Source organism: Haemaphysalis longicornis, unplaced genomic scaffold (genome assembly GCF_048455015.1).
Source record: "Haemaphysalis longicornis isolate Haplotype H1 unplaced genomic scaffold, Haemaphysalis longicornis Haplotype H1 scaffold_7, whole genome shotgun sequence".
NCBI lineage: Eukaryota > Metazoa > Arthropoda > Arachnida > Ixodida > Ixodidae > Haemaphysalis > Haemaphysalis longicornis.
Window position 1 is genome coordinate 187134048 of NW_027526422.1, and position 72089 is coordinate 187206136.

The 72089-nt window shown below is 47.2% G+C and overlaps 1 long non-coding RNA gene across 1 annotated transcript; it reads right to left on the minus strand.

Moving 5' to 3' along the window:
- Positions 1 to 10064: 10064 nt before the first annotated feature.
- On the minus strand, positions 10065 to 45789 carry LOC144145632 (uncharacterized). Its single transcript, XR_013317544.1, has 4 exons — positions 45645 to 45789; positions 45443 to 45506; positions 16710 to 16824; positions 10065 to 10227 (listed from the first exon to the last, which is right to left on the minus strand). It is a non-coding gene; the product is annotated as an uncharacterized LOC144145632 (long non-coding RNA).
- Positions 45790 to 72089: the final 26300 nt, after the last annotated feature.

Below are 72089 nucleotides of genomic sequence, written 5' to 3' on the forward strand. Positions count from 1 at the left end.
AATAAAGCCAGGATACAGAGGAAAGTTGTTAGTAGCAGTTTGTCTCGTCATTTTCTTCTATCTTGTAAAGCACGGTGAAGAAACTATTCACAAACAAAAAAGAAGAGTAATAAAAAAGCTGGATTGCGTCCCGAGGTCAATTGAATAGTCTCTTATGGTAATTTACACGGTGTCACACAGAGGTAATACTCAGGCCCACCCAGTGACCGACGCTGAAGTCGTAACATTGCGTGGCTGGAAGCGCTCATGAAAAGGTAGTGCCTAGGTGTTGTCGTCGTCATATTGTAACTGGGTTCCCGAGCACCACTGTTACCGTGGTCGTCATAGCGCAAGACCATGGTGCGGTCCCGCTGAGCGCAAACACGCGCCGGTCGCCGCATGAACGACCAAGGCGTGGGTTGGTGGAGTGTCGGGACACCGGGGCCTATGCGTCGTCGGCCAGCTCCCATGCAGGCTTGTGTGGTGTCGTCTGTTCCTTGGGTAGCGTCACCCCTGCCTGTTCCGGAATCCAGGGTCTCCACGCCGCATCTGACTTCATCTCTCTTCCTTCTGTATTTCTACGACCTTCTTTTGGGCGTCATTCCGGGGATTGTCCTTGACTCATCAAAATAGCTTCCTCTTGAAGAGTTTTCTGAAAAACGTCTCACCAACTTCCCTCATGAAGACGACGATTAGCCCTAAGTGCACAGCCACTGTTCACTTCTCATGCCGCCATTGTTCACCGTCACATTGTTCACCATCACGCACTGATTGCTCACCCTCACCAGAACCACTGGTCGCCATAATCTATTTATCACTGTTCATTTCAGAGCTCTTCGTGCACAATACACGTTCTATTCACACAATGCGCAGTAATGACACCACAAACCTATCACTATTATAGCGCCCTGTGGTTGGCGCTCTTAGCGGGCGCCTTGGTTCCGGATATGAAAGACGAGAATAAAGAAATGAGCAGCGCGTGCTTGGTGCACCAGCACGGCACGGGCAGTTCTATTCTGAAAGCCGGCCACGCTGGTACTTTCTCTCTTGCGCTGCGCTGCGACCCCGCGGTTCCCGACAGTGGTGACTCTGGACTAAGACATGACCGACCCCCGCAACCTCGTACCCTCGGGCCCTCTTTTGCCTTACGCTTCCTCGCGGCCTCCGGACAGTAGCAGTTCATTTCAGTGCTCTTCGCGCACCATACACGTTCTATTCATACAATGTTTAGTAATGACCCAACCAACCTATCGCCATATCTCTCACACAACACGTTACTCATACCGTGCCCTGACAACCGATTCCCCCTCAACCACTCCTCTAAACATATCGCACTTCACAATAACACACCACTATCCCGTCTAGAAAATATGGTAATTCTCAGTTAATCTACAGTAAGGACCAACTTACAATTCTATACATATATCCAACAGTCCTTCTCTAGCTTAAATACCTACAACCAGTAATGTACTACAACACAAAAGCTGTCTTCCCAGTCAAGTTTTCACCATGTTTGCAGCCACCTGTTATTTTAATTCTTGCCGTCGTGTCCATTCAAAACCTTTGGCTAGACTGTCACTTGAGGTTGCACGAGGTGTCCCCATTTCTTCATCTGCACACCTGCAGCCCGAGGACTTGCTACCCAGTACATGCGTCTGAGCCACTTTGCCTCCTCTTGCTTCTCGTTCTTTTGAAAAAGTTGACCCTTTCGTGTACCGTCATGCTTCCGAGCTTGCTTGCTCAGCGCTGGCACACGTTTTTTTTATTCAAACGGTGGCGATGCAGGGTATTCCTGTGAAGCTTATAAGGTCGGTCTTCTTATAAGGTCAGTCGCAATGCCTCTTGGGATGGAGACACCACGGTCGAGGAGCAAAATTTGGTCACTCTATACAATAGCGTCGATGTTGGGAGCAGGATCGCCACAGTAGATGGTGATCATCAAGCTTACGCGGTGTGGTAGGGTGACGTGATGGTCGGTGATCCTTATAGAAGCACTGTGTTCGGGGTGCGGCTGCGGCGTCGTGGAGTGATCGGTGGCAAAAGTTACAGACTTGGCCTGTAGATAAATTATTCACCGTTATATGTCAAAAACTCCATTCCGAGAGTTACGTCGCGGGAGAAGTTAGGCACGATATCTAATGCGGCAGGGTACGTCGTGCCGTCTAAGGTGACACGGGATGCGCACGTTCCACTTGGCGTCACGAAGTGGCCTCCTGCTATGCGTATGTGCGGACCACCCCATCTTGTAACTTATTCAGCTTGGACGCGAACGTCTCGCTCATTACTGAGTATTGGGCTCCGGTGTCGATGACGGCAACTACGTCAAGGCCATCGATGGACAACTTGATGTCGGACGCCGCTTTCCTCGAGTTTTGGTTGCGTCGGGGTGTCCAATCTCGTCGTGTGCGTGTTGATGGTCGGGCACTATGCGTCGTTATGATCATCGTCTTCTCAGCGACAGGCTGTCATTTCGGGTATGCATCGGTTTGTGTCGTCGTCGTTTTCGGGAGTCACGTCCGGGTTGGATCGGGTAGTCGGCTGAGGGCATGTTGTATATGATGATCTTCAGCGGGTCATAGCGTCGTTGGAGGAATTTCATTGTTCCGCGATTGTGGAACTTTACCTCCAAGAGTTTCTGCTTTTAGTTCCCCCGAGTGGGCTGGGGGACCTTCCATGTACGAAATCGGCACTGCTACGGCGGTTGGGCGACTGGTATGGGTAGGGCGACGGTGGTCAATTGAAGTGGGCTGGTCCTCGGTTGGTGTTGGCCAGGTATCCGTCTATCTCAGATGGGCGCTGGCCGGGTCGGGGTCGTGGGCCAGCGACAGAGAAACCAAGCAGTCTCTGTCGCCTGTACGGGCAGCGACGATAGATGTGATAGGCTTCTCTGCAGTGGTAGCACAGCAGACGATTATCGGCGGTTCGCCATACGTCCGTCTTCCTCGGAGTCTGGTTTTGGGGTGCAGGGGGTCGGCAGGGCGACAGTGCACGGTGGTATGGCGGGACCTCTGTATGACGGATTGGTGCAGGGCGGGATCGACGAACAACCGCGGAGTAGGTCATAGCTTGAGGCTCACGTGGTACTTCGTAAAGCGTAGAACTCCCCAAAGCGAGTTGAATTTCTTCCCGGATCACGTCACTCATAGAGGTGAATTGGGGTGGCGGTGTTGTTGGAAACAGTTTCCGCAGTTCTTCGCTGACGACAGCACGGATTGTCTCACGTAGTGTGTCAGAGCTTAGAGCCCCGGCATCGATCGTGTCCGCAGCAAGCTCACTAATGGGACGGTCATACTTCCTCGTTCGCATTTCTAGTGTCTTCTCCAACGCGGCCGCCTCAGACGCCAATTCGGACACAGTCTTCGGAGGGTTGCGGACAAGCCATGCGAAGAGCTCTTGCTTAACCCCGCGCATTAGGAGCCTCAGTTTCTTTTTCAGTTATTTCCGGGTCCTCACGGTGAAAACGTCACTTATCTTTTCAACGAACACGAGCACGCTTTCATTGGGATGCTGCGTGCGGGTCTGCAGCAGCTGCTCGGGCCGTTTTTTGCGTACCAGAGTAGAAACGTTTCCGAGAGCTCGGTTTTGAATAACTCCCAGGCTGTCAGCGTACGTTCGTGGTTCTCGAAGCAAATCCGTGCGGAGTCTTTAAGGTGGAAAAACACTTGCCTCAGTGTTTCATCGTCATCCCATCGATTAAACGTTCGGACCCTCTCAGGATACTCCAGCCATTCATCAGGATCTTCCACAGGTTATCCATGGAATGATGGTTGTTCAAGGGGTTGCTCCAGAACTACGGTTGTGCTCGATGCGTTGGTCATCGTGGATGCGTTGTTTATAGCACCACCGGTCGTGACGTCCTCCGGCTTCATTTTATCTGGAAGTAGTCCAAGCTCGGGCGGGAGGCCTTGCAGTCGGCGGCTGGCTCTAGTTGGACTGGCTTGGTGGCTTCCAGAGGTTGTTGATAGCATAAGGGGTGCGTACCTATAACCTCCAGCAGATGTCACGTAGCCAAAGAAGACGCAGCTATCTTGAAGAAAAACGCGTTTATTAGAGCGAACTTGTGCTCCCCTAACAACTCAAAGAATACACAAACGCAGAAACAGCTGTCAACAAAGTGGCGTTCATATACTAGTGTCGGCGATAAGAATGCCGCCGCATCTGCTCAGCAGGAATTTATCACTCGGCGCGAGGGTTTCTGGAACAGTTTAATTGTACCGAGAACACTGTAGATCAACGAAGAATATTGTAGGCTGTTCACATGCCTTGCTTGGTAACAGCGCAAATTAAACAGGACACAAAAGGAAGAAGGAACGGACACAGCGCTAACTTACAGCGCTGACACAGCGCTAACTTACAGCGCTGACACAGCGCTAACTTACAGCGCTGACACAGCGCTGTAACTGCGCTGGACACAGCGAAGGAATGGCGCTGACACAGCGCCGTTCCTTCTTCCTTTTGTGTCCTGTTTTATTTGCGCTGTTACCAAGCAAGACAACGTACCAACTCGCCCAGTCGTCTGTTTTGGTGTTCACATGCGTTCGGAACGCTCTACCTATCAGAAGAGGTAACACATGCGGTACAGAAAGAAAGAATGGAACACGTGCCTCCCTTGGCACAGAGACAACAGCGATAATACAGGCCTTCGCAGCCGGGCTGCAAAAGCAAAACACAAATAAACAAACCCAATGCATGGTTCGCGGCAATATTATTTTGTATTAAAAAGTTGAATCGGCGAATAAAAGCCCTTTTGTATTGTGAAAACTAACAGGGGCAGAAAGGCCTCTCACATAAACCGTTTAACACCAGTCCTGCACTACTAGAGTCCAAGTTTGCCCCCAAAGTTCCCTATTTTATTCCTTCATGATTATTCGCCTTACCTTTTTTTAGATCCTTCTGTTGGTATCCAAACTGTTTCGCTACTTGTCCACCGGTTGTCGATTCGTCCCACTACAAGCACAGCCGCTGTCCATTTCGTTTTCTTTATTTTAACTATGATATCGTCCACAATTGTTTCTTTTCTTATCCAGGCACCTCGTTTCATGTCCCTGAGTGTTATTCATTACATATTTTGTTCCACGGAACGTTGAGCCAATGCACAATTACTTAATAGTCGTTTATAATGGTACAAGTTTCAGCTCCGTAAGCCTTCACCGGCAGGATGGTCTGGTTGTAGATGTTTGTTTATATCGAGAGAGGTAGCTTATTTTATTATTTGGGAGGGCTTGCCGTGGGTGCCACAGCACATATGTATTCGCTACTGTTTTTCTCTGTTGTGGTTCGGGTTATCCCTACCCATTTGTCCGAGGTATTTGTATTCTGTTACTTCCTCTAGCGTTTCGTTAGGCTGAAAAAGACGTTCTTGGCAAGTTTATTTTATATTACTTTCGATTTATAAATATTTATTTTTTTATCCCATGGCCGTGCTTTCTAAGATTTTAGTTCGTCAAGCATTGTATGCATGTCTTCTGCAGTCCCACTGACTAAGACTACGTCGTCCGCAAACCTCAAATTGCTAAACTATCCCTCGTTTACCCTGATTAGATGTTTTCTCTGTCAAGCATCCCAAATACACCCCCCAGACATGCTGAAGTTTTGGAGAGCTGGTATCTGTCTGGCTGCCTCCCTTTCAGATACAAGTTTTCACTTTGCTTGTGGAAGGGGACGACCGTGCATTTCTTTTATATCCCTTGTGGAAGTCCGATGCGCGTTTTCACTTTTGCATGATGTTTTAGTTTCTGTACACCGGCTTTGGTGGGTACGGAATAAAACCTTTTCTACTATTATATAAGAGTCATGTAAGGGGAATCAGTGCACTCTGCGGAATGTTCTAGCATTTGGTTGACGACATAGATGTGATCCATGGTTAAAGGAGCCATGAAGAGAAAGTACAACTTCATTTAATTTGAAAGAACTAGGATTCAGTATCTCACTCAGCCTCATTACAGCCACAAAAGATGTTTTTTTAACGAAAAAAAAGCAAGAAGTATTTAAAAACTTTCAAATTTTGCGCCACAGTGACGTGTTATGAGAAAGAATGACGTCAGACGGGCCAACAATAAAACATAATGTTCAGTGCGTTAACTGCAGGTTACCATTCAAGTGATGCGGTCAAATGAAACTAGAGGCCCCATTACAGACGTCCAGTCATGTGTCGTCGCGACAGGTCAGTTAGGCGGCCGCCAATCGCACAAACAAGGTTCCGTGGCGTCATAGAACAGTTGCGGGAAATTGACTAGGGGGTCGCGACTGCTTCACACGTTTTCTTTCATATCTCCGTTATTATTTCGAAGATTGCGATGATATTGGTATCATTGTTATCGGGACTAAGCAGCCTTTCTTATAAACCCAACTTGTGTTTTGTCTTCATGGCTCCTTTAAGTAGCCTTTTCTAAACCCAACCTGTCCTCTGGGTTGATGGGAATCCAGGTTGTCACCTATGCGGCTAACTTGGGTAAACAGATTTTAAAAAACTGAAAGTAGGATAATGGGCCTGTAATTATTTAGGTCCTTGCTATCTCCCTTGTTATGAATGGGAATGATGTCGGCGTTTTTCCAGACTATAGGCACTTTTTGAGTCTTGAAGGATTCCTCAAATAGTACAGAAAGCATTTGCTGTACAATAACTCCTCCCTCCTTCAAAACATGTGCGCTTACGCCCTTTCCACCTGCAGTTTTGCCTATTTCGTGCCTTTGAGAGCTTTTCAATCCAACTGTTTATTTATAAGTGGGACATCGCCAGTTCAGCTTGTATTCGCAGTTGCTTCCTCGGATCTAACGTCGCTGGCAAACAGCTTGGCATATAATTGTTATGCTTCCTACGTTCCATTTATAAGTTGGGTGTAATGTTTTGCTGCTCATATATGATTGCGTACATCTTATCTTTGCTAATGGCTAGCATGGTCTTAGTTTCTTTTTCGCATCCTCCTATTTACACCGTCTCCTCGGTCACTGCCATGCTGCATGCCAGAACGTCCCTTGCTTTTTTTAATCAGTTTTGACTGCTCCTCCATTTCAACCTGATCGACCATACTTGAAACTTTCACGCTTTATTGTTTAGCCGTTAGGTCCGTGGTTTTTTTAGTTTTCAAGTTTGTTCTCTGGACGCTGCTTCTGTCACAGCTCCTGCTGATTCACTGAGGGCCGCTGTGATGTTGCCATATAAACAGTCTCCTTTGAACTCGTTCTGGCCGCTCAAAAACTATAATTTGTTTTGAAAAGTTCTTTTAAACCTATAATTCTATGCGGAGTTTTTCTTTTCACAAGTTTCGTTTTTCTCTTCTGAATTTGAGCCTTTGCTTGCATCTAACGATCCTTGGATCGCTGCTCCGAATATTATTATCATCTCTACGTCTTGCATGATACCCGGGTTGTCACGTAAATGAAGTCACTTTCGTTTTTGGTTGTACCATCGGGACTTTTCAGTGTCCATTTTATTGTCTTGTTTGTGGAGAGATGTGTTCACCTAGTTCAGGTGATTTCTCTCGTCAAATTCCACACGCATCTCCTCGACTGTTGCAATTCTCTCTTCCAAAGTTCCTCGATGACATTTCTCCCATTTGCTTCTTACAAACCTTTGCGTTAGTTTCCCATCCTAGTCGTCTGCGTTGTTGTCATGAAGCTGTCATGAAGAGGTAGTGCCTAGGTGTTGTCGTCGTGATTGTGTGACTCGGTTCCGGAGCGCCGCCGTTACTGTGGTCGTCGTAACGCAAGACCATGGTGCGGTCCCGCTGAGCGCAAACATGCGCCCGTCGCCGCATGAACCACCAAGGCGTGGGTTGGCGGAGTGTCGGGAGACCGGAGCCTATGCGTCGTCGGCCAGCTCCCACGCAGGCTTATGTGGTGACGTCTGTTCCTTGGGTAGCGTCACGCCTGCCTGTTCCGGAATCCACGGTCTCCACGGCGCATCTGGCTTCATCTGTCTTCCTCCTGTATTTCTACGACCTTCTGTGGGGCGTCATTGCGGGGATTGTCCTTGACTCATCAAAATAGCTTCCTCTTGAAGAGTTTTCTCAAAAACGTCTCACCAACTTCCCTCATGAATACGACGATTACCCTTAAGTGCACAGCCACTGCTCACTTCTCATGCCGCCATTGTTCACCCTCACATTGTTCACCATCACGCACTGAATGTTCACCCTCACCAGAACCATTGGTCGCCATAGTCTATTTATCACTGTTCATTTCAGTGCTCTTCGTGCAAAATACACGTTCTATTCACACAATGCGCACAATGACACAACAAACCTATCACTATTGTAGCGCCCTGTGGTTGGTGCTCTTAGCCGGCGCCTTGGTTCCGGATATGAAAGACGAGAATAAAGAAATGAGCAGCGCGTGCTTGGTGTGCCAGCACGGCATGGGCAGTTCGATTCCGAAAGCCGGCCACGCTGGTACTTTCTCTTTGCGCTGCGCTGGGACCCAGCGGTTCCCGACAGTGGTGACTCCGGAGTAAGGCATGACCGACCCCCGCAATCTCGCGCCCTCGGGCCCTCTTCTGCCTGACGCTTCCTCGCGGCCGCCAGACGTCGCTCTTATACAGCTCCGTCTGCCCACCTTCGTGCGCAAGACCCCACTAGTTTGGTTCGCCCAGGTTGAAGCCGTTTTCGATCTGCACCGAGTCACCCCGGAGACTACTCGGTTTCGCCACTTCCTTTGCAACCTGCCTCCTGAGGTGGCTGATGAGGTGGCAGACGTCATCGGTGCATCTTTGAACGATGCTCCGTACGAGCGGCTCAAGCACAGTATTCTGGACCGAACCACGGCGTCCGAGAGCGCGCGCCTCCGGCACCTTCTCACCCACAAAGAACTTGGAGATCGCCGCCCTTCCGAGCTGCTCAACACCATGTGAAAGCTCGTAGGCGCGAGCAACGTGGACCTGAACGGTGCACTTTTAAAGGAGCTTTTTCTGCAGCGCTTGCCACAGTCCACTCGCATCTTTTTAGCTGCTGCAGGGGACTTGACCCTCGACGGCGCCGCCGAGCTTGTCGATAGAGTTCACAGCAGGATTTCTCCCTCAGTCGCTGCCCTCGCTTCGACAGCAGGATCATCGGCCGTGTCCACTTAGAGACTCGGATCGATCAACTCGCCGCTTCCATTGAAGCGCTTAGGACGTCCTCTGATCGCCAATGCGGCTTTCTTTCCCCACGTCCTAGCCGTCGTTCTTCTCCGGGAGGTTCTTGCTCGCGCAGCCATCGAAGCTCGTCTATCTGCTGGTACCATCGAACTTTCCAACACCGCGCCCGTCACTGCACTTCCCCATGCAGCTGGTCGGAAAACGTGACGCGAGATCACTGATGGCGGCATGTGACCTCGCCTTACAACCTCTCCACCTTTTCCTGGTCACGGATCGCATTTCTGCTTTGCGCTTCCTTGTAGACACGGGTGCTGAGGTCAGTGTATTACCAGCCACCAAGGATGACCGTACTTCTATGTCACCTGGGCGTACGCTTCGTGCAGCGAACTCTACTTTTATCGCCACGTATGGTCTGCGGTCGCTCACCCTCGACCTTGGTTTGCGGCGTGCTTTTCGGTGGGTCTTCATAATACCTGACGTCAGTCAGCCCATCCTCGGCTCCAAATTCCTGACCTATTTTAACCTAGACATCACCATGCATCACCATCGCCTGATTGACAGCAAGACGCGCCTTCCCATTCTGTGCGTACTGTCTACTGTCGCTCCAAGTGTAGACTATAATATTCTGGTAAGCAATAGCCACTATAATCAGTGCTCATAATGCTGAGCCCTAAAAAGCTATGCTGCCCCCAAGCGAGACTGGTGTTGTCTTTGATTGATACCTCGTGACCATTGGAACCTAAGGCCGCGAACCATATCCGAAACGTGTCGGCTTGATCACTGACCGCTGAAGAAGTGCCGTTGGAATCGCTGTTCGTTTATGAATGCTTATTGTATGGCTATGGTGCGGTAAACCTACAAAAGCTGCGTCGTTGACGTCTCCGGGAGTTATCTGTGCACTGGACCCCCTGTAGTTCGCAGGTATTTCCAGGTTCAAGAAGGTGCTCTCAGGACGTGCCGTCGGAAGCAGTGCACGTTAGGGGAGGGCATTAAGGCGCTCTGCTGGTGCCAAAGCTACAAGTGTATTTGTCGTTCATTTACATCCGTGCCTTTGTGGGTCATTGGCGCCCAGAACAACCTAGCATGTTCCAGTTGAGTGACCCTACTTGCGGTGCCGCAAGCAGGTGCCTCTTGTGATGGCGTCTTGAGGACCCTGAGCTCTTGCCAAAGTTACCCTGGGGAAAAGAAAAACAGCGACAAATAGGTGGTTGGTTCTGCTGCCGAACATAGGTGAAAATAATTTTTTTTTCCAAAATGTAAAGTGCATTGTCTGGGGGTTGTTTCGGCTTAAGGGGAATTGAAATTTTAAAATATTACGTGCGGCGTAATTTTAAAATAATGTAAGAAGATGCTTAAGATGTAACACCAAGTAAAATGGCTGGTATGTCCATTGTAAAAGAGACAAAGCTTAAAGTTAAGTTAGCAGTCTCTTCCTCCCCATCGTGGAAGTTTCTTCTGGGGCGATATGAAATAGATATTATAGCTGCGTCCGACGTAATCCACGTTAAAATTAGGTCCCGTGTAACGTAAATCAGATGGAATTTCAAGTAGTGTTGAACGCAACGTGAAGAAGGAAATTGGACACCTGACGGAACCAAACTACTGTAAGGCCTTGTGTGATTTAGGAAACGTTTTGAGAACGTTGTTGCCTTTACGTCAGGTGAATTCAAAACAACAGAACCTTGTGCGTTACGTCAGACCCGGTCTAGCCTTGGTAAATTGTTCAAACAGTACCCAGAATCTCTCCTAGTGTTGCGTGACTTTCACTGAACGCGTTAATCGAATGCTGACTTTTGTAGACAGGTGGGTTCGACTTCCTTCGCGTGTCGTGTTGTTTTATGCAAAAATCTTCCTTGACCATACGTTGTAAGTATTTGCATGGCGTTTCTATATGCAATACTCGAACGAAAGGAGCAAGGCGCCAATAACAAAACAAAAGATCGTGTCGTCTGCGCCATGGCAGTTTGTAGCCTATCTCGTATTGATAATTAGGTTAACTGGGCCCATGGCAAGGACACTTTTAACAAATACAATTCGTAATTGTAAAACGTAGCAAAGAGAATGCCGCTGCATTCTTTATTTCGTTGAGCTAGTTTGAAGGGATACGCCCCGCATGTGTTGCTTTTTAATTTCCATTTCGTATCGTAGCGTAGTCTGTTTAAGCAAAATTCCGCAGATTACATAGGTCGTTACATTGTGTAGATTATTATGTATTATTTTACTCCATAAATGGATCAATAAAAGAGAGGGCACAGCCCAGTGCCTTCGTTGAATTCCGTTTCTTGAGTGCTTTTTGTGTTGACGTTAAGTGTATTCGTTCGAATTCATAGTTAAAATGTGCATAATGAACTCGTTATATTCACCCATATGTCTCTAACGTTAACCTGCCTTTTTATTTTGGCTTCGTCAGTTTTATCTTTTTTACTTAACTTACATCGAACTTAACGTAATGTTTCTTGACGGTTCTGTCCCTTGCGTCTCTAATGTCGTACTCTTGATTTGAACGAGACGAGACAGGCATATTTTGTTTAAATTTTGACTTTTGACGGAAAGCTTGTAAATCACTCCTTGCGTACAGCGAAAAATAAACCTTAGGGTACTTTTGTGAACAAAAATTGCCCAACGAAGAAAAGTTACCTAATACACCTAGGGTGGCAAGCGTGTTGGTTGAGTCGCTAGAAATTGGATACTTTTACAGGTATAAAACAAAAATTGTTTCAGCTACTGCAGCAGCTATTTTTTTTCTTAGAAGAGTTTACATACTATCAAATTGGCTGGAATACTGACATTTTTAATATTTAGGAAATTTTGTTTTTATATAACAGTTTACAAACTCAAAACATTTTAATAAAATAGCCAAACGTCGGGCCCTCTTTATTTACATCATTTCTTGTAAAAATTGAGTTACGTGAAAATAACGGTTCAATTTAACCAATGCGTTGCATTGCTAGTCGCACGAACGTTTTGGTACAGTTAGATACCAATAAAAAGGCACCTTCAATTTTTTAAACTTTCACAAATTGAATATGATGCTGTGCGCTATCGCTGGCTTAGAAATATGTTGGACTATTTCTGCAGTGTTGTGGCTATAGAGGTAAAGAAAATGATTTTCAGCAGTATTGCGGAGATATGCCGCCGTAATCTGTAACAAACAATTGACTACAACTTAAGATGAGAAGTGGCGGTTGCAGCTAAACATTAAGAAAGTACAAGGGGAGTGAGCATAGTTTCCGTAAACTAACCCTGAATGAAGTGCACCGCATTTTAAGGCATCATAGATATGCTTTTCGAGTGGATTGGTAAAGCTACCCCACTTATATCTCGCTCATGTATATCGTAATGCACGTCTCGCTGTTTTTTTCTGTTTTTCAAATGTTGGCACTCTCACACTAACAGAATTGATAGGAAGATCTCCAGACCTCTGTGAAGACAATGACGTATTTAAAATACAGGCAAGTGACGTCCAACTTCGGAAGATCGACATATGAACTGGTTGGAAGTGATTCTTGAACATCTTGTGACTTGAGATCAAAACAAGACAAGAAATAGACAAAAGAAAACGCTGTCATCTGTTTGGTTATTCCTTGTGTCCAGGCCCTGTCTTCCCCACGTCGAGGTGTTCAACTTCAGCGAGATGCGCAGTGAATAAGGTCGCGTTTGCTTTGGCGGAAAGCGACAGCTACTGAAGGGGGATGGGTGTTCTACCTGCGTTATTGCAGTCAGATATGACATTTCTCATTGGCGACAACTCGAAAACAATCCATTAAACCGAGAAATAACCGCTATTACAGGTGCCGTCTTTTCCAGGACCCAACCGTTTATGCGGGATAATTGCCTGCAACTCTTGGACATGCCCACGACTCCTAAATGGGTGTTAGGGCCCTGCAAAAGTATAGGTAAAAGCATGTGTTCGGTGCTGATTATTTAACACCGCAAAATACCAAAAGTATCTGAATGAAACATCCACAGCGTGATAGATATACACAGTGTCGGGATGAAGCGGACCCACCCTAAACAAAACCGCCACTAGCGAGGTGCGGGTTTAATGTGCGAGATCAGCTTTCACTTCAAGGACCTCACAGTGGGTTTCTCAGACACGGCGGTACCCAAGGAAAGGTTTGCTCCTGCGCTCAACTCTCGGATAGCCGAATACGTATGTTTAGGGTTCAAAAATATATGAGCCGTAAGCCACCGCCCAAATCATAACAATGCTGCTGGGGCACTTACGGAGATCAAGACTTACTGCAGTGCGTGAGACAACTACCAAAACCCCAACACAACCCAATGAGGGTCGACGAACTTCAAGCATGGTTTGGACGACTTGGGCTTGCATAAAAGGTGGTGTCTCTTGCTAAGACTGCCTGACGTCGTCTAGTCTAAGTACCTTGGCTATAGCGTGTGAGGCCACGCTGCTTTTAAGCTTGTCGGGAACCAGACATTGCAGTGAAGGCACAAGTTCTATAGCGGTTGCGAGAAGCACAGTTCAAAGCAAGCATGCATTTCAAATCTGGCAAGTGATATTCACATTGCAGAAAAGAGGCACCATTTTTAATCTGTGCAATTCAACAATTTGTTTTACCGATTCTCATTTGTGTTGTGGCTTAGCAAATGTAAGTTTTACTGTAATAATTTAGGTTAATCGGTCTTAGAAGGCCACTTTTGAAGTCGTTGGTTAGGCAGGCCAAGTAGAAAAAACAACCATTAATTTATATCAAGCCTAGAGCTTTAGCAACATATCCAAAAGCTATCTACCTTATTCACCGTTCATTTCAAGAAAGCATCCCGCTTGCATTTCACTTTCAATATTTGGTAGGTGTACTGGTCATTTCTCGCCTTACGTAGCAGTGAGACGTTTGCTGCAGGCCGCTCTTGTATATACCCGCAATACAGCTAGGTGGTTATACTAGGCGCTCTTAGCTACAAAACTAAAAAGTGCACTCCAACGTGGTTTCCAAGAATGTGATATAAAAAAATTTGGCTTCAATTTGGCTTCAATTTGTGAAAACCTAAAAAAGTGAAAATAGAAGTTATTTTATATTCGTCATAAATCCCAAGAAAATATGCGACTGATGTGCGACTGACGGATATATAAAAATTCAGTTTTCTACCTTTTCTGCATATAGACATAAAGGCAGGACAACAACATTTAAATGCAGAGCATTTCAGTAACTCACGATGTCACCCGCGTTGACGTCCGTCGTAGTCCGCACCGTCGTTGTCCGCACCCCTCCCCCTACACTATATAAAAACAAATACTATCCGGCGCCTGGTTTCGATCCCTCGACCCTGCGGGCGGAACGCAACGTACATGTTGCTCTACCCACTGCGCCACAAAGGCGACACAGAATGGGAGGCTACGAACGCGCCTTATATCCTTGACTCATTCGAACTACGTCAAGAAGCTGCTGATACAACGCATTCACTACCACCAACTCCCCAAACACTAAACGTTAACGCAATACACCCACCCCCTATGCGACGCACTTACTCGAGTCCCCCTCGCGGGAAGATGGGCTCAATTGTTTCAACAAAATAACACGTGACAATCAATTTATTTCACAGCATGCGAAGTATCCGCAGAAAAAGCTGCTACAATAGCGGCAATAATTTCTCTTAAACAGTCTTAAAGTTGCAAATTTCCAGCTGCTGGTCCGATGTACCTGCCACACGAGCGGCTTCGGGAGTTTTTTTACGAAGCGGAAGTTTTTGTAGCGCAGGCTACACACGCTTATTGGGGCAGTCTTCGCGGGGTGATCAGTGTTGCGATTGAGCGCTAGAGGAAAAACCACAGTCTCTTCGGCAAGCACCCCGCACGCAACAGCGGCCGGATTGCGGGAAGAGATAGGTGACATTGAAGATATAGGCAAAGAATTAAAGGAGACGTCCGCGGGACCCCTGCGCGGGAGGTGGCGGAGGAATGTGAGAAGGCCGCCGCTGCCGTGTTAAGCGCCCGCCACAAAGTATGGCGACGATGCCACGGGCGGCGCAGACCGCGTGCGATAGAGGAAGGAGAACATACAGCTGTGGTCCCTCGCATTGTCGTGAGGCGTAAACAACGCCGTCAGGCGAAAAAGAGGAAAAAACTACTGTTGCTTACAGCTTAGCAACCTTCAAGTTTTATGCATTATTGTGAACTTCCTTCATTTTTGTTTTCGCGAAACCAACTTCAGATATGTTTTCCAGTCGGCACAAGGAGCTATAAATAAACTTTTTGTCCACAATTATGGTGTCGAGCGGGCACGCCTGTCCAAACTATTGTGAAAACTATACATAGAGTAGGTTTGACAAAGTGCTTAGCGCATTGTGCATTGGTATAGCAAAACGTCAATAGATTTTGACTTGAAAAAACGGAGAACAAAAGGGGGATTTGAACTCACCGTCCTACTTGAGCGCCCTTGCGAGTGATATGCATGGTCCAGACTAGTCGACTAACTCGGAAGCAGACAACAGACGGCCGCTTCAAACGCCGCACCGCGGTTCAGACGCAACGCGACAGAATGTGTTGTTTTAAAAAAACATCATGCATTTTAAAAGGGAAAACGCAATATTGTTGCCCTGATTACCTTTGATGTAACAGTAGTATGGTTCGGCAAGGCGTTCGTTTCCCTTACTTGATACTGATGTTAAACAAAACTTTTATTCTATTTCTGGTTTCTGAGGACTTGACACTAACTTCGTATTATTTATAACATGTGACACATGGTGTAACGTACCTTTGGTTCAATTTCAGGTTACGTCGGATATAACTTTGATCTCTATTTGTGGTTACGTGACACGGAACTGAGATTTTATTTTGGGTTTTGTAGAACAGAACTATGAACACCGCAAATACAAAATTATACTATAAGTATTTTCTAGATACTGTTAAACGGGCCAAAGCAATTTGAGGGAAGTGTAGACACTGTGATTGTCGCAAGTAAAAAGGGGGATAAAATTAAAAACGCGGCTTTGGGGGAGACGCCATATCTTATCGGGTGTTTGTTTATTGGTTATGTCATACTACTCATAATGACTACTTTCTTCACAAGAATATGTACATTTATTAGGCCAATCTTTGTCTGCTGCTCTTTATAACTGGTTTAGCTATCAATTTTTAGAAAACCTTACAACTTTTTACATGTATCTTTCTGAAGGTACACCTAGGCTTCTAGCGGCGTATTGCAGGATTCCAGAAAATTTTATACGTGAATATTCACGCGCGACGATACATTCACACACAGGAGTTTGGGCATTTCGCCTTCATCCTGAAGGTAACCCCTGCGGTCGGTATGTAAATGTTGTCGTCAGTCCCATAACGACAAACCTTTACCCTATTCAAAAGCAACTCAGGGCAGAATATTTATGATAATAAACAAAATACAAAAACTAATACTGAAAACACGTAACGAGTTTGAGTCTTCTTATTACAACACTCCAGCAGGCCGTCAGAGTCTACTCAAATGCATGGACTTTAATTTACAACGGTAGGTAAGAAAGCCACCCCCTGAAGTAACGCCAACTGCTTAGCTACAAAGTGCAATTGGCCACATTTTGTAAGATACATTTTTTAGAGAGACTCAAAGTTTTTGCTTCCCGAAAGCCTTCTAGAAAAACAGGTGTTAAAAAGATTCGTCCAATTATGATTGAAATTTGCCGAACGTGTTCGGAATATATGTACCTGTGATGTTCCGCCAACACGTTCCAGTCCCGCGTGCGTCCTTGGGGTCGTCGGGCAAACAGGTACACAAGGGTGGGCATCCTGAGCTTTTGCCTGTGTCGTTGTCATATCTACACTGAAAAAAGTCCAGCAATAATTACTGGGTCATTGGTGCTGTCGGTCTATGTATTGGTACCTCAAACTCCCGTTAGACAACTCAAAGACAGAGTAAAATTTGTTTGTCTTCGCAGAAGGGCTTACCAAAAAATAAGGTTTTTTTAATGCATAGATGGGTTCTCCTTCCGGTTATTGAAACCGTGAATAAAGACGATGAACATTGAGATATTGTACAAGAAGAATCACATATTTCGCTCAAAGTGATATGTCTATGTTTTCGTGTCCTCTAGATGTTTTATTAGAGGATGATGCTGAAGGTTTATCTGAAGCACCCCAGCTTGGTTTAACTAGTTCGTCATGCTGGATTGTGACTCCTACGTAAACCAGCTTGCGTGCCGATTGCCGCCCTCTCTTTGATAAGCTGACAAATCCACCGACACCTTCGTCGTGCCAGGAAGACTTTGGAAGAATTTTGGCAAGAACATGCGTCGTCACACCCCATCAGTGCAGGCTCCAACCATGCGTCCACGTTAGATGCAATATCCGTAAGGCACGTGAAAGAAACGTTTCACACATCTATATGCCATCAACATAAAGCATACAGCAAATTTTTTATATTTTTTATATTTATATTTTATATTTTTTATATTCACCCATCTATATTCCATCAACATAAAGCGAATTTCTTGCGATTGTGAGTAATCGTTCCGTGAACCATCAGGTAGAAGTCGATATATAGGATTACTAAAGTGGCAGCGGCGCTTCGGCCAATTGACCAGTGTCCCTGCGGACATTCCCAACACCCCCGACAGCTCTGTTAGGCTGTGTCATCGGGCAAAAGGTGGTTCTAGTTGCTTGTATGTTCACGTCTTTCGTAAAGTTAATATTTGTCCACCATTGTTTCTGCTATACCTATATAGGCACTAAATTAAAGCGCAAGTATCTCGTTATGCCAGCTTATAATTGCTGTTTTTTACATCAAATTTTGTCCTCCGCCAATTGCAACTTGCTGCACAAATTAGGATAACGCTTATTTGGAGCAGAGGTGTGGATGCGAAATTTTGCTGGAAGTGCAGTGTGTGGCGAAGCACGGCAAACCTGCATTCCTGCGGCATACGCTGCCAGATACATTGGAGTCGAGGAATACAAAACATGCACACCCGGAGGCCTTTGTGCAGGCCGGCTCTTACTTAGTAATCAGAAATTTCTGGTCTGTGTGCCTACCATGACGCGTTTTCTATATTCGAGGGTACTGCTGGACCGCCGTGTCACCATCACCACGGCTGTTTTTTCACTGGTTCCCGCACGGGGTACTTACTATATATGATGCGACGGCATTGGCGACCCCGCGAACCCCGAGCCCACTACATAAGCAGTGAACACCCGTGGTAATATATAGAGAGATGCACAGTAAAAGCCCCGAACTATGGCATTCAGTTGCCTGGTCAAGCAAGGCCTATGGGTACCCTGTCTGTCTACAAGGCATGGACCTCTAGACCTCACTGGAAATCATGGTAAAGTCAGTGAAGGAAGAGATCCCGTTCCCTGCTTTATATATGCTCTGTGCAACACTTCACTCCCCGCAAAACCTGATCTTCCCGTAAATAAGGACGGCACCGATGTCCCGTTTCTTCTTGCAACAATCAGTTTTTCTAAACCATAAAATTACTCTTGCGTTCTTGTTATTATATCTTATTATACAGAGCACCTTCTTGCCTAGAAATTGCAATGTGTTATCTCTAAGTGGTTTTTGCGCGTAATTAGCAAAGCTAACAATCAGATGAGACCAGATTAAACTTTATTGTTGCCACGGGTGGTACCGTTTTCTGGTTTACGACTTCACTGTATTTCAGGTGACGGCAGGATTCGTGTAGATCTCTGCGGCGTCTGCGGCCACCTGCGCTATTGAGACCGGGGTCATAGGGTCTGTACTGCGTATCGCGGCCTCTTACTGCTCCGCGTTCATAATTTGTAATAACATTGGCGGCTTTTTAAGATTTTGAAGGGTTTTTTTTTCGCAGTAACAGATCACATGTGGTAGGTTTAAGTATTGATGGCAACGAGGGCATCGATTAGAGTGCAACTCGGGATAGTAGAGTGACAGGAGGGCATGGGTGGGAAATGTGGATGATTGAAGTTGGCGCCATACAACAGCGTGGCGGCGGGAGACGGAAGGGTCGGGTGGTGTGAAGCGAGCTCTGGACAGTTGGTAGTGATCGAGAACCAATCGGTAGGTCAAAAGGTGTTCGCTACGGGAGAACGGTTGAGGAGATTCTGCAGCGTCACTGGGCTCTCGGATTACCAGTTTTTGAGCGACCTCTTGTGCCACTTCACTTCCTTGGCGTTCGGAGTGGCCCGGTGCCCAAACGATCTATAGATTTTTTCGTTTCGGGAATTTGCGTGCCTGCAGGAGAAGACGTACAGTTCGGGGGTCAACTCGGACGTTGGAGTAATTGGTAATGGCAGATTTGGAGTGTACTATTCTATTAGTAATCTTAGGCCTGGAAATAATGGCAAGAGCAATAGCCATTTCTTCTGCTACTGTTGGAAATTGAGTAGGGATGGAGAGGGCAGCCAGTGTTCGGTGAGATGAATCAACTACGAGCGCTGTCATAGATTTGCGTCCTCGGTACTCTTCAGCGTTCACGTAGGCTACTTGGGAGTTGGAAAAGTGTTGCTTGTGTAAAGCCTCTGCTCTCGCTCGGCGCCTTTACTTGTTATGAACCGGGTGCATGTGTTTAGGGAGGGTGGGATAACCAGTTGGTCCCAATTTGCTGGGGGAATGACCACGCAGGTATCAGAGATAGTGGGGTGACTGAGGCCATAAGTCTGAAGAATGTGGCGTGCAGTGTCATTCCTCGTGAGTCGCTCAAGTTGCGAGACCCTTTGGGCTTCGATAATTTCGTGTAGTGTATTGTGAAATGTGTATTGTGTAGTGTATTGTGGAGTGGGTCATGGAGAAAACTGGTGTTAAAAACATATTAGTAGAAATTAAGAAGAAGAAATGGACGTGGGCAGGGCATGTAATGCAAAGGCAGAATAACCGCTGGTCATTAGGGGAACAGAGTGGATCTCTAGAGAAGGCAAGCGTTGCAGGGGGCGGCAGAAAGTTAGATGGGCAGATGAGATCAAGAAGTTTGCGGGGATAAATTGGTCACAGTTAGCACAGGACCAAAGTAATTGGAGAATAATGGGAGAGGACTTTGCCCTGCAGTGGGCGTAGATAGGCTGGTGATGATGATGATGATTGTGAATTATGTGAACTATGTGAACTCGATAATTTCGTGTAGTGTATGCAGTGAACTATCGGAATGGGTTGGCCGTTAGAGGTAGTGACTTGTATGAGGGGGAGTGAAATGGTGGTTCTTTTCCAGGTCTTTTAGGCCTGTATAGAAGAAGCTCTTATTTTGTTGCGGAGCAGGACAGACCACGAGAGGCAGCATACGCTTCGGCAATATTCAGTTGCCGTTTGAAAGGTATCTTGCATGTGATCATCAGATCCTCTAGTAACCGACAAGGTGATGTCGTAGGGGTTTATGATGTGGTGTTGGTCGGCCATTGCGTAGAGAAGCGGGGATAAACCTAGTAGGGCCATTAAAAAGAAGGGGGAAAGAACCGGTACCTTTGCTACCGTGGGGATGGGGGTGTAGTAATTGTCCAAGGGTGAGTGTGGCTGTGCAACCCCTGAGGAAATTAGAAATGGGGTTCTAACCTCGCGTACCGACTCCAGCCGCGGCTACTCGCTCCAGGATTGCCGAGTGGCTAACGGAGTCGAGCGCCCACGTTAATGTGAGGCCCAAGATCGCCTTGGTGTTATGTGCAAAACTGAATCGAGCATATACTATGTGGTGTTTTACTTGTAGCATGACGTCTTGAGTAGAGAGCTGGTGTGGGAAACCCAGCATGAAGGGAGGAAGCAGGTAGTGCTTTTTGATGTGACTGTTGAGCCGCGTGAAAACGACGTACTTTAAGAGCGTGCCTAGACACGATGTTAATGATATGGGTCGGAGGTGAACGATGTGCGTCTGCTTCCCCGGTTTGGGAATAAGAACGGTTTTGGCTGTCTTCCATTGAAGTCGGAGTTCCCCTCCGTTCTCCCAAAATTTATTCAAAAGTGTAGGCACGTCGGCGATGGTAGGGTCATTTATGTTCCGAAGTAACTTGTTTGTTGTTCTGACTGAGCCCGGGGACGATTTCGTTTTCAGCTGTTGGATGGCGGCGTGCACAACCGCCTCCATTATGGGTGCATCCAACTCTGGGTTGGGATCCCCACCGTAACTTTATCGAGTTAGCGTTAGGCAAGCAGGAGCGTATTTATTCTGAATATAGTCGAGGAGTTCGGTGTCACTACCAGTGAACACACCCCACAACGCCAACTCGTATCCCACATCATACATCAGTATGATGTGGGATACGAGTTGGCGTTGTGTGGTGCGTGTGGAAGAGGGGTCAATAAGGTGTTTCAGAATGTTCCACATCTCCGAAAGATTGAAGTGCGAGTTGAAAGCTTCGCATGCGGAATGACAGTCATTAGTGAGGAGCTGATGGGTGTATTTTTTAATATCACAGTCGAGAGCAGCTATTTTTATCGAAGGGTTCGATTGTGCCGCTGTTTAAAGAGGCGTTCCTGGGGACTAGCCTTTGCTTGGCACATGTGGGCGAGTTTGGAGTCAAGTTAAGGCGAATCTGCTGGGATGTTTACTGTTTGTATAGAGTGGCGTAGGCGTTCGTGTAGAGCTTCTTCCCACCTTGCAAGGTTAGCGATGAAAACGGGTGCTGGGGGGGTTCGATGTTTGGTTTTATGTGCCCTGAATGTGTCCCAGTTTATTATTCGGGCTTGTTTATTTTGATTGGGTCATATTGACGGTAGACCCATTTCAATTTTAATAGTTTCATGGTCGCTGCCTAGATCGGCTTGTGTGTTGGACAAGATGGGGGAGGGATGAGCGTTTTTAAGTGCGAAGCACTTCTTAGTCGGGCCTACTCCTGCTTCCACCGCCGTCCTCCGTCCGCAGCCTAGCAACGGAGCTAGCTACCGTGCCTAGCAACGGCGCCGGATTTCCGAAGCGTGAGGGCGCTCGCATAGCGCCTCCTCTCCCCCCTCGCCTGCTCTCCTAAAGCCCCTTCACTACTCTCCAGCTCGCAACACCCTCTCTCGGCGCGCCAGCCAGGCCACTACACTATATAAAAAAAAACAGCATCCGGCGCCAGGTTTCGATCCGAGGACTTTGCGGCCGCCGCGCCGCTCTACCGACTAAGCCACGGACGCGACGCTGATATCAGTGTTACTAACGCGCCTTAGATCTTTAACGCATTCAAACTACGTCGTCAGCGGCGTGCGTTCGCGACTCAGCGGCGTTATAGCGGCTTGATAACTGCGTGGTGTACACGTGATACTACAAACCCGCTAGTTCTGCATTCTCTCACGTGACTGCGCCTCCTCTCCCTTCACTCCGGTCGGCGCTTCGCAGCTGCGGTGCGCTGCGGTGCGGTGTGCTCCTCCTCTCGAACATACAAGTTAATTCCCCAAGATTTCCGCAGAGGGACAAACGAGGCGTGTTAAGCCGAACGTGATCACGAGGGGGTGTTAATGTAACTAACGGGCAAAATGCCACCAAACTTCAAAAAACTCCCCCTCATAGCATCACCCCGTGCTTCGCACTTCCTCATACTCCCCTTCGGGGAAATGCGGGGGAATTTTTTTTTGTAGGTGAGGTCGGGAGAGGTGTCCTTGCACAGGCTATTTCCTAAGCGAGTTGCGTATGCGGGGTAAGTCAGTAAGGTGAGACCTTCCAGTTGGCAGTGTAAACAGAGACGGCGCCCTTTGATATTTTATCTTCGGTAGCCCCAGGCGGGGTGGTGGGCGTTAAACTCGCCTACTACTACGAGGGGGTGTCGCCTGCCAGTGTGATTGTTTGTTTAAAGAGTAGGTGGAAACGGTGTTGTAGTCGGCGGCTGCTATATATTTTTTATACTGGAATGACCTGGAATGACTTCGATAATGACCTGGAATGACCTCGATAAAAACATGGTCGATGTGTATGGGAAGCTGAAGGTCGTGTTTTATTACTGGGAAGTTACGATGGGCGTGGATGGCCGTTTCACGAGGTCGGGGGTAGCTGTTTGGAAAGAATTTGTACCCGGCAAATTTTGACACACAGCCCGTCTCCTGCAGGCAAATGACATCTGCGGGGGGGCCTAAGCATTTAAATTCTATGTGGTGCTGATAATGTTCTGTACCTCCATTATCAGAAGTGGCGGGGGTATTGGGTCGGTCGTAGAGTTTGGAAAATTTTTTGGATTATGCGGATGGTCGTGAACAGTTGGCTACAAATACAGTCACTCAACAAATACATTCATTTGAGAATTGAAGTCCGTTATCGGAAAGTTCGGCAAGAGGTTCCAACTGTTTAGCTACCGTTTCAGCTAGATTGGAATGGACTTCTCGAATTTGTAATTCCGTCTTCTCTTTAGTGATGCATTCTGGTGTAGGTTTGGAAGAGAGGGGCGGGCGGCGCTTCGCAGGGTGGGATTCGGTATCGACTTCATTGTCGCGTTAGGTAGAGGTTGTGCGAGAAAGATGACGAGCAAATGACGGAGGGGGGAAATGATGTTAGTCGAGGGACTGAGGGATTTCGGTTGTGAGTTTGGTGTAGAGAGGGATTCAGTATCCATCGCGTCGTCCCGCGTGGTGGAGGCTGAGGGCTGAGATAGGATGTTGATGGATGCTTTGAGAGTTTGAGTTCAGTTTTTAGGGTTTAGTTTTCAGCTAGGACCATGTCCAGTAATTGCTTAAGGTGTGCTGTTTCGTTAGCTTGAGGAGTGGGAGAGTCCACAACTGACCAGGTCACCCTCCGGTGACGGACCGAAGGGAGCTGACGAGGTTTTTCACGTGAATCACCAGCCCTATGCTCGTACGTTGAAGTGTTCGGCGCTAGACGTGCTCTGGATGGGGCTTTGTGTTGAGTGGCTGCTGTCGTTTTTGTATGATGGCATGTTTTAGTAGACTTCTGGAGCCCATTCCTGGGCTGCGTCAGTGGAAAGGGCACAAACGTGGCGCTCTGTGCAGGAGGTGCGTGGATGTGGAAGGTGTAATGGCGGCTAAAAACGTTGCTTACACAGTTTATCACCCATTACGTGGCGGCCTTCACACACCACGCACTTGGGTTCGCAAGAGTGTTGGTCACTTGGAGAGGATTGGACACCGCACTGTTGGCGAAGAAAAGGGTCAGGATTAGGACAGACATCGGCTGGGTCACCGAAAGCCCCACATGATAAAGCGGGATTCACACGACGGAGAAACCCTCTCACGGAGGCGGACGGGTATGTGACGTCAACAGCACGTGACCGGATTATCCGGCCTGGCGGCGCATCCACACGCGCGGAGCTACGCGGAGTGACTAGCAGACGAAAGCGCCCAGGAACTGGTTCCATTCCCCGCCGAGGGCCACCGCCGTCGAGCGAAAACATGCGGAGGCATTTTCTTTCACGGAGCCACCGCGGGCTATCCCCACCGAGGGGCGGAGCCTAAAACCGGTCACGTGAGCGGGTACCGCGGGCCAAAATGAGAAGGTTTCTCCGTCGTGTGAATCCCGCTTAAGCAGGCTTCCGTCTTCCTTCGATGAATGTGGCAGCGGTACTCTGCTCCTCAGTAGTAGAGGTAATGTTGCACACGAAAGGTTTCAAATACAATAAGGACGGTGTTGTTGCAACGATGCGGTGCGCCTGTAGAACTGTCGGGTTGTCCAAGTGTATGATAATTGCTGTGATGCCTTCGGGGGAGTCGTAGGCGGAGATTCTGTGAATGACCCATTTAGATGTAACTTCAGGGGTGGCCGCATAAAAGGTAGTCATGCATTCTTGGTCATGGAGAGAGAGAGAAGCAAAAGCATTGTATTTCTCTGCTTTCTCAAGTCTCGGCGTGCTTACTACTACGATATTCTTTACTGGATATGTGCGCATTATGTCTGCTCCCGCTTCGTTAGTTTGAAGAAGAGAAGCTCGAAGGATGGCCTCTCGGATTTTGGCCATGCCGGCCTTTGTAACACAAAGGTTGTTACGAGGGAAGAGAATATTTTGAGGCGTTCCTTCGGTAACTAAGTGGTGGGATTGCCTTGCGAGGCTGTGGCGAGAAGTTATCCTGCTTGAATGTTGAGGAGGGGGGTTTAGCACTTTGATGCTCCTTCAGATTGGCGGTAGCATTCTAGGCATCTCCGCTCGGGGGTGACCATGTCAGGAGATGTGTCCTCACCTTGAACGACGACGGGTTCTATTGATTGATTGATTGTAGGGTTTTAACGCGCCGACGCAGCGCAGGCGATGAGGCGCGGCGTAGTGGAGGGCTCTGCAAAAATTTTGGCCAGCTGGGGATCTTTATCGTGCGCCAAAATATCCTACACATGGGCGTTTTTGCTTTTCGCCTCCATCAAAAACGGCCGCCGTGGCCGGGAATTGAACCCACGACCTCGTGCTAAGCAGCGCAACCCCTTAGCCACTGTGCCACCGCGGCGTGTCACGACGAGTTCCATCTTCCCAACGTTGAGGCCTGGGCCTTAGGCGTCGCTGTTGGAAAAGGTGCCGCCGGGCAGGCTTCTAGCGAGACGACCGATGCGCCGACGTGACCACGGGTGCTGGCGGGGTGCCGTTCGACGTTCGACGTTCGGGTTAGCCGATGCGCTGGCCCGTAGTAATTTCGGACGTGCCAGGGTCCAAGGAAGTGGTCCAAGTTTTGAAGAAGGTGGTCACGTAGTCAGCATAGTACATCAGCGACACACCAGTAATAAAATAATTGAGGTTGACGTAGAAATAATACACTAGGAAAGAGCTATTTGCGGAGCCCATGCGAAGAGCACCTACTCCGTTCGGCCCCTTAGTGGAGAATCCTGAAAACTTACAAAGCAAAAAATTTAAGGCAGCTTACAAATGTTACGCACACACTGGGGAAACAGAGACGCTGGCGGCCGCACCGAGCTTATTTCTGGCTCGGCTAAGTTTACGCGTTTATGCTTGTAGGCTAAGCCAAGTTTTTTATGTAGTTATGCTTCGGGACTCTGGCAACGTTTCTTCGTGGTGTCATCGCTAGCCCCGCAAAACAGCCATTAATTTCGCTCATTCAAATATGTACAAGGTAAGCGAGCTCGTAATGGCGGATTTTCTTGTAATTGCTGACGTTTCGTCACCGCTTCACCCGCCCGATATTTCGAATGGACCGAAGTTGGAACCATGCTCAAATAGCCAAATGGTGGTGTGGAAGGTTTCGCGCCGACATTCTTTTTATTCTGGACACGGTCTTTTTCTGTTTTCCCATCTCCCGTTTGTTGTACCTCACGTGGATTGAACCTCCTGTGTTGCACCTCACGGGGTAAGGAGAAGAGCACGCGAAAGATCTTGCCACGAACGCTGGGCAGAAGGTTCTCGAAGGTGGAGCTGTGCCGCGTTGAGCGGTGACGGCAGCGCTCGGTGTCACTCCATCTTGCCGAGGTCAGGGTTGGTATTCTTCCGCGGATTAAGTCCCATATTCACGGCGCTGTTTCACGTTTCATTGTTTTGTGCCTTGTTCCAACTCTTCCAGGGGTCGCCTCGCCTGTGCCAAGTGCTTCGAAAACGACCACTCAATAGAAATCTATATTAAAACGAAACTCTGCTGCATCTTTCAGGCTCAACCGCTCGAAATGTGCCAAATTTGCTATAATAAATTATGTTATAAATGTGAAGGTCACAGACAACATCACCTTCCCAGAGATGCACAGTGGGGTTTACGCTACCCCTCGTGGAGTTATGCCGGCGCAGCTCGCCGGAGGTGGAACATCGTCTACTTCGCCGGCGACCCAAGTCAGCACGACTAACCTAGTTCGGTCTCCGTCTCATCTGCGGGTTGCCTCCGGCAGTGCACCTATCACCTTATCACACCCATCCACTCAGCGCCCCTATCACTCTAGCCACGCGGCTCCTACCGCTTTCGAGCTACAAAACACAGCCATACCTGAACGCGTAAAGGAAGTACAAACAGAAGAATCCACGGCGGATCCCAACTCTGCGACAATGCGTGCCCCAAACGTGGCGCTCCCCCTTGGTAGCTGCGGCAAAGAGCTTCTAAAAGGGCGTTCAGTTCAAGGACCCCAATCTATTGGGTATTTCGAGGAGATCTGAGGACACGGACATTGGATGCACCCTGACGGCGGCGCAGCCCAAGTAACCTGTTGCGACATACACGACTACTAGAAGAAACAGAAACGCAGAACTGCTGCCCCGAAAGATGTTCCTTCCCTTCCTCTCTCTCTGTCTCACCAACACCCACACACTCGCACGCACACGTGAACCCCCCCCCCTCGCCTACACGCACGCTAGTTCGCACGCCCACCTGCGCGCGAGCCCGCAGGCACACATTTTAGTCACTCCAAACTATACACAACAGGAGTACAAAATATAACACGATGAAACTGCCGGAGCCTCCTAAACGACTACATAATATACAGCTTGAAAAACAGCGCGAAAATACTGGGACGGAGAGAGGACAAATAAACCGAGACCATCGACGCGTTCGGGAACACGAGATTCCAAATTTAGTAGGGCATCGGTACGGAAGCCTTCCTTGCGGGGCTAGCATTTTACCTGCAGTCGACTTTAGTAATGCACAACAAGGTGTTCTTCCAGCGAGAGGCAGTGTGCATAGGCTCCTCGACTGCACCCGTGCTCAGCGACCTTTTAATTGCCTTATTTGACAGGCGTCCGCAATCCATCTTTACCCGCCGCGGTGGCTCAGTGGGTAAGGCGTTGGGCTGCTGAGCAGCAGGTCGCGGGTTTGATTCCCGGCCGTAGCAGCAGCTTGTCTGATGGAGGATAAAAGCAAAAATTCCCGTTTTTACGAGATTTCAGGGCACGTAAAGATCCCCAGGTGGTCAAATTTATTCCGGAGCACACAACTACGGCGGGCCTCATCGCCTGCGTTGCGTCGACGCGTTAAACCCTACAATAAATCCATCCCTCCTGACCTTGCAGTCGTGAGAACGTTTCGGTACGTTGACGACTACCTCGTGCTGCTCAAGTTGTGGGGAAACCCGTTAAGCCAAGGAGACAAGCTTTTGGAGGCACTTTCATCTGTTATGACGACCTTCACATTGACGAGCGAGAGGCCAGAAGACAAGAAGCTGCGTTTTCTTTACTTGGAATTGACCTTCGGCACTCACGTGTGATGGCAATATTACCCGCGTTCACAAAAAGTATCCCTACCGTTCAGTTCGGCACACTCGAAGGTTGCACAGCGTGGGATAGCCATGACAGCCATCCAAAACGCAGCGACTAGGTCTTGCCGTCACATGATCACGAGGAGCTTGGACAGTCAGGTCAGAACACTCAATTTGGCAGGGTATCCAACGCCATTGCTGCGCAGCTCAGCGGAAACCGTTTTGAAACGGGTGAATTCTAACAGGACTAAGAAAAGGTTCGCAACAGAATGCTAGGGGCCCCCTCAACATTACCCTCACGCACACGGCGTGTCACACCCCCTAAAAAAGATAAGAGAGGTGGCAGGACTGCGGACAGTTTTTTCAGCGCCCAACAAACTAGCCGCCTTGTGCGCCATGGTGAATGATTGAAAGGATCCCAGGGCTTGTTGTGGGAAAAACAAGAGAAAAGCTATGTAGATGCGTGGACTCTATAGTATAACAGATCCCATTTCGTGCGGGCGGGTGTACGTGGGCTAGAAATGCAGGTGCGTTAATGACCGTCTTCGTAAGCACGCCAATAACATGCGCACAAGAACAGGTAGCAATCTTGCCTTACATTGCAAGAATTGCGAAAATTGCTACCCCAAGCTAAATGAAACCCGCATTTTTAAACGGTATCGTGACGCCCGATCCCGCGAAATCTTTCAAGCTTCAGTCATAGCCACTAAGGGGGAGGATTGCGTGAGTTCACCTTCCGTCACACTCTTTCACCGGGAGTTTGCTTATCTGGCCGGATAAAAAGAAATTTTTGTGTGTTTTATTACCTTTTACATCCGACGCCACTTTTCAAGCTCTTTGTATGTCTCGTTTTTACTGGCGTATATATACATTGTTTCCTTCAATTTATTGCCAACTCTAATAAACCTTCACCAGTTTCTCAGCGCTCTGTCTGTTTTCCCTCTGTCCGTCCAAGTTTTTGGCGCTGTTTTTCAAGCTGTCATGTGTAGCCAACTAGCCCAAAGTCAAGCTTTATTGCGGTTCATTATTTATATCAGATGCCACAGTTCAATGAAGTTAGTGTGATGTGTCTCCAAGTGACACACCTAAACAGCAAATAAACTAGTAATTTTTTACACAGGCACATTGTATTTTGAAATAACGGGGATGATAGCTGCACACGTACGTCGGGCCGTCTGGCAATCGTCACACGGAAATCCTTATTAGATGCGAAGGCATCTGATTCACCAGCCTTGTCCCTACATCCGGCGTCGGCGTCGTTGTTCTTGTCGTCGTACACCCCTCCCCCATTCTCCGCGCCGCGCCAGCTTTGCTCTCCGCCGCTCACCCCCTCTCCTCTCCGATAGCAAACACCCTCTCGCGAGGGGCATTGGATTGGATTGGATTTAATTCGATTGGCTTGGCTTGGCTTGGCTTGGATTTGATTGGATTAAAGTGGATTGTGTTGGATTGTGTTGCGTCATAGCCGCTGCAGACGCACTGGCGCCGGCCCGTCCCGTCACCGTTATGCGCGCTATAAAACGCGGTGCCTGCGCCGCTGCGCTCCATCGTTTCAGCGCCGTTCCTCCGCTGTCCAACGCTGCAACGTGAACTCCCTATGGGTCGCACCTACACAGGGGTTCCCGCGAGGAGAGGTTGGAGTTTTTAAACTGTACATTCTCGTTAAAATTATTGCCATCCGCGCAATAATTTTCAAGTAGTCTTATAAGGTAATGCTTAGTTTATGTATCAAGAAATATTCACCCATCAAGATCTAACTTTGTGAATCTGTGAGAGGAGCTAATTAAAGTTTTCTTTTCTATAGCCGACATCAACGCACATGTTCCCTTTTGAACCTCTACCCGCACTGTTTCCCGAGGCCGTCTCATCGATCCTAAGGAGCATGCCCTTTTAAAAAAAATGGCCGTGGCTTCACCGAGATTATCCTAGATATGCAGAACACAGGATTGGCGTAACCTGGTTAATTCTTGGTTTTACTTGGTAAGCCATTCATTTACTGTAGTTCATGATCCAAAGCATGCCTTTGTAGGCGGTTGTTGTTGGGGTTACACTGTTTTTAGAGCCGAACAGCTCACCGGGTAAAATCTTCGGGGTGGTAGGACGCCGTTTGCCGACGAAGGCTCAAAGCGTCCAACTAACGTGCAATGGTCAAAGAATACGTTATGTCTTATTCATGGTTAAGCTCGCATTGACGCGGCCAGTGACGTGGGCAGGCGCGAATAAGCTGCGGAGAGCCCGTGCGCCAAGCCGGCAGCGTCGGCGGCTGCGGCGAACGTGGCCGCAGGCGGAGATAGGCACGGCCAGTCATGTGGTGCTTTACCAAGGACACGGCGCAGCTTTCATTAAATTACGGGTACATTTATCGTTCCATCAGATTTGTAAAGATTTGTTTTTTTTTAAACAGCGTAAATATCCTAATATAGGACGCACCAGTTCCTTGAATATTCACTTGCTGGTGACTCTGCAGTTTTCTTTCAATCTCTTGAGAAGGTCGCGGCCACAAATCAAAACGGTGCTGACCACTTCCCCAGGACATTAAAATATAGTCACCCAAATTTGAACTTCAAACGTCGAAGATCCCGAAGACAACAGCATGTCAATGAATTTTCGATATGAGACCCCGCCGCCAAGACAATGATGTAGAACGCACGGTACCCAGAACGCATGACCACCGCAAAATTGCGGGCTTACAGCGTGCTCTGGCACATACGGCGCTCCTCGGTCAAGGACGTTCTTCTCTGCCTCTCCTGTTATAAGCAAAGCCTAAGATCACCCTCAAACTTGAATTTGCTGTACGCGTAAACAACAGGTAAATGTCCAAACAATCCACCATCTCATACGTTCAATGAAGCTAAAGCGAACTCGGACGCATTGTCAATATTTAAGCGGACTCTAAAAACGGGAAAAGATAGGGACACAACACTGGCGCCTACAATCAACTAAAACGCTTAGTTCCAAAGAAAACACATTATTACCCCCTAAGAAGCCCGCAAACGGGCGCATGTCTTCGCTGCACATGCACATAGCAGAGCAAGACCAGAATTGTACTCACCCCTGTATCTACCGCCGTTTCTTAAGAAGTTTGAGTTTGTTCTCAGCGACACAGAGAGAGGTTTGGCTGACACAATCTTAGCACCTTATCCGTATGTGTAGCTCTTCGGCAAGTTCATGAAAAGTGCTTGTATGTCGAAAAATACGGTTCACAGCCACATTCATAACAATGGCTCGCCAAATGAGCGCAAGGTTTTCTCTTCATAGTAGAGTGATGTTCTCTAAGGCTGACATTATTATAACGGCCACACTGGCCAGATACCAAAGACGAGAACACAAAAACATACTGTACACAACATTAGTTTTGCATGTTAAATTCCGTATTCTGCGCTTCATGGCACAACATCTTGTGGCTGCGTCCCTGCTCGCGTCAAGCCTGTTACCAACAATTCAGTGTAAACTATTCAGTTCAATCTTGGCAGAAAAAACACATTCAGGTCGGATGTAAGTGTTGCCTTTGTAAACGACGCGGCAGCGCATTCCACAGAAGGTATCAAAGCCAGATTTGCTTTGTGATGTTTTGTCACACAGGTATAGATAGTCGGCACTTGTCACCCAAACAACACGGTCATGGAACAAAATGGTCAGCATGTTGTGCGAGTGATTACACGAGTTGTTGATGGTTGATTTAAGACTGAGTTAAGGTATGATGTGTGGCTAGGGTTCAGTGTAAGACAGCTTTATTGTGTCCACTGTGTCTTAAACACAGCGCAATGAGCCTTTGCATCCACGACTTCATGTCCGGCGATCCTAGAGTAACCTAAAATGGTCACTTCGAGATATAACGCATATGTTGACATAAGTGTTTTCATGATAGCATGGACCCTACAGTTTCTGAAAGCTGTCATAACAGTTCACGAACAACACTTCCAACGTTTGTGTACAGGAGGGATTTCAATATATACGGCATTGACCATTGTGACATAAAATAAGTAATATTTATTACCCCTTTTCAGTTAAAATGCTCCACCTTTTGTGGATCCTTCGATATTTCAGATAAGTCGGCGCGACGCAAAAGCCACAATGTGAGTAGTTTTTCACGCATCGCTGTGAACGTCGGCGCCGCACTTGTACTTCTCTTGCCAAAACAACAAACTTTGCGAAATTGCACCTCTTGGTACGGTATTTTTCTCTGATTCTATAAAGGACATGTCCCCCGACACGGGCCAAAGATAGCATACTTGAATATTATCTATGATGGGAATCCTGTGCGTGTCTACGAATGAAACTTTGATTTAGGAATGTTCGCTCAATCTGAGGAGGAAAGGCGCGGACTATGCGCAGGATTTGAAACTAGTTGCTCCGTAATGGTAAAAGGTCAAATTAAGCGGGTGATCAGTATTAGACCTAATGTGTGAGGCATTCAGTAAGTCTGTGTATGCATGTATAATGTGGTGGAGTAGGGACCATTTATCGAATTTAGCATAAGGGCTTTCGACGGGGATAGTATGGTAAGCGCCCCAAGCAAAGCGAAGCCCGACACGGAGCGCTGGGTCGAGATTTTTAGTGCGTTTTTCGGTCGAACCAATATACGACGCTGCCATTGTCCAACCAGGACCATACGAGAGCAGTACACACACGCAAAAAACGTATTTGTCCATACAAAATGATTAATGAGGGGCTATCTTAAAGACGTTTAGTGCTTTACGGCATTTTTAAAAGCAGTTTACGGTGTCGCAGTTTGTTATCGAGCAATCCGCCTAAAATGGCGTGTTCGTACTTACAGCAATAGATAGTTCATTAGGAGCGATATCAGGGTGCGTTAAAGTACCACGCTTTCGGGAGAGCTCGACATAACCAAATTTTCTGGGTTCATTCTGAAGCCATTTGTGTACGGCCAGGCGGCAAGTGTGTTCGTGCCACGGTGAACTTGGCGTTCACAGATTGCAAAAATACAAGGTTTTGAGGATACTTTGAACATCATCTACATACTTAAACAAAAACATTTTTGGCGGCAGTGCGTTTAGGGGCCAGCTGATCTTAACTATATAATAAGTCAACCTCAAAAATCTGCTTTGGGGCAGGTCACTTTTCTTCTCGGGAATTTTTGACGCTGCCGACGCTAGTCTGACTTGAAATGTTTGTTTATACATGAAACCAACAGGAGTCTTTGGCATGTTAAATGACATACCAAAATATTTTAGATCACTATAAATTCGTTAAGACTATGCTGTGTGCGAGTATTTCACTAACAAGAAATACCGTTTTTGCATTACTGATGAATGTATGCGAGCACCTTTACTGTACGGTTTTGAAGAAACTAGATGAAACTGTCGATCGCTGCACCCTGAAGCCTCCCTGGCACTTCTCGAAGAGACCATTGTAACTGCTAAGTACACAAGTCTCTTTTTGCGCATCTTCTCCAGAACCCTCCACATGCAGCTTTTCAGCTCTACGGATCGATAGTTAGCGAAAGAGGAAATGTTCTCCACCTTTTTAGGTTTGTGCCACTTGCTTAATTAATAACTTTCCTGCAATTAGATATCGTTTGTTGGATATAGCGCGTTTAAATGTATTTTGGTTTCACGCCGGTTGAGCTAACTTGGGCGCGGGGGCCGTAAAGAGAAACCGCAGAAGCTACTTTTGTTCGCCGCGCTGTTGTGTTCACCCGATGAGCGGGCACAGAGAGTACTTACACAAATGCGCCTGTCACCCCAAAGTGGTTAGAACCAGTGTTAGCATTTCAAGTCAAATTTCCTTTGGTTCGATTGGAAAAGCGGCGTAGCTCGGCTATTGACATTGTGACGACCACGATCAGTGTCATTAGAGTACTCGAAGCGGAAAGGAGCTGGGAAGTCTGTCAAAGGGTAAAAGTTAGGAAAAGTCATTAGAGTATCTGTCTACCACAGTAATACTGCTCAAAGTTACAGGGCGAAGTTTTCATTCGTCACACGTGTACCTTGTGACTCGGCGGCTGGGATGCGTCAATCGGTAGGCGACCAGCCTTTGTTATGCGCTCGACATGTTTGCCGGGCACGAAACATTCGGCGGCGCAGAACCCAAACATGGGCGTGCACGGTATGGACAATACTTTACGATGAGCCGCCCGAAAGCCAATTCCTGTCATTCTTTTTGCTTTTAGATGGTCTATTTTTATTTGTTTTATATTTGTGTTCTGCAAAACACGTCGTGGTTTTTGTATGACAGTAAGGGGTAGGTCCCGCAACTATTCTGCACCCACCCAGCTTTGTAATTGCGGGCAATCAGTATCCTAGTGTGAGTTAATCAATGAGCCATAATCACTCTCAACGACGTCAAAACGAAGACATTGATGTTTCAGGAAAAAAGAACGATCAGTGAGGCCAGCTCGAGGCTGGTCTTGCCCGAACTCATTTGTGCGAGCATCAGCCTTGAGAGTTGTATATACGTAGTGTAAATAAAGAGCGCATTTTATACAGTTACGTGGAGTGGCTCATCGTTTGCTACGTAAGGTCGAGCAATAGCCGTCGTTTCATCGGATCCTAACTTCGATCATCGGCTGACCGATTCACCTGATAGGGTTACATAATTCTCTTTTCATGAATTTAACTCCCTCCTTCAGGAAAGCCACCTCAGGAGCCTCCCGCAAGCATTCAAAAAGTTCCCCGCAAGCCAAAATTTGTTGTATAGGTTGAGCCGCCTTCAAAGAGTCTGCACGTAGACGTGGTATCATGATGCCTAAATTTGTCTGCATCTGAAGCTGAAGGCTTTCATGTTCTCAGAACAGTGCTTCGCCTATGAAGTCAAAACCTACATTTGTAAGAAGTATTTTGTTAGTTATGTGATAAGATCAGATACCACTTGTCGCAATTTACCGAACGTAAGAAGGAGCACCAAATATTTGGTTTTACGCATGCCACACAAGTGTCCCAAAACGTTTTGCCCCGTTGAATGATTTGAGGTGCTGCGACACAGGTTACCACAATAGCATACCGCTCAGGCCTTCCTTCCGGGCCTCAGCGGTATGCTATCCGTCACTTTTCAGCGGGCCATCTTTAGCGGTATCCGCCCCACTGTTCGTGCTCTTCCGTGGCGTACTGTTGGAATATTACGTTTGAGCTATTGTCTGGCTGAAATAGGGAACCCGACTGTGGAGGAGCTTCGGCTGCTTGTGGCGGTATAGACACGGCAGGCTTGCGTTGTTCTGGTGTTGGTATTTGTGTGTTTACAGAGTCGGACGCTTCTCAGTAGTGTTTTATCGCTTATTTCATTGCCACCACGTCTGCGCGCATGGCTGCCATCTCAGCCGTAGGCATTGAATTTTCTTCTAAAAAACGTTTCTCTGTTTGTGTGTGGAATATATGAGCTTTTGGATCGATACTCGTTGCCCAGTTCACCTGATGCAGCGACGTCTAAGTGTTTTTGGAGCCTTCTCGGTTTCCTCTCGCGGCGCTTCAAAAACGACCTTCGGAGGAGTCCTGGGACTTCGACTCCGAGCGCATCCTTCAGCCACTCAAAACTCATGCCTGATGTTCTGGAGCCACCTCTTCCCGTTTGGGATCTTGAACGCGAGTGGTCCAAGTTGCTCCTCGATCACGGAGACCGTGACCAGGAGTGGCCGAACGTGGTGGCTGGGTATTCCCGACTTGCTTCGGCCGATTCACCAGGGCAGGGACCGCTGTGGGCCCGCCTTGGACGCTTTGGTGTGGGCACGGATGCTGAGAAGGCAATTTAAGTGGCACTCATGTTGGTTGCTTTTCAACGGGGATCCGCATGTCCTGGACTTGGGTATTTTCGGTGGGTTGGGAAACAGGTCGTCTCTGTGGCCCACTTGGTTGCACGTGTAGCAGTAAGCTACCGTGCCCTTGTACAGGTATCATCTGGTTATTACTCCAGTGACATTTATGCACAACGATACCTTTTTTCCTTTGAAAGTGAGCAGGAAAGTGCGGTTGAGAAGTTCATGGTTCGGTGCCGCAAGTGCGTCTTGAACTTCCTTAGGAGTGTATTTCAAGCCGATATTTTAGATAACGGTGGTGGTGGTTGTGGTTTGCGAAGGGACAAGGAAAGCAAATTCACTTGAAATATTTTGATCTCGGCAGGGAGCTTACCTGCATACAACCCAGTGCAGGGGAAGGGAAGTAGAGGGGGAGTGATAAGATAAAGTAGAAAGAGAGAGAGAGAGAGAGATAGAGAAAGGTATAAAGAGAGCTGTCAGGCCTAGAAAGCTGTCAGTCCGGGCACATCAATCAATCACTACACTCCGGGCTACAGCCGTTTCGTAAGGTCGGTCATCTCGAGGAAATGAAGCATATAAGCGAAGATTTCCCTTTGGGTTGCCGCAGGCCCCGTCGGGAACAGAAGGTCCTCCATGCCCGCGCTGGGAAGGCCTCTACGCTGGAGCGCTCAGTGGAGCTCTGCTCTCGGCCCCGCTCGGTAGACGAGAAGCAGAGTAGGTGCTCGAGCGTCTCCAGTTCGGAACAGTCCGCACATGTAGGGGAGTCCTTGCACCCGTGTCGGTGCAGACGCTCCGCCACATTGCAGCAGCTGAGCCGCATGCCGAGAAGGAGGCAGCGGGCGTCCCTGCTGATGCGTGCGGGCAACGGTGTGGGCGCCAGGCCGCTCACGACCCGAGGGTCGGTGTGCATCGTCTGCACCATCCGGGCCAGGGCAGTGCGGGCATCGAAGAACGGGGTGACGTCTTGGGAGACTGGGGTGCCCTCCTGGTGGGCCTTCCTGGCGCGGGCGTCGGCGTCTTCGTTGCCCCGGATTCCAGTGTGGGGCAGCAGCCAGTGGAGCCGCAGGTCGCAGCATCTGGAGGTTACAGTGCGCAGCTTTGTTGCAAGGGAGCGCTCCGGGTAGCCGCTGCTGTTGGTGGGTTGATCGGCCGCGTGCAGCCGCCGCAGGGCAGTCCTGGAATCCGTGAGGATGAACGCCCCGGGGTGGTTATTGGGCCCCCTCTCGAGGACGAGGAAGACGGCCAGGTGCAGCGCTGCCAGCTCCGCCCTTGTGGAGGAAGTGGGGAAGGGCAGGTGGCAACACCGGCTGGCTCCCAGCTCAGGCACCACGTACACAGCCGACCCCTCGCACGTGCTGTGCTTGACGGAGCTCTCCGTGAAGAGATGCATGTAGCTGCTCAGCTTGTCCTGCAGCAGGGCGGCCGCCTCTTGGCGGATAGCCTGGTGCGGTGGGGTCCGCTTGTTGCGGATCCCGCGGAGGGTCGTGGTGATCCTCAGGGCTACCCGGTGTCTGGTGGTGGCGGCTCCAGACGGGGTTGGTTCGGAACCTCGATGCCCTCCTCGAAGATAGTGAGCAGCGTTCCCAGTTGTGAGTTGGGCCAGCTACGGAACCTCTGCTGGAGCGGAGCCCCGTTGCGTTTTCGTGAATTGTCTGGCGAAACTCTGTAGGACGAAACTTCGAAGGTGTTATTACTAATCGTCAGTTTCTTCATGGAGTTAAGCGCTGCAGCGTTCGCCCCCGAGGGAGTGCTTATTATGAGAACGTTTTGTCCTTCATCGATGCGGATCTTTATCTCCGCTATGCCACATTGGAGACTGGCTTCGCGTGCTATAGCTTTCTTGAGGCTCATAGTGCTCACCGTTTTCAGGTGGAGACGATTTCGTGGACGTGGTGGTAGGTAGACTGGCCCTAGGGGCCCAGATGAAAACTACAAACGAGGTGGTACAGGGAGATAAGTGGTGGTCGTCTTTCGATGCGAGGCAGGCGCAAAGTAAGATCAATTTTGAGAAGTGACTTCGTGACATGGGGGAAGAAAAACGGTCCGCGAGGGTGTTAAGTACCTGTATATCAGGAGCATGAACATGCCGTGGAGACAGAGGACCGACAGCTGACCAAGTGGCACAAAAGTTAGGTAGGGGAAAGTGGGGTTTACACAACAGTTAAAAAGCACGTCAAGGCAGCTGATACTACGAAGTGGGCACAAAGAATGAAAGCGAAAAAAACCGTGCAGACCTATGGGACACAGAAACTGGAAATCAGGAAGGAAGGTTTCTATGACAACACGAGAGGCAGTGCATTGCTCCTCGAAGTACTGGCTGGGTGCATGAGGACCCGGGTATAAACGCTTATCTACAGGCAGCAAGATGAAACATGTGCATGCTGCCGCAGTGTACAGGAAACTATACACCACATTGTCAGCGACTGCCTATAGATAGGACCACCGCGGGGTGAGGGGAAACAACGTTTGCGGACACTTTGGGATGTTGGGTGAGAGTTAGCCTCAAGTTGAAGGCCGTAGAGGTGGCAAATGGGCGTCTAGAAAGGTGGTGGAGGAAAACTAGGGGAAGGACCGTACGCAGGCGGAGTAATCACGGATGGGAATGTAGAACAGCGGGGGAAGAAAAAAATGGGGGTGGAAGCTGTGAGAGTGTAAAGAGGGGTGAAGGGGCGATGGGGGGAGACAAATATATTATGTTTTAGATAGTAGGGAAAGAAGGACAGAGTCGGAAGATTCGCGGTAGTTGTTTATCTATTCCTTCATTGCTACCACGTCTGCGCACATGGCTGCCATCTCCGCCCTAGGCATTGAATTTCCTTCTAAAAAACGTTTCTCTGTTGCTGTGTTGAAGTTATGAGCTTTGAGATCGATACTCGTTGCCCAGCTCAGCTGACGTAGTGACGGCAAGTCGCTGCATCAGGCGAAGCAAAACAGGCAAGTCGGTTGCAGACAACCCAAGCCCAGATTCAAAGGGAGAGCCGGAAATAATCATCATCGGTAAGGCCGCTAAACTCGCTAAGTTTGCGCCATCTGATTTAGAATCTCGCCGTCTTTTGCTCTCTGCCGCGATAATTCCTTACATCGTGTTTTGCCATTTTATTTTTCGCCAGACACCGCTGCAAACCATTGGCCAATTTCCAAGTGACGTAGTATACCACCCCCGCTCTTTCTTTCGCCCTCTTCGCGGCTGGTAGTAGGTACACATATAATGTCGCCATCTCTAACAGGGGTGCCTCGGAGCAGACGTTACCAGAGCCGCAATGTATCACAACCGCAAAGGTAGCTGCACTAGGACGGACAATTCTGCTAGTTTGCAGCCGCTCATCTGGAAGGTGCAAGCGCTCACACAACAGGGACGTGTCGTCTCTGTTTTAAGTGCGAATGCACTTTTTAAGCGAGCCTGAAGCGTCCGCCGCCGTCCGCTTTCCGCCGATGTCCGCATAGCAACAGCAGCGGGTGCGCGCGCTCCTCGTCTTCCTTGGCAACGGGGCGAGATGGGCGCGCGCTGCCTGGCCGCTGACATGGCACATACCCACGTGGGAGATTGGCCAGGAATCGGGCGTGAGAATTGCTAATGCACCCGCCTAAAGGAGTACTGACACGAAATTTCAAAGCTGAGATGCGCTCTAGCAATCAAGTACAACAACACAAATAGGTGTATGTGCATGGCACATACCCACGTGGGGGATTGGCCAGGAATCGGGCGTGAGAAGGGCTAATGCACCCGCTTAAAGGAGTACTGACACGAAATTTCAAAGCTGAGATCCGCTCTAGCAATCAAGTACAACGACAACACAAATAGGTGTCTGTGAATAAATGCATCTTTCTTTATAGTTGTGTGTGTGTGTGATCTCTCTTTCGCGAACATTACCGAACCGCGCAAATTCAACTCCTGCATTCGCACTTTCACATTCTTCCCCTCGGGGAAATGCGGGGAATTTTTTTCACTTTTGTCCCTGTTGTGGGAGCGCTTCCAACTTGAAGGTGACTTAGCTGGTCGTTTCGAACAAGTGTCGAGTCGGCGTCACTTCACAGAGCTTTGCGATGCCGAGGTGTGCCTTCGACTGCTAGAATAGGATCATGGATGGCAAAAGACATCTTAACTCCAACCAGGAAGCGCAACACCGAAAATAGAATAGTTCGGTTGCGTAGATTTGGACGGAAGGACTTCAACCAGGCGCGGTTATCACGCTTCTGCGAGGTAAGCGTTAGATTTTTTCATTATGCTTTGGTAAATTGTGAGCCCGTTTGAGCGGAAACGTACCAAGGTATGCGTATTCGCCACATAACTGTCGTCCATCCTTTGTTCTGAGAAGACATTTAGCGCAGTGGAGGGTTGGTCACTGCCTAAGCTTTGCTTTGGACCGGTGACCGAGTATTTGTTTTGTGCGCACTTACTTCCCTGCATATTTATCAGCAGCGTAGCATGTCCAGTCGGTTGTCGTAAGGTCACCTTGCATCAACGACCTGAATGGCACTTGTTTTAGTCGATGGCAGCTCACGTCTGACCGTGTAGGGTACCGAGTGTAGTCTGTTTGCGGGGTGGAGATATGTTTTGTGTGTAAGCGACCCGGGTAGTATGATAAGACCGTTATAACCTTTTAACTTATTTGCTTCGTAATGCCGACTCGGTCTATGCGGCGCGCATTGCGGGTATAGTGAGAACACAAAATTTGCGGCTGGGTGAAAAATGAAGGCGAGCTAATATAGTTTCCGCTTCGTTGACGTATGTTTTATTCTCTATTTCTCTCATCGCTGGCTAAACTAGAGTACGTGTCCGTGGGCGCGTGATATGCTTATTCGCCCCGCTACGGCTGTACCCCCTATCTTCCACGTATGTGCAGTGCACAGAGGACTGTTAATTACGTTTGCATTACAGGTCAGGTCAGGTCGTGCGTTTGCATTGTAGGCGTTTTCTTCAACCTCTAATTGTCAACTGCGTAGACTATCAGACCGAAAACACTCTGGGCAAATATATCCTCAGACCTATTCGTGTTCAGCAAAGCTCTTTTAAAAAACATTATACGTAAGCCGATCACGGGCGTGCACTTAGCTGATGCGGGAACACGAATTTGAGCAGGCTGCGGTTGTACGCTTATTAACTCTCCTCTGCAATGCATTATTGCCTATGCTTGCTAAGCGTTTGCGGTACATCTCAGGCTCAGTTTGTACATTTTTTTTCATCGCAATTGGATCATTTTACGAAAGTTCAATTTCGTCACTGGATATTGGGGAAGCTTGGCCTTAAATAACGAAAACGAAATGCCACTCCTACCCTTTTTTCTCACAAGAAGCCACATCGATAGCAGAAGCCACCTGCACGACGTCATTATGGGGGGTTGTTCGAATAAAACATTTATTCGCTAGTGCCAGTTCATTTCTGTGATTCACCATATTGTTTGTTCTTCATAATCATTGTGATATGGTTTTTTTGGGTTTTTTTCTGGTGTATTCCTGCAGCAGCGCAATGTACAAATATGCCTGAATACATCCCAGTACAAAATAATTGTGTGCATCTGCCTCCGATAAAAGTGGCTGTATGCGATAAAGTCCAGTAAAAAAGGTATTGTATAAGCTCTTAACTTCCTTAATTAGTTGCAAGAGTAATTTGTATATGTATGCATTCTTCCTGGAGGGTCTAGATTTCTTGTTCAATATGGCAAATAAGTGACGTAAATCTGTAATTTCACTCACGGAGCGCAGTGTAGTTGGCGCGGTGAACGCGCGCTATTGCCCAACGTTCCCTACGTGCCGGCGGGCGGATGGCGCGAACAATTCTGTCGGCTTTGTCGTCTGCATTAGCGATGGTTGTTCTGTGGCTGTTTCGGCGCAGCTTTGCGTCTATTGGGCGCTTTCTTGGCACGGCGTCGTTAACTTGCTCGGCAGCACCTTCTGGGTATCCCAGACCCGGCGGAATTATGTGGTCGTACGCCAATGACACGCTAAGGACAGGGTTGGAGGGCGGAAAAACAAAATTTCGACACCACGTAAAGACATCTGGCCGCCGCAGAAACGCTACTTTTTCGCACCCCTTGCAAAGAATAGGACGCCATGTTCTAATTGGTTCACACCAATTCGTTTGTGTTTTAAGAGGTATCCCAAAAGACGAAAGGAGCAACTGGTTTAAATCGATATAAATTGGAATCACTAAGCTCACATGCTGAATGGTTTCGGTTTGTGCACTTTTGTAGCGCCGTGGTGTGGCCCCGAACTAGAACTTCAGTATGGCTAGGTTGCGAAGTCTCCCGCTTGGATAGACGCTCCTCACCGTTTTCTTTGTGCCCATCAACGGCTTTGGTACAGCGACGGCGGCCGCCACTCTAGCCCGGCCGTGGTCGACGCTGCTGCGTTCGGGACGCAGCCTCCGCGAGTTTCAATTATGGCTGGCTGAATCTGTGGCTTCTCTCTTTATAGAGCCACGTGTGTGAATTCTAATGATGTCGCACGGACAATTGTTGTGGTGTCCTTTATATATTTGCTTTCCAACCACTTCCACAGCATGGATTGGAGACTTTTTTTTTCAGTGTACTTTCTTCCCATCTTTTTTTATAGTTTGAAATAACTCCGCGTAAAGGGCAAAGCAATAATGAAAAAGAAAGCAAAACAATATTGATAAGAAGACAAGCAATTTAGCCTTACTATCTTGTCCTTCGCGCGCAGTTTTTCAACCCTTAAAGTGATTGACCATCTGGCCCAAGAACATGCTTTATTCCTTCGCTTCCTTCGCTCGGTTGCAACGCCACTGCGAAATTCGAACAGCGGCAGCCAAATACCTTGCGTTCTAAGAGACCGATTAGGCAGCCACAGTGCCAGAATGAAGCACGGCTCAACAAACTTGTTTTAACTCAATTGAACAATGCAAAATATACTGCTATTATAGTGTGTATATTTAGTATGAGCGCAAACCTCTGCGTATATCGAAATCCCAAATTTTCATGTAGGCGAAGCCGCCTTAGTTGGCACCGCTTGTGTGCTTCTCTTCGCCACCACCGACGCCTGGTGTTATATTTTTATACCCCTCTCCACCACTCATACTTCCGTCATCACCGGCGTCATCTAATAATAAGGGTCATACCGCTTTATTAGCAGTATCATTGTACATTCGGTAAAGGATAAGAGGCTAATGACTTTGCTTGGAGAAAGAAACACTGAAGTCCAAATTGAATTTGGATTTCAAGTGGGTTTATCTCGCCTACGCTACCCATGGGCCATGAAGCGCCTGTAGCGGGGGGCTGCGGATTAATTTTTATCACCAGTGGATCTCTAATGCACGCCGAAACTGGACACACGTGTTTTCGCTTTTCGCCCCTACATAAAGAACAGCCACCGCGGTGGCGGTCGTTGTGCCTGCGTACTTGTACCACGTAGCAGAAAGTCTGAGCCACTTATCCCCCCTGGTGGGTATAAAACGCTATCAAAGGAGCATGACTGGGCGCGAAAACAGCAGAAAGCCGCTGCCGTAGAACGGGCAACCACAGCCTTCTGCCGCTAAAGTTCAACGTCGTCATGTAGCTGATATCCTTCCCTGTTGAATAGCGACTAGCTTCCTTGAAACGCGGATATGAGCCAATCATTCTTGGTAAGCTTGAAGGGCTTCCGGATTGACATTTTGGCTGCTGGTCCCTTCCCCTCTAAGCACGTGCACATCAAGAGTCGGCGGTTATGTGTGCACAGTAGGGGTAGTGGGAGAGTGAGGGCGGGAACACGAAGGCATGGTTCGTGCGCTCGCTGACAGTTCTGTTCATGGGAGTTTTCAGATTTTCGCCTCACGGCCCTACGTGATGTGGCTATGTTCCTTCACGGTCGTGAGATTCTGGTTAGTCCATTGCACCGAAAGTAGGATGCCTACGACGTGTGAGGCAAATAGACGGCCCCATCTTTATCCCACAGAATAAAGCTGAAGTGCTTGAATATTTCATTCAGGTAATTCGTAGGAAGTGAACTGAATAAAAAATTACAACTATATGCGTTTTACCTTGGGCCTTGTATAAATTACGCCCAGCTTTTTCGCAGAGTGGAAATGCACCCATTTTTTCGGAAAGACGGCGGTGACCACCCAACAGGAAACGAAATTGCGTACATCGTTTTTCCAATTTATCCAATGATTACATCATTTTATTGAAATCAAAGTTTCCGTTTACAATACCACCATTAAAATGTCGCAACGCAGCCTATGCTGGAGAAGGCATTGTCCAGACCATAAAAAGGGCGTGCGATGTACCTCAGCACAAGAAAGTTAATTGCCTTGCAACAGTGGCGTATCTCTCACCTAAGCGACAGCACGACATGTATTCACCGTGTAACTTAGGTGCAACAAGCGCAAGCTCACAATATATAGCCTAACGAGCAGAGGTATATTTCTAACTTGACTGATGGATCAGTTGAATGCAGTTTAAAAGTTTTATAGAAACGACCTATTAGTGTCGTTTCCTTCCCTCCGAAGCACAATAAGTAGACGTGCTCACTTCTAGGTCATTTGTTTCCCTGCAATAAAATCTTCCTTCTTCGCCCCTCGTAATATATAGGCAATCACAGCACATTGGTCTCAAAAAGCAAGACTACACTTTAGGCAGAAGGTCAAACACTATACTCAAGGGTGGAAGGGCAACGTCAGGGCTGCGTGAGCTAGTAGAAGTAGCTGTTAATAGTGATCGGAAACTGCAATTATGAGCGTCCATGCTCACCCAGGCAGTTCCGAATTTCGTAGTAGGTGGTCGCAGATGGATCCAGAGCGCCTAATATTGTCTCGTCGGCCTAAAATTGCGTATCTTCAGGCACTTTTGTAGATCGTTCCGACGGCAAAATGCGCCATTGTTGGCCATGTTTAAATTCAAGCCATGGTGTTTAGTAATAAAGCCGTTTAGAAACTTTTCTAGGCCGGTTCTGGTAATGCGCAAACAACTATTGGTGTTGTGAGGTGACGTACGCCTGATGATCTTCGGTATACCGCTGGTGTTGGTGCAGTCTCCAAGATCGGAATATTCGGACAACACGAGAGGTCTACCCGACAGTCGAGGAGGCCATATCGACCACCCTTGTCCATAGTAATATGTGTTACACACTGTGTAAGTTCCGTTCGCATCTGCAAAGCAATTAGCTCCAACCACGGGGATATAGAGTGACTGCCACCAATTAAAAATGAAAAGGAGGCGAAACGTTAAAAGTTCAAAGTTTGCCGCAGCGCTTTACCAAAGTACTATATCACCTCATCACCACTAGGTTTTTTCAACAAGCACATCATTACATGTAAAATATAGTACAAAATAAAGTTCCAACAACGGCCTAGAAGTGCGTGCTGTTCGCCATGAGCGGCGACATATTACAGGGTGTGATCTGCATAGGTTCCTTAACTCCACCGCACTTGACGTATGTGGTATTGTTTCACATAGCCCGAACTTCGATTTGCCCGTACCACGATAAATCTTGTGTAAATGTTTTCGTAAATAAATTCTTTGATAGCTGCTAGACGCCACGCTTTAGGATCGCTTTGGCTATTTTACGTAGTTATTCTGCGTACCATAGCCTGTTGCTCGAGAGAAAATGTGTAGACCGCTTTGCTTTTAGCCTGACCGAAAGATTGCGGGAATAATAAAATTCAGTGGCCTACGAAGTTCTGAATTAAAACATTCTTATAGTTATGCACCTTGCTAGCCTCCTAATTACATTTTGAGGAGCGGGAAACCGTCATAAACAACGGGGCACTTAGAGTACAAAGGACATGTTGAAATATAGTTTGGCGAACTTACGCTATGGTTATTGCACGGTTTCCAGCCCGGCCTTCCCCAGTCATTTTCCGAAGATGTATTCAACCTAAAAAATAAAAAAGCAGCAGTGAGTATATAACAAAACTAATAAAACACAATTAACGTAGTTTTCATGCATAGATCTTTCATACTTACGTCGTGGAGAATTAGTGAAAATATAAATATATTATCAGATAATACTCACACACTGTCCAAAAAAATAAAGAAAAGCAATAAAGACACGGCATTTATTAGATTCATGATTACTTCGCAATGTTAAGAGCGGCGTATATTTTTCACCAGAGCCGTGTACAACACAGATTTTACCCCGCTTCGTGAACTTCTTCGATGTCCCCGGCCTAAACCAAAGTGCCCACTTTTTTTACAATTTTCCAGCCTTTCTTTTTACCCTTTCTGCAGGAATCACCAATAAACATCGAGGACACTGAAGTTTATTATTGTGACTTTATTTCTTGGAAAAAAACAATAATTCCTTTCCTTCACAACGCCAGCACTGACGTAAAACACCAACGGTAAGTAAAGTTTCCTTTCCAAAAACATACAGCTCTAAGTAATACAAGGCACTGGAACAACGAAGGAGAGCGGCACCTGCGGTCGCCTTTTAGAAAGCAGGGCATTGTGCAATGCAGTCCACGCCTATTCGAGTGCTCTTCTTTAGAGTTTGAATATTTTCCAAGAAATGTCAAAACAGGTGGTTCGCAGAAGTATAGAAAAGAAAAACCGTAAGAAAAATGTACAAAAAACATACATCGGAATGCAATGAGATATAACAGATGTGTTAAAACTGACAGTGTAGGTTGCATGGCTCAAAAATTCCCTACCCTGATTGCCAACACAGGGCAACTACTGAAATAAAAAAAATTATGGGGGTTTTATATGTGCACGGAATAAGTTTTCCTGGAGCGCAAATGATGTTACCCATTGCACGTACACCTTCTGAAAATTCGTCCATAAAATATTATTTTATGCTGATTGGTGTGTAATAATATCTTGCTTTGAGGGCGGAAAGTGTTATGTTCTTTTATCCTATTAAGGGGCGTAAATACTAAGGGGCGGAAATACCTTAAGGGGCGGAAATATTAAAAGGAAAGAAGTTTTCGTGACCTTATATTGAGTGCCCAACTAATCAGCACAGGGCCACTGTAAATTCACGTTATGGTTCAGAGTGGCAAGAAAAAGTAAAACATGTTTGTCCTTTTGCATTTAAAACAACTAACTCTCCATCAATGCAATTTGAGGGCAGCACTTTATTTAACTTCATTTAAACACTATGATTCACCATCCAATTAGCCTGCGCCGCTTGAGGACGGCAATATGCCTACTAATGCGAAATGTTACAACTTTTCAAAAACCAAGCCGCAAACTTTCTTTTGGATGATGACAGTTTCCGCTTCAGTATTACATTACTCAAAATGCAGCTGAACCGGGAACGCTTGAGCGAACGGAGCCAGCATGTAAAACCTAATATTCTGTATTGTATCTATTGAAATACAGGAATTTTTATGACCCCTTTTTAAAGCAAAGTTTCTACTTCTATCTCCACATCGGGCATCGAGCCCTGAACGAGAGAAAGACGAGAGACAGTACACAACATGACGGCCGCTGGATGCTTGTGAATGTTTCATCCAGCGACCCCGACAACACATGAAGAAGCTGACTGCAGCGAGCACAGGCAAAGGCCCGCAGGACGGAGCTGCGCGTTACGGCTACCGCGCCTCTACGGTGAAGGCCACATTCCCTTGGTGTCATCGGCGCGCAAGGGAGTCACGCGCGGCCGAAAAAAGGTGCTGCGGTACTTAAACTTGCCCGTTACAGCCAACTTAACTAGGGTATAAAGGCGGTTTTCAAACACCTATCCGGCGCGGCTTCGGTAACTGCCCTCCTCTACCCCTTTAGTGGGAGCGTCTTGCGCTGCCTCGATAACGGCCGTTTCCTCATATTTAGGCGACCCTCTCCTCTTCCACTTTAAAGGGAAGCTTTCTACCTCTCCCGACCAAAGGTTACTTCGTGGCGAGGGGGACAAGAAACTCCTAACGCGGCTGAAGAGCATCAGGGGGGTTCTCACACACGGAGCACACTGTAGCAGGCGCGGCGGCGCGGGCGATGGCGGGGACCATTCCGCCGGCTTTGTCGTCTGCTTTGGCGACGGTAGTTTTGGGCCTGCTTTGGCGCAGCTTCGCGTCCATTGCGCGCTTTGGTGGCATGGCTTGATTAACTTGTTTGCCAGCATCTCCTGAGTAATCCAGACCCAAAACAATTAAATGGTCATACGGCAATGATACGCGAAGGATTCGTTTGCAGGGCGGGAAAACAAAATGTAGACACCACGTACAGACATCTGGCCGCTAGAGAAACCCTACCTCCTGCCCACAGCTTGCCAAGATTGGGACCCCCTTTTCTGAATCGGTGCATACCAATTCGTTTGTGTTTTAGGAGGTATTGCAAAAGGCGAAAGTAGTAATTGGTTCGGATAAATAGCGATTATAAGAGTTGACTCAGCGACCTAAACTAGTTATTTCTAGTTAGTAGATTTTTACGAATTTAAACTAGCTAGTTTAAATCGGTATTAATGGGAATCACTACGCTCAGGTGCCGAATTGTTTCTGTGTCTGCGCCCATGTCAAGCGGCAATGTACCCCGAGCTAGCCCAGGGTGGCTAGGAAGGATATGCTCCGCGGTCTCCTTCTTTCTATCCGTTTTCTTTTTGCCGACCCACTGCTTGGATACAGCGGCAGCGTCCGCTTTTCTAGCCTCTGGTATAAAGAAATGTGTAGGTAACTCGTTGGAGGTATTTTTCTTGGCCGAAATGCATAAGCCGATTTGCCATTTAGGATTGCGGTAAGTGAGAAAGGCCCTTTGCAGATCCAGGTCATTAGGTTTTTTCAGAAACATTTGCTAACGATAGAAGGTTGTTGACCTTTTGCTTGCAAACATTGAAAGATGTAACTTCCTTTTTTAAACTACAGCAGAACACAAGGTTTATGTTTTCTGTCGGTGTTAGGGACCTCATTTACACTGTTCTTTATGCATAACTGCTCGAGTCAGTTAGGTACTGTGTAGATTAGAACTGATAGGTTTCATTTCAGAATTCAAGAAAGATGAATGCAGATATATTTGTACCTCTACTTGAATTTTATCTCAATAGCACTTTGATGACTTTTGACAGTAGTTTCAACTTGCAACGTCGTGGTGCATATAGGTTCATGTGTGGCTAATAACCTGTGTAATATTTTTTTTCTTATATTGACCGCATCCAAGTGAATGTTTTCGATGGGAACAAGGTTTTAAAAGTTTTTACGTGTGTAGATGATTTTATTTCTTTTAAAGAAGCAGAATCACTTGAGCTATCATGACCTCATTAATGGGATTTTATATGATTTTAGACAACATGGTAAGGGGCTGACGTTTACACATGATGTTCCAGAAGAAAACAAAAACTTTATATTTCCTGGACATCGAAATGGCGGTTTAATAAACTTACGTGTTTTGGACGTACTATCCAATAGTTGCAAAAGACCTTTTACCTTGTCAGTTCGAGCATTCAGAGACTGTGAAAGGAGGTATTGGTGCAATGTGCCTAGAGCCTTATCTTATGAAATCGTGAACGCAAAGAATGCTGGAAAGTTTCAAAAAGCAAGTGTTCCGGTCGAACGATGCGGTCTTTTCTTATATGATGAAGGATGTTTTAGTGAACCACTCCTCCAGAAGACAAAATAAAAACAAGCGAAATCGTTTTAAAGGAAAGTGTGAAGCCGGTGGCGGTACTATACATGCTTAAGGTAACCCAAAATTTGAAAAAAAAGTGGGTAATAGGCACGGAGTACCTATAGTGTTCTCTGCTCCTGTGCATCTGAGACCGCCTTGTTCTCTCACTACAAAGGAGAAAACCAGGAGGAACGGTTGTGCCAAAAACATTCCAAGTTCTTTGTGAAATGCGCTAGAGGCGTCGTGTACGAAAGTTTCACTGACATGCGCAAAGGCCTGTATTGGCCAAACTGGGGGTGCATGAATGATCGTGCAGGAAAGCAAGAGCGCACATTAGGAGATAAATATACTAAATATTTTTATCATTATATACTAATACTAATCGGAATTAAAGTCTCAAGCACACTGCATTTCAAAAAGTCGGACTAGGACAGGGTACCGCATACAACTGCTTCAATGGCAGATACCAAAGCTTTTAAATATGTGTCCTTCTTTACTGATGTGATGCAAAGCTGCTCTTCTCTGTTAGCCTACCGAAAAGAAGTTAAACGGCCTTTAGTCGAGCAATGATGTCATGTTCTGCCGTTTCCTCTTTGGTATTTTGTTTTTCTGTTATTGTGTGCGTGTGTTTTGTTTTAAAATGCTTTGTGTTGTAATCACTGTAAAAGCAGTATTTTAGGGTATGTAACAAGGGTTTATTTATTACGCATATTTATGCTTACAACTTTTTATTGCGAATACTCGGCAGACTTCAGAAATGGATACAAACTGTGTATGGTTAGTATGATGTTATTCTATAGTTCTATATAAAATTCCATAAGGCTTGAACTACAATTACTAAGCCGACTGCGTTTTGTAGGAAACTGCTGTTTGTGTGTTTTTGCTGCCTGGGGCAAGGGTCCTAGTCAGGCTACTTTAAATGTTGCCTTTTGCCATAGCCCCAAAGGCAACCTTCTCTGTTGCCAAAATTAAAATTCAATTCAATTCAATTCATAACGGGAGGGAGCATTGCAGAAATTGCAAAAATGCGGATGCAGGTCGAAACTTATTGAGATTAGGATTCTTGGCTGGGGCAGCTGCGATGTCGCGTTTAGGATTGTGAAAGCCTTTTGATAAAGAATGCGCGCAATTGCGTGAGTGACACAACCTTGCCTTCATACAAAAGCGATCAGATTTGTTGCAGTCGTGCTTGTAGTGTGTGACGATGGAACTTGTTTTATAGGTGTTCTGCACATGTCTCTTAGGAGAAGGCGCCAATTTCGTCTTATATTTTTGGGGCGTAAGCCCTTGAATAAATAACATTCTTAGTTCGGTTTCTTGTTTTGTCTTACCTATGTGTCTCTTCCTTCTGCTCAATCGTCATGGATTTTGAGAATCACAAAAACGAGCCCGTCAAGAATTCTTACTCAGTGTACTGAAACAGCACTTTGTTGAGCTAAATTGTAAATATAGATAGCGGTGTGAATATATTGTGAATATACATAGCGCTATGAATGTGTCGTCTGCGCTGAGGACAGCACTTCTATGGTTTATAGACATCGTTCAGATGACATTAAAATTCACCTATCTTTTGGCTAGACATTGGCTTCGTCTGAAATAAAATGAATCATAGTGAATCTTGGTAAAACAGAAGTGGTTATATATTTTGCAAAAAATAGAAGCGTCAAAACGCAATGAACGCTTTTGATGAAAGCTAGGAAGGGCAGGTTGTCTGCTACTTCTGAATTCTTCGCGTATATTTTGTTTGAGAATTTGACTGGGCACATGTACGTGGACTACATATTCAACCCGTTTTCAGCCGCAGCTGGTATTCTATCTCACTGTCACGCGCTGCTTCCTTTGTAACGTACGTTTTAAATGTATTGTGCTTTATTTGGTTCACAACTAAACTACTGTAACTTATTTGGGGTAACGGCAACTAACGCAAAGAATAATAGGCTTGTAGGCGCCGATGTGATGGTGCGGCTGATCCTACATTTACTTTCAGAGGAGACTTGACGGCAGCAGGAGTCCGCGAGTCGGGGAGCGCCCGTGGAATGCGGCCGAGCAGCGCAGAGGCCTGTGTGTTCTCTGGCGCGTGGCTCGTCGTGCGTGTCGAGGCCACCCGCTGCCGACGAAGCAGGTAGCGGCCAATGATGATGATGGTGGGCTCTTGCTGTCGATGACGAAGGGCCGCTACAGGGCTCCCCCCCTAGCGCGGAGCGCGACAAAAGGAAACACGAACGTGAGCAGCAACCTAGCGAGGGAAACTATGTAGAGGGTGTGACGAACATGAGGCAGGGTACTTAAGTATGTGTACAAGGTCCTTGAACAGTCTAAGTTAAAGGACATCTAGATCTTGAGGTTGTCCTGGTCAGTTCCGTCAAGTCGTCGTCATTAGGGCTTCCGGCGCACACTATAAACTCTGGTGGCCTGGGCTGGGAGTGGAGTAGCGGAAGAATTTGAGCACAAATCGGCTGGTCCGCTGTGAGGCTACCGAGAATGTCCACATTAGCGCAGGTGATAGGATGGGTGTGGAAAGGCGGGTGCAGTAAGTTTAGCGTCCCACGACGTGAGTGTGCCCATGTAGTAGCAGCACGCCTGAACCGTCGAAGTTGAGGTGGAGATGATACAGTCGGGCGAAGCATACACATGCATGCTTTACACGGAACCGGGAGGCGACGCGGATGATGAGTACGGCGTTTGCGTGTTGCGGAAGTCGAAAGCAGGTTTTGATGAGGGTGACAACCACGATGGATCCAGCGCACGCGTGTCCATCGTTTGCATCGCCGAAGCAGGCGGTTGACGTAAAATTCTTGCTGTTGTGCCAGCGCAGAAGACCGCCTTCGTGGTCGGTGCTTGCAATGCCGGCGGCGACGTTTAAGCTCGACGGCGGAAATGTCTGCTTGCAGGGGTGTCTTCAAGTCAGGAGAGGGTACTTTGTCGTTAGATTGACCTTGTGGCTGATCCATTGGACGTGCAGGACTTGTGTCTCGCAAACTCTGCGTCCACTCAGCCATGCTGGCCATGGTAAAACTGCACTGTAGAGTCGTCTGGCTGGGATTGGCCGCGTGGGTCAGAAGGTTGTGGGTGACACCGTCCTTCGCATCGGTGTTTTGGTAACGGAAGGTTGTACGGGGCTGTGGGAGCTCGTCGGAGAATACGCTTTCCTCGGGGTTGGTTACGAGCAACCTAGTGTGCGTCTCGTGCGTGCTTCTCGACGACTGCAGTTGAGGGGTAGAGGACACGTCAGCCTCATCAGAGATGGTTGAGATGCGTAGTGATGAAGCGCCTCCGGCCGACGTCTCCTGTTGTGAGGACGAACACGGCGTGTTGGGTTCATGAACTGCGCTTACGTCCACAGAAACCGCTTGTTTGAAGGGTGCTAACAGCGGTGTGTTCAGGCGCCAGCCCGGTGGTTGCGTAAAGCAGGCAGGCAGCGCAGACACAGTGGACAACAGACTGCTTGGCTGTGAGGCGCAGTCGTTCATCGTTGCCGCTGAGCTGCCGTCTGTTGGGCATAGCGTGGTCGTAGTAGTAGTGTCATCGCGGGGCGGTACCGCCGACGCCAGCGTGCTGGTATTAGGAACAAGGTCCCCGGCCGGGGTGTTGCAAGGCCGGGCGGCTGGCGTGAGTTATTTGAGGTACCGACCGTAGCGCGTCAGGAGGACTGAGCTCGTTGTAGTGCTGGGCCACAGGCTCCGGCAATGGGGAGACCAAGCTTGATGGTAGGAGCTCATACATCAGTGAGTAACGTTCCTCCTGGGCTGTGATGTGGTGCAGGTCAAAAAAGCAATCCATCTGTATTAACCACACCTCGGGGTACTTGGAGCAGAATGGTGGGCTAGGTGGCAAGGCCGTTGCATCGAGTGCTGTGGTGGAATCACCAGGAGTCGAGTGGCTAGGCGCAGCCAGCTTGGAGTGGTCGTAAGTGAATTGACGTTCAGCGAAACCGGGTGGTGGTAGAACGTCTCTTCGCTCTTGGGTCGGAGAGTCGTCTTCAGGGCGCGAGGGAGGCTGCAAGCTGGTCCGCACGGTTCCCTTTCCATCGTGCGGTGCGTCGTGCGAGGTAACCTTGGAAGGGGGCGATGCAGCGTCCTTGCGGTGGGAAAAACTCGAGCCGAGGTTCTCCATCACGTAGGCCTGTAGCGTGTCGTAGGGCCGCTCACCGTGTTTTAGCGGCTCACAGCGTAGGTCGGCCTGAAGCAGGGCGGTGCTGACCTAGTAGCGCTCGGTCTGTGAGTCGATGCGGCGGATGAAGAAGTGCGCTTCCATTTTAAGGAACCAGGCTCGTGGGTAGCGTCGCTCGAAGGCCGGGTAGGGCGGCAGCGGGTAAGCGTAATGGGGCTCCATACTGCCGACGTCCGTGTCACCAATTAATGTAGGTGCCGATGGGATGGTGCGGCTGACCCCACATTTACTTTCAGAGGAGACTTGACGGCAGCAGGAGTCCGCGAGTCGGGGAGCGCCCGTGGAATGCGGCCGAGCAGCGCAGAGGCTTGTGTGTTCTCTGGCGCGTGGCTCGTCGTGCGTGTCGAGACCACGCGCTGCTGACGATAGAGGTAGCGGCCAATGATTATGATGGTGGGCTCTTGCTGTCGATGACGAAGGGCCGCTACAGGCTCGTTATAGTGTAAACATTGAGTAATTCGCCGCATCTACAATTTTGACCGCCTGTCCTATCCTCATGCACATGCACCGCCGGTATCTTCATAATCTTCATTAAGGCCACCATTATCATCAGGACTAAGCAGCTCGTGCTTGAACACGCCAGGCAGCCGTCCTGGAGAAGCACCCGTTTCTACGTTAGCAGCCCTCGCCGTGGCACAGCTAGAACAAACCAAATAAACGTGGGCTGGGCCATTTTACCTACTCGGCCGCCCACAATTTGGTGACCTGGATACTCGGCTTCACCACGGCAACGCCCCATGGCTTCTCCAGCCACAACGTTGAGGACGGGACGCGACGATCGTTACCCGACATCCCAGATATACCCGGTCTGATCCAGTTTGGCTCAATCAGGAGCCACGCCTAGTGTTTTGTGAACCTGGAGAGCCCATTCTACTTCAACGCCCTCCAGTTCTAACACTTCAGATACCTCGTCACCTCGCACAAGCTACCTGCCGACTTCACTGAGCACATCCAGCTGCAGGCCCCCGGCACTGACGCGTGCGACAATTTAAAGGCAGCGGTCCTAGATCGCTACTGAATAGGACCCCAGAGAACGACAATGACAGCTGAACCGACGCCATCCCCTACACCACCACACCATCCAACAGCGCCTGTGGACTGATTTCACCGGAGGGTCCAGCATGACCTTTCCAGAAAACAGTAGCTCACTACAATTCTGAGCACAAAAGAGTCGACCTTCTCCTTCGTGTACTAGACAGTGCAGCATAAAGCAGCGCCAAAGTCTTCCGCATCTGCTGCACACAGCCACGCAAGCATCGACTACCCTGCTATCATAGCTGGGAAACTGCACCGCGGCCGCTGTAAAGCACGGCTAAGAAGGATCTTTGGAACCTTTTCACTCCTCGCATGCGCAGTCTATCCTCTCTAACTCCGATTCTACAGCTTCCATCAGCGACAGAGTGCTGGGAATCCTCGCAGCCCAGCGTGCTCTCGAAGGAGGTAAGTCCTCCATGGATTATTATCGCATCGTGGAAGTGGTGAGACAACTTACCAAAGGCATGCGAGACACCAATAAATTACGTCAAACTCAGCAGCCACGCTTTCGTGCGTTTTTGGAAGTTCCTGCTTCTGAAGGTATACTTCCAGAAGGTATAGCTCCAGCCTACGAAAATGCGCTACCGACAGCATCATCACGTGCCTCCACGCCATGAAGACACGTGGCCCAAAGCACTCACTGGGCTTTAGATCTTGACCAATGCCTTGCTACAGGACAGGGATCTCTTGGTGCCGCCAGAAGGCCTCAGCTGGTTCATAACTTACAAGACCGACTAAACGCACAAGCACGAAGAATATCAAACGCATCTGCAGTTCTTCTAGAACACTTAATTTGCCCTTTGGGCGATTCCGTCTCACACCGCGGGTGTGCAACTGGTCATACAACGAGGCAGGCACATAGGTCCCGCCAACGTAAAGTTAAGACCGCCCTTCGGCCGTTATTGCAATACCCCACTCCACATATTCTCGCGCTTTTTCACGTAGCTTCTGCAGATCTTGTCGCTCGATGTAGGAGCCACTGCGCACCCCGAAATGCTTCTGTGCCCGTACTTCCAGCATCGACAACCACAGATTCAAACACACACCGCGGACACTACCTGGTTGCCTGCCTGGACCGCACCGTTTGAGCAACCCCTGCCGTTTACACCAAGGACTGCCCACTGCACTATTCCTGTTTTCCGACAAACGCAATATAAGTGTATATATTTGTAAGCATTTCCTCTTAGTGACCTCGCCTTCCCGCATTCACTTAGTGCTATGTATTTTCAGCATTTCTATTCCGTGCCATACTTTCGCACTGTTTACCACGCTTGGTGGGACATATGTTTCTGTTTCTTTTTACCGCGTTGCGAGCAAGAAGGAGGCAGCCCTGAAGAGCCGCTGTCACCATATTCTTTATTACGCCACAATCATTAGCAATATCAAGACGCTCGTCTGTAGAACATGCTCGATACGCGGTCTGGAGAGACGCACAGTTCATCGTTTACAGCCGTCACCGAGGCACAGCGATAAAAACGCAAATACACGTGGTCTCGGCCATCTTACCTCGTCTTCCGCCTACACGTAGCTTTATAATTGATAATACTACTCCCATTCACGGCATCTTAAAATACGTTTGAGCCACATTATTTAGTTTTTCCCAACAACAATTTCTGGGTCTTTAAAATATCTAGCATCGTTGAGAAACCGGCATTCGACAGCAGGCACGAAGAGCCCTTCGGAAAGGGAAATACTACAAGTTCTACTAACTCATATCCAGCAAGGTTTTGCCCATCACATGCGACCATTACTAAACTAACACATACGCGCAGAGCACTACAACGGGCAACAGCTTAGAGATTTTTTCTTTTAAATTTCTGTTGAAGTGCTTGAGGTTTTATACTAATGCAATGCTCACTTGTCGATCAGTTTCTCCGGTACAAATACAAGAAAAGCATTGTTACTGTTTCACCTTTCTGACTCATTCTTCTTTCTTATTTAAGTTTCAGAAGACGTAGTTGTTTGTGTCGGCGCCCTTTCCCCTTCTGTAGTGCTGAATATTTGCAAAGATCAATTTATTCTAAATTGCGCATGTAAAATAAAGTTGATTAAAAGATTTTGGGCCTAACGTGTTTTTTTTTACTCAATGAGGTCTTATTTCTTTGCTTAAAGTACCCACAGTGGCGGTACACATTCTTGTTAGTGGTATTTTTGGTTCTAAATTAAACTTGCATAGATTTTGTCTTTTACGCCTTCTAACCCTTCCTCGGCCGCTTTCAAGCTGTGGACAGAGCCTTTCCTCGAGAAATTGGTCGCGTCTTCTGGGAATAAAAATAAATTGAATGAAATAAAAAGCAAGGACCTCAAGCAGCGAGGTATATCAATGACTCTGGGTCCACTTTAATCTCACCTTGATACTGTTCAATACATTGAAATAATATTATATATTATAATAATAATAATAATAATAATTATTATTATCAATCAATCAATCAATCAACCTTTATTATAGTGCCCAGGAACAGCCGAAGCCCAAAGCCTTGGTGCTGGCGCACTGAGGAAAAAAAAGAAAAAATGCCGCATTGAAATACATCAGCGGCTGACACATATAAAACCAGCAAAAAATGTGGGTGAATAAAATACCACACAGAAAAAATCAAAAGTGGCATCCAAACTACAATATACGAAGTTATGGTACATCGCACAAACACAGCGTACAATGACCATAGCAATCGGCTGAAGCACCAGTTACACAAAAACGTATGGAACAAAGTACAGGAAATGTTTGTAACTATTCACATAAACTGATACGTTATAGAGACATTCGTTTCTATAACATTTGGTTCGCCCGGGCCATTTAAACATATGTATGAAGAGTTGACTACACAAGTGTAGCATAGTACATACAACGATTACGCCCGCAGCACTAACATATATGAACATATGAACAACATATGAACAACATATGAACACTAACATATATGAACATATATGAACAACATATATGAACAAATGAGAACAGACTCTGTGAAAACAACATACACATGCGGAAAATAACTGAAGAACACGAGAACTGCCGAAATAAAGTTAGTGCGCCACGGCTAACAGCCCGGACAAAAACCCCCCAAGGGGACGGCAAAAATATCAAGTTCCCCTGAGTGAAGGTTATATAGGCGTTGCAGTCTATCAAGAGGAGAACATCTGCTAAGTTGAGCAGCTGTGTGGAAAGGCTGGTTAAGCGTTGTTGCTTTTTTCGGAACACGAAACCCGATTGCTGCAAGCAGTTTCGGGCATGAAATTGTACCATGAAGCAGTTTATATAGGAAAACAAGATCTGAACGGGTTCGCCGGTAACTTAAAGAGACAGTTATCGGGAGAGGCTCAGAGGGAAAACGATGCATAAATATGGATAAAAATTTGGTTTGTACACACTCTACACGTTGACAATTAGATGTGCAGGTTCCATTCCAAATGACAGAGGCATATTCAAGTTGAGGAATACAAAGTGCCATAAAAAGTTTTAGGAACGAATGAGGAGACTGGAAGACTCTTTAAAACCTACACACAGCACCAAGCGAGCGGAGCGCCCGCCGAGTCAGTTGAGTGACATGAGGCGAGAAAGTTAAGGCGCTGTCGAAGAGCAGTCCGAGGTCTTTGATCCCGTCGACTCTAGACAGAAAACCGTCATCAATACTGTAGCGAAAGAAAATGGGGTTCGTTTTTCGGGTATAAGACATGACCTTTGTTTTCGGCGGGTTAAGATTTAGTCTGTTATCTGAGCACCAGTTAGCAAAGGAGAATATATCTTGCTGCAGGGCATCACAGTCTCCGATGGACTTTATACGTCTGAAAATTTTTATGTCGTCAGCATAGAGAAGAAAAGAAGACTTTCCAATTGCGACTGACACGTCATTCACAAAAATGGAGAACAAGAGAGGGCCCAACACGGAGCCTTGGGGCACACCGCTTGTTGATCTATACATAGAGGATGTCTGCCCATTAACACTAACGAAACTGAACCGATTGCTTAGATAGCTACCCAGCAACGCCACGAGTGGTGTATCAATGCCCGACTGCAAAAGCTTATCAAGTAACAACGCGTGGCAGACAACATCAAATGCTTTGCTCAGGTCACAGTAGACGACGTCCAACTGGCCTCGCTCAGAAAGTGCAGCGGAGGCCTGCTCCATGAAGCAGGTGAGATTAGTCGTTGTCGACCTTCCTAATAATAATAATAATCAATCAATCAATCAACCTTTATTTTTGGTGCCCAGGAACAACCCTAGGGTCTTGGTACTGGTACACCATATACAAGCATTCATAAAAACAAACTAAAATCAAGACAACACAACACAGAAAACCATATATATGAAAAAACAATAAGGTAAAAATAGTTACAGAGATCCCAGAATGCAACACAGCAAAAAAAAAGGAAGCCTAGTGTTAGAAGCCATGACACCCGGCCAGCAAAAACGTTGAAGGCACGTGAAAAATTGAAAATACACAAGCAAATGCTCAATGAACATGACGGAGATAGATTATACACATAAAACAAAGGTTTTGTAACAAAATGTTAGCAAGTTTCAAAATGGAAAAACTAAGTTCAGCATTACGAGCACTGACACTTAAACCGACAGAAATTCAAGCAACACAAAATCAGGAAAGTGAAAAACAAACAAGCAAGATGATGATTTTCATAAAATAAATATGGAACAGAAATACGGCACATAAATGACATAAAGGCACTTAAGCTACAACAGTTTTCAATTCATTAGAGAACAAAGACGAAGAGCTCTGGAATATATCAAGACGATCAGAATATTCATTATATGCACATTGTATTCTGCAGATCGACGAGCGTCGTCTACTTAAAGCATCTGTTCTGAAAGTTCGAAATCTTCGGAAAAGTTTTTTCGGCAAGTTGACATTGATAAGTGCAACCAAGTCATCACAAAAAATATCACCATGAAGAAGTTTATAAAGAAAGATAATGTCAGCTCTCATTCGTCGACACCAAAGGGAAGGAATACTTTTGAGGCAAGACATGCTGCCGTTTGCGTCTTCTTGTACATGACGGAAACGGTGCCTAAAGATAGAAAGGAACTTATTTTGAACCCTTTCGATGCGGTCACTATTGGACTTGCAAGTTCCATTCCAGACAACAGACCCGTATTCAAGAAGAGGTAAGCAGAGAGCCGAATACAACTTTAAGAAAGGAAGCGGACCTTTAAACTCTCTAGAATACCTGCAAACAGCACCCAGACAACGAAGAGACCGACGGGTAATTTGTGCAATGTGGGAAGAGAAAGTCAGAGGAGAATCAAAAAGTACTCCCAAGTCCCGAATTTCGGTCACCCTCGGCAGTGTGGTGCCTGCAATTTCATAAGGGTATTGCAGCTGTTGAGTTTTTCTACTATAGGAGACAACTTTAGTTTTTGAAGGGTTCAAAATAAGGTCGTTTTTGGTGCACCAACGATGGATTGACACAATATTTATTTATTATTTATTTATTTCATACTGCGGACCATTGAAGGTCCATGCAGGTGGGTAATTACATAATATTCAAAGCAAGAAATACAATGGAACATGAATACAGTGAAACAAATGTAGCAACGAACGTCACTTGGAATGAGATATAGGGCCTGTAAGAGAATCATAAGTAAAACAAAGCAACAGACATCATTTTGAACAAGGTGCGGGCTCTGCAAGAGAATTGCAATCAGCTATTGTTCGAGGAAAGTAAGAGAATTTAAATGTGTCGGTTCTAGCGAAATAGGGCGTAAGTGAATGAGGGTGGTGATGGCGCGAAGGTCGTTCATTAGAGGGGATAGATACGGAGTGGCGTCAATGGCCAATTGTTTGTTGACGAGTTGCGCTAGAAAATCCAGGCGAAATTGTTTTCTCCGAAGTTGGAGGAGAGAGATATGGTTAGCTTGCATAAGGTCAGAGGGGGAATCAAGTGGGGAAAATTTAGAGAAAACGAATCTAACGGCTTTTTTTTAATCCTTTTGAACCCGGCCAAAAACTCCCGAAGAGGACGCTGAAAGATATCGAGCTTCTCGGAGTGAACATTATGCAGATGCTGCATCCTTTGAAGAGGAGAACGTGTGCTGAGAGCTCCAGCTGCTTTAAAAGGGTGGGCGAGCCTTGTAGCTTTTTGTGGAACGCGAAAACTGATTGATTCAAGTAGTTCCGGGCATAAAATAATACCATGAAGCAATTTGTACATGAAAAGAAGGTCTGAGTGGGTCCGCCGGGAACTTAGAGAAACCGTTATAGGGATAGGCTCCGAAGGAAAACGATGCCTAAATATTGATGAAAATTTCGTTTGTACACGCTCTATACGTTGACAGTTGGAACTACAGGTTCCATTCCAAATGACAGAAGCATATTCTAGTTGCGGAATACAAACCGTTCTGAATAGTTTTAGGAATGAAGAAGGAAACCGGAATTCTCGAGCAAACCTGCAAACAGCCCCAAGAGAGCGTAGCGCCCGCCTAGTAAGTTGAGTGACATGAGGTGAGAAAGTTAAGGCACTGTCGAAAAGCACGCCGAGGTCTCTGATGTCTTCAACTCTAGACAAGTAACCGCCGTTAATACTGTAGCAAAATAAAGTGCGGTTCGTTTTCCTGCTATAAGACATGACCTTTGTTTTTGTAGAGTTAAGATTTAATCTATTGTCTGAGCACCACTTGGAAAATGAGGATATATCTTGCTCCAGGGCAATGCAGTCATTAATGGACTCAATCCGTCTGAATATTTTAATGTCGTCAGCGTAAAGAAGAAAAGAAGACATCTTAATTGCGGCTGACACATCATTAACAAAAATGGAGAACAAGAGAGGCCCCAACAGGGAGCCTTGAGGCACACCGCTTGTTGATCTGTACAGAGCAGACGTCTGCCCGTTAACGCTAACGAAACTGAACCGGTTATCTAGATAACTACCCAACAATGCCACGAGCGGTGTACCAATTCCTACCTGTAAAAGCTTTTTAAGTAACAGCGTGTGGCAAACAACGTCAAATGCTTTGCTCAGATCACAGTAGACAACGTCGAGCGGGCCCCTCTCAGAAATGGCTGCCGAGGCCTGCTCCATGAAGCAGGAGAGATTAGTCGTTGTCGACCTTCCTGATATAAAGCCGTGCTGTTTACTTACAAGAAGATTCTGTACAGAACTTGACAGTAATTTGTACAGCGCTGTCTCAAACAGCTTGGAACAAGCACAAAGGAGAGAAATTGCTCTGTAGTTTGTTGCATCCGATTTGGAGCCTGACTTGAAAATAGGACGCACTCGAGAAATTTTCCACGCGAGAGGAAACACGTTTGTTTTTAGACACTGGTTAAATATCACCGTCAAAACAGGTACAAAAATGCTGCCGTATGTTTTGAGAATAGCTGGAGGTATTCCGTCAGCTCCGCACGACAATGACGGTTTCATGCGCTTTAGGCTCTCCAAAACCAACTAATAATAATAATTAATAATATTATTATTATTGTCCTTACTGGGCGCCGCATGATGGCGCCCAGTAAGGACAAGTGCCTCCTCTGCTGCCTCGCTTTCTTCGGCAGGCAGGCGTTTTTTCGATGTTCTGCGTGTAAACGCCGTGCGCACAGAAAGTGCATTGTTCTTCCGGATGAGGAACTGCAGCGTTTGATCTGCGGTGAGCAGCCGTTCGCCTGCAATCTGTGTGTGGCCGCGGCGTCACCCGCTAGGCCTAGCGACCCCGGTGACCAAACCAGCGAAGACGGTGAGCCAGCGAACATCCCGGCCAAACGAGTGGCGCCCCCTGTCGGAGCAAGCTTCAACCCTTCGGCGGACCTACGCGCAGAGGTAGCGGCTTTGAAGAATCTCCTGTCCGAAGCCTGCGACAGAATCTCCTTTCTTGGGGATGTTGTCACCGAGCTTCGCGAGGAGAACCGGCTTCTGCGACGGGACCATGTGGCTGGGCTTGCTCATCAGGCTGCAATCGTCGCGTCCCTGCGTGAGGAGGTTCGCTGCCTGCGAGGGGAGCTCGCCCGTCCGCCGCCTTCCCCGCCTGCTTCCCCGAAGCCTGCTAGCCGTTCCACGCTACCGGTGACGTCACCGCACTCCGGTCTCCCTATGAGGTCGTCGTTCGCCGCAGCTGCCGCCGGTGCAGCGGGCGAAGGCGGCCCCCTCCTGTCCTCGACGAACGCTTCGGCATTCTTAGAACGCTCCAGCGGTCAACCAGGTGCGGTGTTGAGTGATTTGAGTTCCCCATCGGACTGCCCTTTGCCTCCGCCTCTACGGTCCGACACTGCGAGTAATGGCCCGCCGGTGAACTTAGTGAAGAAAAGAAGCCCTCCTCGCGTTGGTGCATCGGAAGCTTCTGAGTTGGTTGTGGTGCGCCGACCGCCGAGCTCCAGGGCCATCTTTGTCTCGAAGTTGTCGGCTAACACTACATCTGGGCAACTGTTGGCCCACTTGTCGAATGTGCAAGTCACGCCATTGTCATGCAAACGCCTTAAAACCAAGCATGACTCCTATTCTTCTTTTTGTGTAACTGTTGACGCAGAGTGTTTCAGGCGCCTGTGCGACCCGTCTATGTGGCCAAAGGGCTGCCTCTTCAAGCCGTTCCAAGGCAAGCTCCACCCTGGCATGGTGCACAGCTGTGAAACTTCTGAGAATGACCAGTAAGAACGACACTCTCGACATCTATTATCAAAATGCTCGGGGTCTACGTACTAAGTCCTCCGAATTTCTTAGAAATGTTGTGTGCTCCAAATTTTCTACTATTGTTATTACTGAAACTTGGCTTTGCGATGATATCTCATCTTCCGACTATTTTCCTCCGAACTATGAAATTTTTAGAAGTGACAGAAAGTTAACTGGACCCAAGCAAAAGGGTGGCGGTGTTCTCATTGCCATCGATCGCTCAGTGCAATGCGTGCGGCGTGCAGACCTCGAGACTGAGGAATCAGTCTGGCTTGAGGTAGGCCTCAAGAGGGGCGAGAAGCTGCTCATCGGTGCATTCTATATAACCCCGGATATTTTACCTGCTGAATATAATCTAAAGCTCACATCTATTGAAAATGTTTCCAATTCACACTCCAACCATAAGCTAATTATACTTGGGGACTTCAACACCCCAGGTATTCACTGGAACAGTCTTTCATTTCAGCATAAAAACCATTATGCAGCGCAGAAATGCACCATGTTATTAGATTTTCAATCATTCACCTCCTTGCAGCAGTTCTGCCACATAGAAAACTTCTGTGGTAATGTCCTAGATGTGTGCTTCTCGAACTTGAAAAACGTAGAAGTGTGTGCCTCCGAAATATCTCTTGTACACCCCGACAAGTTTCACCCCCCTCTTATTGTCTCTGTCTCTGTCGCTGCCCAGCATTGCTATGGTGGTGTTGACGATTGTGCAGTCCCGCGATATGCTTTCAAGCGTGGAGATTATGTTGGGCTCTATCACTTTTATTCATCTGCTGAATGGTCTAGTGTTTTTGATGTCAATGATGTTGACGAACACGTTCGACGTTTTACCGAAATTGTCAGGAGTGGCATGGAAAAGTACATCCCTTGTTATATGCCTGTTCATTCCAAATTTCCCCATTGGTTCTCTAAAGAACTTCGAAGTTCGCTTAAACTTAAGGACAGCGCCCACAAAAAGGCCAAGCGTTCTGGGCTCGACAAGTGGAAAGCGGAGTTTAGTCGGTATCGCTCACTTTGTAAAAGCCTCTACCGGCGTGACCACCAGCTCTATATAGAGTCGTTAGAGGCTTCTGCGTCTCAGAAACCGGCTGACTTCTGGAGGTATGTACGCGGCCGTTCTAAGGAGTCTAAAGAACACATTAGCCTGCTTAATTCCGATGGGGAACAGGTTGAGGATGTCGCCACTAGCTTTGCTCAGTACTTTCATTCTGTCTTTCAACTGCCAGATGGTCACGACGAACGCCTATCGTTTAATAATATGTCTAATTTTAGTACACTTATGTTCGATGAAAAACTTGTCAATGATAGCCTTAAACGGATGAAACCGTCATTTTCCTGTGGTTCATACGGAATTCCAGCAGCCCTCATGAAGGTTTACGGCAACATTTTTGTGCCTGTCTTAACTTCCATTTATAATAACTGTTTACTTTTCGGCAAATTTCCTCGTGCATGGAAGATTGCTCGAATTTTTCCAATATTTAAGTCTGGTGATAAGTCAGCCGTTACCAACTATCGCCCAATCTCACTCCTTTGTGTCGCTTCAAAACTCTTTGAGTCAGCTCTGCACAACGTTCTTGCTGCCTGCGTCAAGAACGTTCTGATACCAAATCAGCACGGCTTTTTCTCGGGTCGATCGACGGTTACAAATCTTGCAAGCTTCATGACTCAGGCTTCGGCTGCAGTTTGTGAAAACGGCCAGTTGGATGTTATCTATTTTGACCTCAGTAAGGCGTTTGATGTAGTGAACCATAAATTATTAATTAACAAGCTTACTATGTCCGGTGTTGATGCAAGCCTTGTTGCCTTGTTGTCCAACTATCTCCTTGACCGGTCCTTTTACGTAGATGTAAACTTCAAAAGGTCTAGTGTTTACACTGCAACGAGTGGTGTACCTCAGGGTTCTGTGCTGAGTCCACTATTGTTTTCTATCTTTATCAATGATGTGTCAACAGTGTTAACAAAATCTTCATTTCTTCTCTATGCTGATGATGTAAAACTATTTAGGCACATTAGCAGTTTTCAGGACTGCTGTGCCTTGCAGAGGGATGTGTCGGAATTATCGGTCTGGTGCAGCAAAAACTGTCTAATTTTAAATCCAGCTAAAACAAAGGTTGTCACGTACAGCCGGAAAACCCATCGTCTACTGTTTTCCTACAGTATAGAGGGAGCTCCTTTGCAAAGGGTTGAGGAGATTAGGGACCTCGGAGTTCTTTTCGACAGTACCCTCTCTTTTTCTTCTCATATTAGGCTCATCACTAGGCGAGCGCTCCGAAGTCTGGGAAATGTGTGTCGGATTACAAAGGAATTCTCTTCTCCAGATCCATTTCTAATGCTATACAATGCAATATGTATCCCCCAGTTAGATTATGCTTCTGTTGCCTGGAACGGCATCTCCAAATCTAGTAGTGAATTAACAGAACGTGTGCAGAAGAAGTTTTTATCCATATTTAAGCACCGTCATCACAATCACAGTCCGGGTCCTGATTCTGACTTACCCATAGTTCCTTCCATTCCTTCGTTGACCTGCAGACGTATGCGTGCAGACCTTACATTTCTTCACAAAGTTGTTCATGGTGACCTTTCTTGCGCGGACCTGCTTAACTGTTTAGAGTTTAGTGTTCCACAGAGGCCCACCAGGTCGCATCGCCCTTTCTTGACCGCTGCGCGCAACTCCAATCATTCTCCAGTGCGCAGAATACAGAATTGCTATAACCGCTTCTCTGAACGCCTTGACATCTTTCAAAGCTCCTTTACAATTTACCGTACTGCGCTGTTGAACACAGTATGTTAAACATCTATGATATCTCTGTCGTTCGTTTTTCTTTTTTTTTATTGCTGAAATTTGGTTTCTCTGCGGTTCTGTTTAACCAATATAGTTGCCTGTTTTTGAAACTGTTTACTTATCATGCTTGTCTTATCATTTGTCTCTATACTCTTGTCATTGTTTTTGTCGTCTTACTGTCAAACTTTGTTCTCTGCTTGTGTATTCATTACAATAAGCTGAGCCACAAAGGCATCTTCTTTTTTCTTTTTTACCTGTACCCAGGCTCCGCCTGTGCTTTATTTCTGTAATTTTCGCTACTTCAATTTGTGTGTGTGTTGTCGCTTGTTTGTTTCTTTCAATATTTTTCTTGTATTTTGTTTTCATGTAACTATCCGTGCGCCAGCACCCAGGCCTCTGGCTGTTCCTGGGCACGTAAATAAACATGATTGATTGATTGATTGATTGATTATTATTATTATTATTATTATTATTATTATTATTATTATTATTATTATTATTATTATTATTATTATTATTATTATTAATCAATCAATCAAACTTTATTTTCGGTGCCCAGGAACAACCCTAGGGTCTTGGTATTGGTACACGATATACAAACATTCATAAAAACAAACTAATAAAAATAATAAAAATAAAGATATTATCAAATATTTAAATAATAATGAAAAATTATTACATTTTATTTAAACAAAAAAGGTGTTCTGGACGCAAATTTATTTCAATATATGTAAGCAGGAGCTCATTATTGCCTAAAAGCGAAACGGTGTCTGACGTGATAAAGTGGGATTGGATTAGAACTATGTCTTACGGCTAGTTCTACGCTGGACGCGAAGGCTCAGCGGACGTCCAATCCACGTGACATCCTCCTGTTCTGTAAGACTAGTCAGGATTGGGCAGAACCGCATCCCGGGGTTTCTCGATCGGGCAGCGTATGGGACATACATCTCTTCATTAGCCTACGACGTCCACCGCAAGAGCTCTGAAGCGGACTAGCAGCCTTGAAGCTGGACCAACACACGTTATCCTAAACTTTTGCGTGTACGACTAATTCGTATGTACTTCATTGACTAGAATCACTCGTTAATTAATTAAATTTTTATTTCGAAGCAACAATCGTTTTTCTGCGTTTGTACATACCGATTTGAACCGCAGATGCACACAAATAAAACATATTGAGGTAATATTGGAAGCATTTTTTAACAGAGACAACAATAATTTCGTTTCTTGGTCAATGAAAAATGCTTTCAAGTAGACAAGAATTTTTCTAAATTACATAAAACCAATGACACCCTAAGGCAAAAGGAAACAAAAAAAATTCATGAAACATCCCCCTCGCGAGGGGCACGCAGAGCATTTTCGGGGGGCGCACGACGTTAAGTAGGTTGGGTTACGTTAATGTTGTTGCAGTTGTTGCTGTTGGTTGTTAGTGTTGTTGTTGTTGTTAATATAATATTGTAATTAATGAGGAGTCGTAATTAAGTGGTCACGTCACATCATTTATTATCTGGTTCGAAAGATATTGACAGCGAGAGCAAACGCCGAGAACCGTCCCATCACGGCACGACCGCGCCACGACTACGTCACGACACGGCACAACTGTTGCTGCTCCCGCGCCAAACTACTACGCATGCGCGCCCCACCAGTTGCTGAATGCGATCCCAGCACGCAGAGAACACGCGAGGAGCAGCGGAGAGCAGGCGAGGAGTGGGGGAGAGGGCGCACCTAGAACAGCTGTTGCGGACGAGGCCGCGCGCTCCCGTTTCACTTCGGCGCCGCGGAGCGCAGCCGCGGCGGAGAGGAAGCAGACGACGCAGGCGACGCGCCTCCCTTGTCATAGCAACGCGGCGCATGCGCAGAGAGCAGTGGGGGTGAGATCAAGTGCGAAACGCGAGGAGCAGCGGAGAGCAGGCGAGGAGGAGTGGGGGAGAGCGCGCACCTCGAACGGCTGTTGCGGACAACGAGGCACGCCAACGCCGGGTGGCATCGTGAGTTAAAGAAATGCTCTGCATTTAAAACAATTAAGGTGTTTTTGCAAGTCGTCAAAGATTTATACACATTTTTAGAAACCAGGATTTGTTTCCTTATTCGCACCGGCGTCGTACGTTGTGTCCAATAGAGCATCTTTTTTGTATATTTTCCACCTCCGCGGAACCGCAACACTGGCAACGTTTATATCAAGAACAATCCTAAAGAATGGTTTCCCAGGTACCTAGCAGTTTAGGTTTTGTTCTCAAGGTGCCGGAACACATTTTGTGTTGTGTCGACAAATGAGGCCGCCAGGGACGGAAGGGTTATTCTTTATCTTAATTTTCGTAGTTTATAATGTATTTTTATCGTTCTTCTATGCAGTGCTTTTTGGCTTTTCCTCTCTGACGCTAAAACGCCTCCTTACTCTCCGCCGGCTCATCCTAACTTGTAAGAACTAAACGCAATAATCATTGATTAGTGATAAAAGTAATAATTATAGAAGTGAAATAGGGATACAGTACGGCAAAAGTACGGTAAAATCAGGTGTGTAAGACCTAACAGATTCAAACTAGGCTCGATAAAAATTTAATTTTCACTGTTGACAAAATAGATTAGAGTAGTAAAAGATAGAATAACGCAGCCTATGGGGAATCACGATTTATCGATGTAAGAATTAAAAAGGTTCAGGTTGCATAAAGGTACCGTAAGGAGGGTAAATTAACGTACGTGCGCTTCTGACTAAAGAAAGTGTAAATACAAGAAGCCCGCCACATTTATACGCCTTGTGTTTCCTTGAAAGCATTTTCATTGATTTACAGAATATGAGAAATAGTTATAAACACTATATCTGAAAACCAAGTTCTCACGTTTTATTTAAATCTGATTTTCGACCCCAGGAACTATTATTTGCTTTGATTAACACGTGTTTTTATTGTGTTCATTTTACATTACACCTAGTGGATGCGAGGTGCCTTCTTCGATATCCGCCATTGTACGTAGAAGCACTGACTAGGTTAACAATTTTCCTCTTTTTGGCAGAAACCCTTGTCAACACTGAAGTTTCCAAAATCTTTGATCCCGTGCGAACAACTAGGAAACCTTAAATGGTTATGTCGTCTCAATCCCGTTTGTTGAGGAAGCGAGCCAGAGTCGAGCCGCTTGCTGCGGCTAAAACGTGGCGTCGGAAAATTGAGTACGTAAACGCCGAGCCGGGCGCATATCCGTAATTAGCGCTCCTCCCCCCTGACAGTTCGAGACTCTATATCTTGCAGGACGATGTCTATTCCTCAGTAGATTTGTGCGCCGTTGCAATGCTGGCTCAGGACATGCTGCTACTGCGCATTCTTCCGCGTCGACAAATATAGTGGGCAGGGCTAGCTTTTCTCCGGAAGGGCTCCCAGCGGGTGCGCTGTCTTCATCATCACGTCTCTCGTTCCAGGTTCCTTCTTCCGCGTCGACAACAGCATTGGGCACTAGGTTTTCTCCAGAGCGAGTTATCTCCGGTGGCGGTGTGTACAGGGCTAACGGTATCGGTAAAGAAGACGGCTGATTTGGTTACTCCGTGCGCATTCCGCATAAATGATTCAGATGTCTGCGAACCTGTCCAGCAGACGTCTAGGCTAACCATGAGCGGAATCCTTTCCTCTCAAGTAGCACGCCAGGAATCCATCGAGGCGCATTTCCGAAGTTTCTTATGAAAACTTGCTCTTGGGGTTGGCATTCCTTTTTTCAACATGTCGAACTGTTCTGTATGACGGTTGGGCTTAGTCGGCACTAGCAACTGTAGATGCGTCCCGAATTCCCAGCCAATCATTAGTTTTGTTGAGCTTTTCTCTGTTTTGAGGAGCTAACAGTAGAGTGCTGTTTAAAAAAAATCTTGCCAAGCGCAGGTTGATGTCCGTACGTTTCCTCACGCCACAGCCAGCCCACGTTCATATACCTTGCCTTCCTCTTGGCCATTAGTTGCCGAGTTGTATGGAGCACTTGCAATTTTATGAATTATGATCGTTTGACAAAAGGCTGTCATTTCGGCCGCAACGAACGCAGTACCGCTGTCGGTGACGAGCTTCTCCGGAATTCCAAAAGTCGCAAACAGTCTACGCAGCTCCAGGACGACCTTTGCCGAAGTAGCGTTTTCGACGCAGCGCACTTCCAATCATTCGGAGCATGCGTCGACGATCACCCAGAACATTCGCCCTGAGAGCGGTGCAGCAAAGTCCAAATGTAGCATCTGCCAAGGGTGCGATGGGTGTTCCCACGTAGGCAAAAAAACTCTGGCTTCGTCCTCCGGGACTGTTAATACTGAACACATTCAGGTGCCGTTCGCTAGATTTCTTGGTCTATAGCAGGCCACCAAACGTAACTACCTGCGACCACCTTCATCGCGACTACACCTCTGCGACCAGCATTGAATAAGTTTCAAAACTTTACGGCGAACAACCGTTGGTAGCACAACCCGTGAACCCTAAAGCATGCAATCACGCATTGTCGGAAGCTTGGTGTCTTTTTAAGAAAAGCTTACATGGTGTCCGCAGTTAGGTCAGGAATCGAACAATTTTGGACCGCATTGTAGACTTGACGAAGCGTCGGGTCTGCCTACGTCAATGACGCTATTTTTTAGCGGGGATTCGGAAGTGCTTCTGTCATGAGCACGTAAACTGGAGGCTGTAGTTTATCCGTGGAGCATCAGCATTAACAGCATCAGCAGTTTGATGCGACTTGCCGGGCCGGTACGCCAATTACGGTCATACGCAGCTAGCTTTACGCATGACGCAGCAGCGCTTCGTGCGATGAGAAACAACCGCCGGTACCGGTTTCCCGGGGCTCAGAAGGACAAGTAGATGCTAGTTGTCGGTGTAAATGATCACGTGACGGCCTGCCAGGTAATGCTGCAAGTAAATGGCGCCAAAAACGACAGCACGGCCTTCTCTGTCCAGTTGCGAATAGTTCCTCTCGGCTGGACCTAGAGTGCTGGACGGAAACGCAATGGGGGCTTGCCGGCCTTGACTCTCTGTCTGGGCAAGGACCGCGCCAATACCATACGGCGAGGCATCGCAGAAGATGATCAACGTGTTCGAAGGGTCGTAATGAGCCAGCAGAGTTTTCTGCAGAAAAAGCTGTATAGGCCGTTTGAAAGCTGCGGCATGCTTGGCTTTCCATCTGCACGGCACATGCTTGGCGAGCAACTAGTAGAGATCGTTTGCAATGGTTGTGCCATGCTTCAGGAAACGGTCATAAATGGAAATCATGAAAGAAACGACTGCAGTGTAGCCTTTCACGTAGGTTCTGGCAACTCTTTTATCGCCCTAGTCTACTCGTGAATCGCTGAAATCCCGCTGGCATCAGTCCTGTGTCTGATGTAGGCAACCTGCGGGCGCCCGAAACGGCACTTAGACATTTTGGCTCGTAGTCTCTGAGCCGGTAGCCTTGCAATGACTAAACCCAGACGCTCATTGTGCTGCTCTTTCGTCGAGCCCGAAACTATGACGTCATCCAGGTATGCGCAAACGCCTTCAATTCCAGCCAGGGTAGTGTCCATAGATCGCTGTAAAATGGCAGGAGCAGCCGTGATTCCAAACAGCAACCTCTTGAGACAGCACAGGCCCTTGGACGTATTAATCGTCGAGAGTGAGGCTGTTTTGTGCGTGACCTTGAGCTCCTGGTAGGCTTGAGTCAGGTCCAATGTCGAGAACAACTTCTCACCTTCGAGCTTTGCCAGCACCTCACTTACGGTGGGTAGCGGATACGAAGCTTTTGTGGACGCCTCGTCGACAGTGCTTCGATATACACCACAAAGACGAATGCCCCCTCCTTTTTCAAAATAATGGCAACGGGAATGGCCCATTCGGAATCTTGTATGCGTTCGGTGACACCTTGCCTGGTTAGCTGATGAATTTTTTCCTCTACACGCTCTCTAAAGGAGCCATGAAGACAAAATACAAGTTGGGTTTATTAGAAAGACTGCTTAGTCCCGATAACAATGATACCAATATCATCGCAATCTTCGAACAAATAACGGATATATTAAAGAAAACGTGTGAAGCAGTCGCGACCCCCTAGCCAATATCCCGAAACTTTTCTATCACGTCACGGAACCTTGTTTGTGCGATTGGCGGCCGCCGAACTGACCTGTCGCGATGACACATGACTGGACGTCTGTAATGGGGTCTCAAGTTCCATTTGACCGCATCACTTCAATGCTAACGTGCAGTTGACGCACTGAAAATTATGTTTTATTGTTGGCCCGTATAACGTCATTCTTGCTCATAACACGTCACTGTGGCGCAAAATTTGAAAGTTTTTAAATACGTCTTGCTTTTTTTTCGTTAAAAAACATCTTTTGCGGC